This window comes from Ceratosolen solmsi, unplaced genomic scaffold, assembly GCF_000503995.2.
Source record: "Ceratosolen solmsi marchali unplaced genomic scaffold, CerSol_1.0 scaffold47, whole genome shotgun sequence".
NCBI lineage: Eukaryota > Metazoa > Arthropoda > Insecta > Hymenoptera > Agaonidae > Ceratosolen > Ceratosolen solmsi.
The window spans coordinates 9,572,069-9,639,104 of NW_011948419.1; the positions used below are offsets into that span (position 1 = coordinate 9,572,069).

At 21.6% G+C, this 67,036-nt stretch overlaps 3 protein-coding genes across 3 annotated transcripts; all 3 read left to right on the plus strand.

Annotated features, from left to right (window-relative positions):
* The first annotated feature begins 1,031 nt into the window (after window positions 1–1,031).
* Window positions 1,032–2,129, plus strand: LOC105360703 (NADH dehydrogenase [ubiquinone] 1 alpha subcomplex assembly factor 3). Its single transcript, XM_011497685.1, has 4 exons — window positions 1,032–1,058; window positions 1,409–1,480; window positions 1,560–1,671; window positions 1,740–2,129. Exons 2-4 carry the CDS (start codon window positions 1,425–1,427, stop codon window positions 2,103–2,105), a joined length of 534 nt encoding a protein of 177 aa, XP_011495987.1. The 5' UTR covers window positions 1,032–1,058; window positions 1,409–1,424; the 3' UTR covers window positions 2,106–2,129.
* Window positions 2,130–3,043: 914 nt separating this feature from the next.
* Window positions 3,044–8,304, plus strand: Rrp5 (Ribosomal RNA Processing 5). Its single transcript, XM_011497846.1, has 5 exons — window positions 3,044–3,103; window positions 3,177–4,410; window positions 4,483–7,020; window positions 7,095–7,260; window positions 8,109–8,304. Exons 1-5 carry the CDS (start codon window positions 3,044–3,046, stop codon window positions 8,281–8,283), a joined length of 4,173 nt encoding a protein of 1,390 aa, XP_011496148.1. The 3' UTR covers window positions 8,284–8,304.
* A 1,119-nt stretch (window positions 8,305–9,423) lies between these two features.
* On the plus strand, window positions 9,424–33,189 carry LOC105360847 (ubiquitin carboxyl-terminal hydrolase 2). The gene is made up of 7 exons (XM_011497847.1): window positions 9,424–9,769; window positions 20,593–20,887; window positions 23,803–24,304; window positions 26,541–26,639; window positions 27,958–28,310; window positions 30,612–30,937; window positions 32,740–33,189. Exons 2-7 carry the CDS (start codon window positions 20,658–20,660, stop codon window positions 33,054–33,056), a joined length of 1,827 nt encoding a protein of 608 aa, XP_011496149.1. The 5' UTR covers window positions 9,424–9,769; window positions 20,593–20,657; the 3' UTR covers window positions 33,057–33,189.
* The last annotated feature ends 33,847 nt before the right edge of the window (window positions 33,190–67,036 follow it).

Sequence of the window (67,036 nt, forward strand, 5' to 3'; positions counted from 1 at the left end):
TTAATAAATTAATAAATCCTCTATAATAATAGCATCACAAGATAAAAAATATATTCATAGTTTATGAACTTTTCCATGTTTCTGTTTGTTTATGATATTTCTGTTTTTAATATTTAGAATTTTACATATCTTATCTTCGTACCATTCATACCAGTTCTTATATTACAAATAAGTAATCCGATTTTGCAAAGAACTAGCAAATGTTTAAAGACTTCAGATGCATACTAAACTTACCAAAAATAATTAAACAGTATTTGCTTCTGAGATTATCATTATTAACAGTTATCTTTGTAATTTACCTGGTTTATGATATTTTAAAATGTATTGATGATTTTCAAAGATACAATTTTATTCTTTATACTTCATTGTTTTGTGTAAAATAATGTGGTAAATTACTTTTGTTGCAAAATAGTATAACACATAATAATTGTATGTAATATAAATAATTGCTATTTAATTTATTATCACGTGTAAAAAATTCTATTTTCTTATTGTTTCATTTTCATTGTTAAAAAATAGAATTAATTGATTTCACTTTTATTATACGATATTAAAGTTTTATATTATTTCCTTATTAAAAAAATGACAATATTTCAAATGAAAATAATTTTATTAAATAATTTTTATTGAATTATTTAAATTACATATCTTGAGTATTCGAAAATCCTTACACACAAAAATAATAAGAAAGTTTCCAGTGTAAATCTATTATTTGTCAAATTAAAAGTCTACCATTTGTCAAATTTTTTTAATTTAATGTAGTTAATTAATTAAAGTCTAAATTTTGAATTAAAAAATTATAAATCAAAGCCCACAGTTATAATGTCAATGTTAACCATGCATATCAAAGACTATTTGTCGAACGATGTAGTTCTCGTTGTTTCTAGAAAATGCAAAGTTTATGGTGATTCTACTCTGTGGTTTTTAATTTATACCCAAATAATACAAATATATCTAAATATATTCATTATATGATTCAAATTCTATTTATATCAATAAAATATATATGTTTAAAATAGTAATTTGCATATAAAATTTAAAATAATAAATAAGTTATTGTAATTAAGTTATTGTAGATAAATAAAAATTATTTTATAATTTTTTATACAAGTAATCTGCTATTATTAATACTTGTTTAAATATCCTAAAAACTCGATATTAAGCTACATAAATTCGAAAAAAACAATGTTTTGATTTCGTTTGCGCATGCATAAAAAAGCTGCGCGTGTACACCTTTTGATTTAATACCTAAAATTTGTTTGATAATTTATCTTAATCAAATATTTAAGAGTTATACTTAAAATAACTAAGAGTGTCTAAAATTAATTATATTAATTTTTCTTGTATATAAAATTGTATTTACAAATTTTATACATTTAAGATAAAAATTTAATTGTTATACTTCTAGATATTAAGTAAATATTATGGCAAATCTGTTTAAAACACTTTTAACTTCATCTTCATCTTATTTATTAAAAAGGTAGTTTAAACTTTATATCTATATATTTTTATTAAATTATGAAATTATAATTATACTTTATTTATTTTAATAAATGTAGAAGTTTATCAGTAACATCAACTAATTATTTATATAAAAGAGATGGTAATTCAACCTTAACACTTTTTGATAACAATATTGATAATGTATTGATGATTAAAGGAATTTATGTGGTATGATTTAATAGGATAAATATAAAACAAACATTTAAACAATTTTTAATCTTAAATTTCTTTTTTAGAATGGATTTCTATTAAATAATGGAGTTAAAGTAATAGGTCCTATGATAATGTTTCCAAAAACTATGTTATGCTGGAATATTGCTTCTTCTTTAGATATGAATGAAGAATCTTTTTCACTTTTGTTAAATCTTGAGCCAAAATTAGATATATTTATTATTGGATTAGATGATAAATATTCATATAATACTCCATTTTTGCATAATATTAAAGAACTTTTTAGAAAATATAAAATTTTAACAGAGATATTACCAGTTTATCATGCCTGTGCAACATTTAATTTTATCAATCATGAAAATAGATATGGAGCAGCCGCACTTATTCCTCCAAAAAAAAAAAATTGGTTATCAAAACGAATAATTGAATAGATGATAATAATGATTATATTATTAAACTATAATTTTGAGTCTTCTAAATAAAATGAAATCGGATAATTATGTTTAAAATAAACAAAACCTCTATAAACTGAAAAATATAATTATAAACTCTTAACCTTATATAATTTAGTTTTTTATTAAAAATAGTAATTGCTGATTAAACAATTTTAAAGCTACTCAAAATTCAGTTTTAACAAGTATGATAAAATAATAGAAATAAACAAAATAAGATTATAAAGAAATTATAATTTGATTATTTATATATGTAAGTAATTGAACTAATATAATTATTAATATACATTTAAAGTATATATTATCCAATATATTTTTTTAATTACAAATAAATTATTTCAAGATAAATATAAAATAAAATTATTATTTAAATTCAAAGAACTATTTATTTTTATAACAATTATAAAAAAATAGAAATTTACAAAATATCAAATACATGATTTTCAATTTACTTTATTTTTTTAGTGTAGTTGTATATTTAAAATATATTATTTAAAATACTTATTTGTTTAATACAATTTATAATTCTATGTATTAATAGATCTATTATTCAAAAAGCTATTTTTTGAATTACCTATAATTAATTTATTTTATGCTTTTTAAATTAATATCTTGAATGCCGCTTTTTTTTTTTTTTTTTAATGAAAATTAACCTATAAATTTTATTAACACATCACGTGAAAGTTCTGCAGACAAGGTATAAAGTTGAATAAATAACCCTTATATTATTTTACAAAAGATTCGATAAAGTAAGAATACAGTAATTAAATTATTTAAAATATTTCTTAAACTGTAGTTCTGAAATAATCTGATTATTCCATAATAAATTAATTAGTATTTTAGTTGTATTAAAAGTAAAGAAGTTTATCAAATATTTACTATAATATTTAATTATATTGCTATTTTCTTATTTTTAGATGGTATTAAAACATTTTCCTAGAGAAGGTAAATCACGTAATATTAAATCTTCACAAACGGTAAGAAAAAATATTTTTAAACAATAATATTTATAAATTACATAATGTTTAACTTTAATAACATTCTTTTCAGTCACTTTCTAAATTAACAAAATGTAAACTCAAAAAATATAAATATAAAGATAAAATTAAAGAAAAATTATCAATACAAGGTGAATCAATAACTTTGAATCTAGCTCAAAATTTAAAATATTCAACTTTAAATAAAGAAATGATTATTTTGGGTAGAATTTTCAAAGTTCTAGATATTTATATAATTGTGTCATTACCTGGACAAATAAAAGGGAAAATACAAGTAGTAGATATTAGTGAAAGTTATACTAATTTATTAAAAAATATAACAAATAATAAAAAAGTAATAAATGAATTAATACCATTAACAAATTTATATAAGAAAGGAGACTATGTGATTTGTTATGTAAAAGATATTGACTCTAAAAAAATATATTTATCTTTACAACCATATTTAATTAATCAGAATTTAAATCCAAAAATGTTAACAAAAGGTTCAAAAATTATTCTGAGTGTAAAAAGTATTGAAGACCATGGATATATTTTGGAAACTGGATTAAAAAATTTAAGAGCATTTTTATGTATAGAAGATGTAGAATGTAAAGTTAATTTTTATCCCGGTAAACAAATTGTATGTATTATAAAAGATGTTGAAGTGGAAGAGAATATTTTTACCATCAAAGTTTCAGTTAAATCAAAACATTTAGATAATGTAGAAACAAATGTTTCATGTTTAGATCATTTAATTCCTGGAACACAATATTCTCTTAAAATAAAAAAAATAACAAAAAATGGCTTACAAATATATTATAGTGGAAAATATATTGGTTACATTAATCAATTTTATTTACAACATTCTCTATTATCATTTAAAGAAGAGCAAGAGATAGTTGGTAGACTTCTTTACATTATACCATTAATAAAAATAGCTTATTTTAGTCTTTTATCTTTAGAACAAGAAACAAAGTTATTAAAAATTGGAGACATAATTAACAAGGCAAAAGTAGTATCTTATGACTCAAAAGGAATTTTTGTGAAAATTAAAGGTTTGCGAGGATATATCCCTTTACAACATAATAAACCATATTTTAAAAAAATTGAATCTATATTTAGTATAAATTCTGTTCATAAATGTAAAGTAATTACTTATGATTTAATTGCAAAATTATATATATGCACAATAGAAAAAAAATTAATCGAATATATCAATCATAGTGATTTAGAACTAGGCAATAGGACAGAAGTAATTATCACTTCTATTAATGAAAAGAAAAAATATATTAATGTTGTAACTGGTAATTTATTTCTTCTAAAAATTTATAATTAACTATTACTTATATTTTTATATTTCTATATATTCGTTTTAGGTAAAATTTTTGGAATTGTTCCCTTTGATCAAATTTCAGATTCAGGTTTAATAAATGAATTAAATGTTGGACAACGTTTTACTGCGAGAGTTTTAAAATTATCAAAAAATATTATTTTTACTTTAAAAAAATCGCTTGTAGAAAGCAAATTACCAATTTTATGTAAAATAGAAGATGCTAAAATTAATTCAGTTTATGATGGTTCCATTATTAAAATTATAAATGAAGGAATAATTGTTAGTTTTTTTGGTAATGTAAAAGGTTGGATACCAAAACATTTTCTTAATCATCAAACAACATTACAAAAACAATCACAAAATTGGAATTTTGTTATTGGGCAAACTATTAAAACAGTAGTTAAAAGTATAAATATTCATGAAAATAAAATAATATTAGCACTTTCAAATAGCAAAATTAAGAATTACAAATATAAAATTGGTGATACAATTGAAGGTATTGTGATAGATTCTTCAATTGCTGGAATACATGTTAGAATTATAAATAAAAATAGAGAAAGTATAATAGCATTTCTTCCTACGGGTCATATGTCACCTTGTTATGAAATTGGTAAAATGCTTGCAACAAAAATAGTAACTGGAGATATATTATCTGCTACTATATTTTCTACATACCCTAAATTAATTTTAAGTTCAACATTTGCTCCTGAAATAGCTTATAAAATGAGTACTTTAAATCCTGGGGATAGTATATTATGTTCTGTATCAAAGATATTTAAAGAATCGATAAAAGTTTTATTACCAATTGCAAAATTTTATAAATATGTTACAGTTCCTATAAACGAAGTAGGAAACTTTGAGTATTTATACGAAAACCAAATCGTATTTGGTAAAATTTTAAGACTTGACAAAGAAACACAAAGCATCAATTTAACTATTAAATTAAATAAAATATGGGAAAATGTAACAGAATGTGAAAATAAAATGACAGCTATCAATGTTTTAAGCTGTTATTTAAATAAAATATTGGAATTGTCAAAAAATATTTTTTACGCTAGTAAATCAATTTCAAAAATTTATATAGGTGAACGAGTTAATGGAACTGTAGAAAACATAATGGATTATGGACTTACACTTAAATTAAAAAAAAATATAAAAGGTATTGTTAGCACTGGTAATTTTTTTGGGAATTACAAGCAAGGAGATCAAATAGAAGGTTTAGTTTTATGGATCAATTATCCTCAAGAATATGTGGAAATAACAATGATTCATAATGATGTAAATAGCATACAGGTTAAACAAAATAATTTATCCAAGATACCAATAGGTACTGAATTAAGAGGAAAAATAGTGTTGGTTACAAATTGGTTTATATTAGCTATTCTCAAAGGTCAAGCAAAAGGAACTTTAGTTACTTTACCTGTTAGAAGACATTTAAATGACACTATTCCAGATATTAACCTTTATCAAATTGGAATTAAGATAAGATGTTTCACTATTTTAAATAAAAAAGAAGCTGATTTATTATTGCCTATATGTATGCTTAAGTCAGCATTTAAAACCCATAAAATTGAACAACAAAAACCATTTCATTCTTCACTTAAACTAAAACGTAAAATGGAAACTACAGATGAAAATAAAAATACAACTGTGGTAGAAAAATTATACAAAATGAATTATAATGATAATATTAAAAGAGAAATTAATCAAATGACAAATAAAGGAGTAATAAATAAAGATATTGAAATAATTAAATTAAAAAGTCAAAAAAGAAATGAAAATATACAAAACGATAGTGACAAAAATTCAAATAAACCAAAAAAAAAAGATAAACAATGTACCTACAATATTAATTGTATAACAAAGGAGACTCCAAAAGTTTTCACAAATTTTTCACTTAACTTAAATATTGCGAAGTGTAGATTTAAATGGAATAGCTTATTAAATGAACGAGTGGATATAGAAACTTCAAGTGATGATGAAGTTAATGATTCTACAAAGAAATTAAAAAAAAAAAAATTGTCAACATCAGAGAAAAATGCACTTGAACGACAAAAAGAAAAAGAAATTCGTGAACGTGAGGAAGTTTTGGCAAGTACTTTGTTACCTCAAACAGTAGATCAATTTGATAAATTAGTTTTATCTAATCCAAATAGTTCATTAATTTGGATACAGTATATAGCACATTATTTGCAAACAACTGAAATTGAGAAAGCAAGAGCTATAGCAAAACGTGCTTTAAAAGTTATAAATTTTCGGGAAGAAAATGAGAAATTGAACATTTGGCAAGCTTTATTGAATTTAGAATCAAGATTTGGATCTTCAGAATCACTAACTGAAGTTTTTCAAGAAGCTATAAAAGCAAATGATGTTAAAAAAATTTATGAACATATGCTTACTATTTATACAATTACTGGTAAACAATCTGAACTTGAAAATATTATTAAAACTATGATTAATAAATTCAAACAGCATCCAGAAACATGGATAAGCTGTGGAGCTATTTTCTTAAAAATAGGAATGAAGAATAAATCAAGAGATATTATGCAAAGAGCTTTGCAATCATTGCCAAAAAATAAGCGTAAGTAGTTTAGGATAGAAATATATGTTTATAAACTATCTTTATTTTGTATAGTATATTATTACTTTTTGTAGATGTAAATCTCATGATTCAGTTTGCCCAATTAGAGAATAAATTAGGTGACAAGGAACGAACTCAAACATTATTTGAACAAATTTTGTCATCTTATTCGAAAAGAACAAATGTTTGGCTTTCCTACGTAGACTCATTAGTTAAGTCAGGTGAAATAGAAATTGCAAGGTAAAAATTAATTTTTATTTGGTTTCTACACATTTATTTAAAATGAATTATTTATTAGTGAATTAATTAAAAATATCTTTAAATTAAAAATAAAAGTTATTTAGTTTTAAAATTTATGGTTTTATATATAATTATAATTAAATATAATTATATTATATACAATTTCCTAAATTTTAAAAAAATTAATGTTTTGTAATTTAAAATATTTTTTTAATAAAAATGTACTTTATATCTGTAATAATTTAATATATTATCACTGATTAGAAATGTAGTGTATTATGCATTAATTTAACATACACTTTTCATAAAAAATTAGCATATTAAAAGGCTAAATTTATAATCTAAGTATAATGATCAAAAAAGAAATAAACAAAAATCAGAAGTTTGTTGTTATAAACTATAAATTTTTATTTATTGCAATTAATTTAAATATATTTAGGTATATCAATTGTTTGAAATGTAAATTAAATTTTAAATAAAATGTCAAATAAAATGTACCTATTATTAATAAAATCAATAATAATAACTATTTAGATGTAAATAATATTATATTAAAATTATCGTTTCTGTTTATATAATTTATTATACTTTTACCTCTATAATAAAGTAATTTTCATTATTATTTATTTCTTATTGTGAATTAAAAAATTCTTACATAAAAGATAAAATTAGTTTGTGCTTAAAAATGTTTAATTTTTTATTGTTAATAACGATTGTGATCTTCTGTTTGAATTTTATTAAATATATTTGATACTTTAATAGGTTAATGCTGATTATTTGAATATTGTCAATAATGAATAGGATTGTATGATTAGTATATAGGGCTAAATTTTTAAAAATTTTTTCAGAAAAATATTAGATCGTGCAATTTCACAAGATCTTTCTACAAAAAAAATGAAAATTCTTTTCGAGAAATATATAAACTTTGAAGAAAAATATGGAACTAAAGAGAACATTCTTCGTATACAGGCACTTGCTGTAAAATATGTTGAAGAGCAGTGTAAAAAAGTTGATTATATTTAAATAATTAAATAAACTTTTTAAATAGAATATATGTTTACTTAATTAATAAACTTTACTTAAAAATAAAACTGTTTAATTTTAAATTCTGAAGTTATTATTTTCTTATTTAAATATAAATTTGTTTTAATAATTTTTTTTATTTTAAAAATGTTTATATTTTTATACTATTTTTATATAGTTATAAAAATATATGTATAACATATATATTTTATAAAAATTGGTACATTAATTGAATAAATTTAATTTCTAATAGATCTAATTTATATTATATTTATATTAATTTTATCATACTATTCCTATTTGAAGAAATAATATTTCTAAACTTGTATCCATAAAAATAGTAATTAGTACAAGTGAAGTATTTCAAAATATGCTACATTTTAAATATTTTCAATAGAAAAATTCTAATACAAATATTATTAGATTATTATTACAAATAAATTCGATATTGTTTAGTTAAAAACAAAATAGTTTTGTTAAATTTAATTAAATTCAAGCTATTATTAAAATAAGTAATTTAAAATCATAAAGTTATAAAGACTTATTTATGTACATTTTTATAATTTTGTATTTTAACAATTGCAACAATATATTTGTAATGTGCTATATAATAGAACTAAGTTTTATATTTTGAAATTTTAATTCATAGGCTAAATTGTCTTACAATAAAAAAGAGTGGTATTTACAAATATATATAAGAAAAATAAAAAATTTAATACAATTATTAGATTAAATGCATGTAAACACTCAGGAATACACACACATAAGGTGTAAACAAAATATTGATGCAGCTTACTTCGTTGTATCATACTATCAACAACTGTTTCTTTTTAGCGTAGGCTATGTACACAGGGTACTATGTTATATCCCCCCCCCCCAGTTCAACCGTCGAGTATACTCGATATGCGTTTCATTGTTACATCACTTTTTCTTTATCATATTTTTTATACTCGCATATATTTACTAAGAAAGGTAAAACAAATTTGAGTAAAGTGTAGTTTTTGCTTATTGTCTGAAATTGAAAAGATAGTATATGTGCCATGCACAATTTATAGTTTACGTTTATTGAGTGTATAAAAAAGAAGCTTCATCGATCTTGCCTCTCTCGCAGACTTATATCTACAAGTTGTCAGAAATATCTAACTATGACGTCAATCTGCTCAAATCAGTCAAGTCGACCAGCAACTTGGCAGTCAGTAGTGAGCAGTTAGCCAGTGGTAGTGTGGCAGGCAAGTTAAGCATAGTTCAGCTCGCGGCTGCGTAATCAGTACTCCTGAGATTATTAAGTTGGTATTCGCGCGTGACCGCTAAGCGTAACACGATGCGGCTCGTCATCAGGAGCCGCTGACAGATTATTTAGACAGGAATAAGTTCAACTCTTTTTCTTTCTCTATTTGATTTACATTTTACAATCTCGTAAATTTCGGATTGCTGGGCATTCGCGTATTTCTACACGAATACGAAAACGATATAAGACTCCACCAATGTGAGTATATGTACGAAATTATACACTAATATGTAATTAAAATGTGAAGGACATTGAAATCCACTTATTAAATATACCCGAAAATATTTTAAATAAAAAATTTTTTAATTCTTTTAAAATTTTGTTTGTAAATACTTCTAAAAGTGAATTAAATACTTTCTGATGGAGTGAAAAAAGAATGAATGCAAGATTGGAGAATTTTAGTGGGAATTTAGATTGGGATTTAAGTCGGTGATTTTCTCAAAACCTAAAAATCATATCTCATATTTTCTTCTTTTTTCTTTACCTATTTCCATCTTATATTCAGTGAAATAGCATGTTTGCATGTGTACACTTTTACATCATACATATGAGTCTATACATTGTCATGCGCTTGCACCACACATGTGCATCCATGATTGCGTGCGCTTTGCTCTTAATACTCGTCAAATTACGAAAAACAATAAATAAAAATATTTTTAAAAAAGTATATATTCATAAATATTCACCGAATAAAATGAATATTTTAATTATTTCTTGACTTTTCTGATGGTTTTTACTTTTTCACTTGAAGCTAAGATGCTACTTTTTTACACATCAAGACTCCTTGTTCGTGGGCATTATTCTAATCCAACTATTCCACCTCAATTAAACAAATTTTAAAAAATCAATAATAATAAAAAAAACAAGAGATCTGAAATGAATGATTTATAAAATTTGGTAAGCATTTTGTTATTCTCTTGATCTCAAAAAGTAACTATCGAAATTATCCTATTTTCGCGAATAATGAAAATTTGGGTTAGGATTAAATTCGCAAAAATTTTTTTTATAAATATGTGTAAAAAAATAAAGATTTAACTTTATTTTAATTTTGATATACTGAGCAAAATATAGATATCTGACCATCCAAGTTATTTAATTATATAATTTTTGAAATTATATAAATTTAGAAATTTATGATTGAGATTTTAAAATTCGAATATTTATAAATATTTATATTATTCATAAATATGTTAGTCAAATATTTATTATAATAATTGCTCTATCCTATAATTGATTAATTACATTTGAAAATATATTAAAGACTACATTTTATTTGTAGCGTCGCATTACTAAAAATTTCATAATTGAAAATTATTAACAAACAAAAACAACTTTCTCTAGAAAGAATAAAAGATATTTTTAATGTGTATCGAATATACAATTAGATAAGAAGGAAATGGTACTAGATAATGTATTGAGAACATAAAGCGCAGTAAAATTATTAGATTGACAATCAGAAATTTAAAGTTTAATCTATTCTCTATGTCCGAAATCCTTAATCGTTAAATTATAAAATAAATTTATTATACTATTTTATTTAATAAATCAATTGATTTAGTGATATAAGTAAGTATTTTATAAATACTTTATATTTTTTTATTGATTTAATCGACATTATCAATTTAATAAATTTCAAAATTCATTTAAATTCAAAATATACATATTCGATAATTTATATATTAAATAATTATTTATGAACATAATTTATCTTTACAACTTAAAACCTTTTTTAAAATGTTAACATTATTATAAAAAGTATAATTTATCTTTTTTTTATCATATATGTTCATTATATAGTTATTATACTATATATAGAATATATATATATATATATATATATAATATATAATAATATAGTTAAATACTAGTTAAATTATCTTATGGAAATAATTTTGTACTCACAATACTTGTAAAATATCGATTTCTTCATAAAAGAAACTGAAATTCAAATATAAACTGTTTTTTTTTTGTAAGCAAACTTATTGATATGTATCATATAAATTTCATTATATTGAGAATAGTAGATGAGTTTTTAATGAATTAATGATTATCATGTTTCAAAATTAATTAAATATTCTGTTTTTTTTATTTTCGATTTTTATTTCAATAAATTTATAATTTAAGAAATATTTTGATTTAAAATTATTTGTATAGTAATAATATCTTAATATTCAGAAAAAATACAATTATAAACTGATAATTATTTATTTTGTAACTAAATATATTTTTATCTTGTTTAACTATATATTTATACATATATTTTGTTAATATTGTATTAACTACAATGTATGAAAATAGATAAAATAATTTTTTTTATTTTATAATAATATTGATTAAAACAACTTATCTTAGTTACAAGTAGTTATTGTTCATTGTTTACTTATTATAGTCGTTTAATATTTGATACTTTCGTAAAATTTATAATGGTAGTAAAATTAAATGTGTTAATTTTACATTATATGATTATATGTAAATAGATAGTAGATCAATAGAGGTAGAAATTATAGATATTTGTTTAATTATAAAATATTTTTCTTTCGATCTAATATTGAATACTTGAAATATAAATTATTAAAAAATATTATATTTCATATAATTCTTAAAGTATAATAAAGTATATGCATAAGAATTATGCACATTAGTCAATAATTTTTGGAAACTACTTTTAGCATATTTATGTCTACGACCATTAGTTGTGATTTTTAACAAAAATAGTTGTATTATTTTATTTAAAAATTTCATTAAAAACTAAATACTATGTATGTTTATAAATGTGTACAATTTAAAATTTATTCTTATATAGTGTAGGATACTTGAAAATAAAATATGAAATACATTTTACCATAATTATTAGTTAACTTATTCTTTATGACATGAAAATTAATTATAAAAAATATTTTTTGCATATGCAATCATATCATATTTTATAAATTAAATTCATATTGTAATATAAGTATTATGTTGTAAAATATAGTATAAATTTCATTAACAATACCTAATTCATTTCGAAATTAGTAAAAACGTATATTAATTTGTATTCAATGTTATTATTGTTTCATTTTTTGAGAATTAAAGTAAAATATTATATAAAATATATTAATAAAAATTTATATTAATTACTTTTTAAACTTTCAATTTTTAACACAATTAGTTATTGCAGGAATTAATTTTTTTTATGAAATATGTGTCTCGCATCTTTAAACAAAAGTGGGTTAGTGATACAATCCGAGTACAATATATGGAGTGTATATCTGTGCGCATGACAGAGAGAGAGAGAGAGAGAGAGAGAGAGAGAGAGAGAGAGAGAAACTTCATAATTTATTCACGTATTACGATTCGAACTCGAATATACCTGTAAAATTACGAAAAACTAATGATGTATAATCATTACATCTCTTCTAAATACGTATATTTTACTGTTAACCAATGAATATAGAGCATCAATTTTTATTTGGTTTCTATTTACATATATAGTATTTTATACTTATTATCGGAAAGGGAAGCCCGTAAAAATATATATAAAGTATACCCTATAAAAATTAATAAAAAAAACTTCAGATCCATATCGAACAATTATAAGACAATTTATAAAAACTATAAATAAATTTTGTAAATGACAGGTCGACTATCCCGCCATGAAATATAGTACAATATAGTTGTTTTCAAATATTATTTTTGTGTTCTTTTCAAGATACTTTTATATACAAAAAATGGAACGTTGGAATAATTTGATACGATGAATTTTATCACTAGTATTTTAAATTTTAAGCTCAAACAGTATTTAAATCTTTAAAATTGGGTTTCGGTAAAAAAAATGTAAACCTCGAATTTTTGGATAATGTGTATTTTTAAATGATAAATGTCAAATTATTTCCAGTTTTTTCAAATGATATATAAACATGAAATTGTCATAAAAACTATTTTTCGATATTGTTCGCCTATTTGAAAATCACTTGGTAACGTATATTAACTACGTCAATACTTGCAAATCTTATTATTAGTATGAATAATATATTTTAATATTCTTTTGCAACTTATTTTTTTGAAGAAACTTATATATAGAAAATATATAGGATACGAAATATAGAAAAAGTGAAAAATGTATACATTTATTTATTTATTATAATTTATGTACATCATATTTAGTTAATAACAAATGAAATATTAAAATAAATAATAAAATATTAGATAATAGTTAAAATAATGAATACGTATTACAGCAATATGAAATATTTAAAAAATTTATTCAAACAATACAGCGTTTACCGATATCTTTAAATAAACTATAAAAAATAAATTGAATAAATACGCATTGTAACTTTGTCTTTATTTATAAATGCTTATTTATTTTTAACCTATAGTAATTTATCATTACTGTATAGTTATGTCAAAGCTTATATAAATATAAATTACATATATATCAAAGTTTCTTCAAAGCTTCAATTAGTCTTACACTTTTTAATAAGTCTAACAGGAGAATCAGTTTATAATTATATAGTAAGTAATAAATAAGAAGAATTATTTATTATCCCTTTTATATATGGTGATTTAAATTAAAAATTAACAATATTATTAAATATTGTTAAGTAATTTGTGGAAATCGACATCTTTTTACATTATTTCACACGAGTATTGACTTAAATATTGCGTTAATATTTTAAAATATATTATAAAATATCAATTGCTCCAGAATCTTTCAAAACAAACTAAGGTAATATAATAAAAGATTATGTAATTCATACCAAAAATTAAGAGCAATAATATTCTTAAAATTATAAAAAGTATTGTTTGAAAAAATAAAAATATCTCTTTAAGAAACTATAGCTTCTAATCAAGCCATGAGAAACCTACTAAAAACTTGAGAATTATTAGCAGTTGGAAAGTAATGAATAGCATTTACTGCTACAATAACAGAAACTTATAGATATGAATAACAAAGATTAGGGCAATGTCATACAATGATGTCCAAAAAAGGATTGATTTAGTCAATTATCAAACTTAGTGATATTTGTATAACATTTTTTTGTATTATATAACAACTAAATTTAAATTTAATTTTGGAATTTTTAAATTTTTGAATACCTAAACAAATTAAACATTTTTCCAATAACTTCTAAAAGTTAAGCAATTTCAATAAATCAAATTCAAAAAATATTTTGGAAAAATTCTAACTTTACAAACAATATTTGTGTTAAAAATTATTTATATAAATCTTAATTTTTTTATTAAGAAAATTGGAATTTATAATGTATAGAATATGATAGGTTTTAATAATGAAAAGAATTTATTGATTATGTTGATTTATCGTTTTACCTAAAAATGTCAAAACTTTTAAAAAAAAGCTGTATTAGTAAAATAACTTATTGAATTAAATTTATTGAATTAAATATTCTATATGATAATAAAAAAATATATAATAGATACATTTGAAAAATAGTTTTCAGATTAAAAAACATAATTTATATAATTTAAGTTTTGACGCTTAAATACTAAGTTTAGATGCTTTTTAATAAATACTTTTTGTATTTAATACACGTTTCTAAAAATATATTAATTTTTAATATTTAATTACTTTGTAAACAAAATTTCATGTCTATAGTTAATTATATAACTTATGGTGTTACCATCTCATATAAAAGATTCAGTTACATTTTTTTAGATAAGAGATTTTTTAAAATTTTATAAAAGGTTTATAAAAAAAATATTAAATTCATAAAAAATAGGCCGAATTATAAAATGATAAATGAAATATTTTTATTCTTTAAATGATTTATAATACTCTTACCACATTTGAAGATTATTTTATTATAAAATACTCTTTGCATGCCATATGTCTGTGTCATGTATAGCCGCGCCAAAACAATTTATTTTTAGCATATTTTTTCAACATTTCAAGGCGTTATGTCCATATTTTCCACAGAAAGTTGGCCATCAAACACATACTTGCACTTTCAAGTGTATTACTATCTTTGATTATATTCAGTACCATATTTTGAAAAGTGTTAACTTAAATTTGAAATAATATAAATATAGCACAGACAATAACTGTTTATGACTTTTATTTTATACTATATTTATGAAATTAGAAAAACACCTATTTTCAAGATCATATTAAGAGGTTATGAGAAGCTAATTGTCTTGTTATTTATATGTTATAATAGATTGTAGAGTATCTTTTTAAAAATATGGACTGTTAAATAGTTTATTTTTTTTTTATTTATAGTATTTATTCAGTAAATTAAGTAACTTTAAACATTAAGTTTATAATTTATATATATTTAATATAATCATTTAAACAAATTTTATATAAGCAAATATAATTTATTAAAAAAAATATTTAAATTTTAACGCCTCTTACTTGCAAAAACTAACTTTAAAGTAATCTAGAAATTTATAAAATTGAGGTACATTTTTTCGTCATTAAATTTGATTCTAGATTTGCATATTGCATATTGATTTTAATAGTCAATTATGTACATATAGCTAAATTAATATAAACATGAATTATTTGAGATATTAACAAAGACATAAATTTTTGAGATTAGATTTTGTAATATAATTTTTAACTATATGCATAAAAATTAAAATAATAAAATTGGCGCAGAACATATACTTTAACGTTTTTAAAGGATTTAGATATAATATGTACATGCATGTAATAGCTCGTATACACATAATTAATAATGAAAAAGGATTATTATTATTATAAATTAGTTTAACAAAAATCTTTTCATCGAATTTATAAGTACATAAAATTGTAGTAATAAAATTCAATAAGAGATTTTCTAAATGAGGTTGAGCACTTACATAATGATGTATGTATAAGTACAACGAAGGCACACTTTATATTGTATTATCCAACTTCACACAAAGTTTGTTTGTAGATTCAAGTTTATCATATAAAATAAACACAGAACATTTTATGTTTAACATCGGTTCAGAGCGCATATTTAATAGTTTTTGTTGCACTAGACGAAGTTTCAATTATTGAGTTGATATATTGTTTTATTATTAATAATAGTATGAGATCTATTATAAAAAATTCATAAAAGTATTTGAAAATCTATTGTACATGTTCCATAATATTATTTATTAAGGAGTATATTTATGGTTGAAATTAAAGTCACCATTAATGTTTTATAATTTTTTATTATAAAATAAATATTTTATTTTGTTTTGATAATGAATAATATGATAATAATGTTGCATGGTTGTTAAGAATGACTACATTATATTAATAAAATGTTTGAGAGCTTCGTCGAATTTGTTGAATGCTACCAACTCAGCAATATTATGAAATGTAAGTGTAGACGCGTAAGAAATTTCAATAATTAATGAAAATAAATACTCACAAAGTCTTTTTGTTATAATTATTTATATAATATTAATATAAGTCAACAGAAAATGTTGAATTTTTTAATTTAGTTTTATATGTAGATCAATATTCTTCATTTCATATCGTCCTTGTATATTAAATATTTTACATTTTTAAATATCTTGTAATATATCAGTAATAATACTAATAATAGACTTTAAATTTCATTCGTGTCAATAATAAAAAACTGATATTAATTAAATATTTATTATGACATCTAAGTTTGAATATATTTTATTTATATTCATATATAAATAAGAATATTAAAAATTAAACTTTCTACGTTTATTTAATAATAACAAATTGGAATCTGTATACATTTTATGCAATATATAATACTCCGGTTTTTATTATCTATAATTTATATATGTATCATTCCGTAAGCCCGCAAAATAATTGAAATCTGAAATATATAAACACTATAAATCAAATTTTATATGTATATTTTGCATCTTATGAAATTGTTGAATCTGTATAAACTTTTTGTAATAATAAAATTTAAATTCTTCAAGAATATACTAAAACTGTATTATTGAATCATTTTCGATTATTAATAGTTCATATACATATAGATTTTTTTATTAATAATTGCACGTTTAAAATGCTCAAGTTAACATTCCGATTTACAATTATTGAATCTGAAAGCTTAAATAAAAATTCAATAACTTTCTTTTTTAATTAAATTTATAACTGCTTTATAAATCAACTTATATCATTCAAATTTTATACAAATAAGACATAAAAATTTTGATTTACAATAGAAGATTCATTAATAATTCCTTAAATTAAATATTGTCACTAGACATAAAATTAGTATAAAAAAATATTTTAAAATATTTTAATGTCTAAAAATATTTATGTTTAAAATTATTCTTCTACCATATTACTGATAGAAAATAAAATATTTTTTTTAACTGGCTTGTTAAAAAATTATTAACATCTATACAATGAAGTTTATAAGAAAAGAATTATTTTAATTATAAATATATATGATCGCTATATAGCTATATTAAAATACGTGAATTCTTTACTGTTTTAAATGTTAATTGTTCTTATTATTATTATTATGGTTTCTATTCTTTATAATTAAAATTGTGGTTTCTCTATTAGAATGACAATGTTTCGTATATACACTGGTTTAAAAACTACGAACAAATCTATCATCTAATCGTTGTGCTAAATCTAACAACTTATGATTACCTACATAGTATCTTTAGCTAATTAAAAAACGAATCGTTTAAAAAGCATAAACAAATATTGGAATCATTATGTTATTACAAAAAGAAACCGTGTATGCACTGCTTACTGATAAAAAAGATAAACTAGAGTACTTTTTAAACTGCACGTTTGATGTATTTGGTCAATAAAAATTATCGATTGATAATAAAAAACATATGCACCGATTGCAATTATTAATTTACTAATTCTTAATTTATACGCCATAAATAACGGTATTGCAAAAATACACTTTTGAGATCTATGTGAAAAGAGACGCACGTTTCTTTTTCATAAACATTATAAGATAATAAATCTTAACTTATTGGCATAGTCCAACTTGTTTTATATTATCTTTATATCGATGACAATTTATGAACCACTAGCATTTGAAAGAATAGAAAATATGTGAGAATCAATTATAAAGAACTTTCGGTAGATTATTTGTATCCAAACATTATCAGAAATACATGTCTACATTATAATTTTTAATTGTGTTAAATATTTACTAAGACTATCGATATGCTTAGCATTTATTTCAATATATGTTACTTAGATGTTTCTCAATTTTTGCTTTAAGTTTTAATACTTTTATTCGTGAATACTATTCAAGATGCATCTTTATGAATTTAAGGTTTCTTTTATACAAAATCATGTTGGATTGTATTTTATAAATATAAAATTTTATAGTTACTTAATTTCTTAATATATATTTCAAATCATTGAACTGACATTTATTTGGCTATCTACTTAGAAAAGATGCATATAATCATATTATATTGTTTTAATTTATTCCAATACAACTGCAAAATATCTAGCTGATATTTATTTATATTTATAAGTAAAATAGATGTATTTATAGATTTAATTTATAAATAAACATAGCGTTTTTATCTTTGTTAAAGGTAAATAATATTCTGTATTATAATTATATAAGTAGTTCTATGAATGAAAATTTACTGTATGAATGTCTTACACTTTCAATTTATTACAACATCCATTTTATATTTTTATATTTCTATTTTATTAATTTTTATTATATATCTTACTATATTGAATCTTGAAATATTTATTATTAACATAAATTTTTTCCTTACTTTATTCTAACAGTTAAGTATATATATAAATATATATTTGAAAAGCCTTTAAAATTCATAGATCATTTATTTATCTTGAAAAAAAAATTTATTATAAGTAAACTTAACAGTTATAGTGTTTATATTTTATTAAAATCATTTATATCACTTCAAATTTTATTGAAGAATTAAAATAAAAATATGTTATTTTATTTGTAAAACAATCATTTAACCAAATAAATACCAATGGTAACATGATTGTTTTGCACAAATTTAAATATTGAATATCTAAACAAATATTTGAATTACGTATTTTTCATTAGTTATATTTACAAATGTCAACTAAAATTTATAAATTTTAATTACAAAAATTAACATAGTTCATTTTTATATGTAATCAATTACCTACATGTTTTTCATTTTAATAATAGAAGATTGGGAAATCATTTATTACAATAATTAAGTTATTTACTATTGTTTATTACATTCTAATAATTATTACATTTTAAGAATATATGATAAACCAAATTAATTTAAATGAATTAAAGAAATTTTTTATCTTAGATAAAGATATCTTAGATAGATAAAGAATTTGCATTTTTTGCGCTAAAAAATTCATAAATTTATATTTAATGTTTAATATACTAACTGTAATCACTTTTATCAAATTTCCTTTTATTTCTGTAGTCATTCTCAAGAACATTAAAAAAATCTTAATATGTAAAACTATAATTTTGATATGCTTGTATTTAATTTAAAAAAATAAAACTTTTTTATTTTATAATTCTGTATAATTTGACTTGAGTGTACAGAAATGCACATGCTCGTTCAAATATACTCAGGTATGATGCTTCTATTCATTATAATTTTTTTAGAAACAATATTTTACTTTATCTTATTTATAACTACTTAAAAATCGCATTTTATAGTATGCAAAATATTATAAAATTTATTTTGGATTATCATAAAATACCAGTCAATTTATTTAATATAAAAAGTGAAAGAAAATGTTTTACATAATACGAAATTTTAATTATTTTAATATATATTATTGTTAGAATATTTACAGGTGCGAAATTTGTATAACTTTATCATAATATCAATTTGTTATTATGCTTTAAAATATTTAAATTTACATTATAATTTTCAAAACTTGATGTGAATGCAATACAAAAAATGTTACAAATATATTGAATAATTATAAAAGTATCTTGACAGTTATGTATATCAAAGCAGCAACGAAGCAAACTTCGTTTTTATTAATAATTCTTGTTTAATTAAAAATACACAGTATAGGTGAATAGATTTATGTGAAATAATTATGTAAAATATAGTTGAAATTTTGTTTTATACAGAGAAATAACTGAGATAGGAAGCGTGAGAAGCAGTCAGTGAGTAGTTGCCGGCCACAGCGCCGGTGATGCCTTTTCATAACATCAGACACGTTGACACAGTCGCATTGAACTATAGCAGTAACGCAATGGCACCTCTTTCGCCAAATATATCACGGCACTACTTCAATGGTGCCTCAGACTCGGCGAATTCTAACTTAAGCAGCACTCCCAAATTTAGCTCATACAGATCCAGCACAAGTGCGACCTCTGTATCCTCCTTACATGAGCGTACTGGCTACGGCCACCGACTTACAAGGTAAATTCACTTAAATCAACAAGAGTTATTAATACAAATTTTCACTTGATTAATTTCTTAGTCTTATATATATATATATATATATATGTATATAAAAATAAATATAAATATACTGATTTAATAAACTATTTTACATGCTTTGTAGGAGTTGTAATTTTATTTGTTTATTACCTATATTTTTATTAAGGATTGACTCTCGATTAGTATATAATCTTTTATCACTTTATATTTTTTAAATACAATATTTTTACATAACAATTAAACAATTCCATTATTTAATTCATACCAGAAAATTGGAAGCATAAAAAATTAGATTAAAACTTACATTTATTTCAAATAATAAAAATTGATTATATTGATTTATTAAAATATTATTTAACCTTTTTCACTGCTAGTTTCATAAAAATTATTCTTTTAAACATTTATACAATCTTTTTATTTTAAGTTATCTTGCCCAAATCGACCCAATTGACTTTTCAAAATTCAACATCTATTTAGCGAATTATTCTTGGCTATTTTATTTAATGTCAATTCATATTTTATTCATATTTATAACTATTTCATTTTTTTTCTTACTTTTATATTAACTGGCTTTAATTTTTTTAAATATTTTTTTTTGTATCTAAAAATAATTTTGATTTATTTTATGCTAATAACATTTTGCTTGTTGTGTATAAGTTACACAGTAATACCACTTTATTAGCAAACATTTAACTACTGATTTATTACCGTATCTATGTATTTTTCAGATATTTTCATTTTCATTTTGTTGATTTAAGAAAAACTTTAGCGATAATTACTTTATATAATATGTTTCGCAAACAGTTTATTGCCAATTTTAACCAAATTATATCTTCTGTTATAATTTTATTCCTTCTTTTTTAATTATTATACACGTAGAGATTGTTTTTAGTAAACAATTGTAATATATTAATCTACATTTGATTTAGTCTTTATATTTTTAATCGTTAGTCCAGTAACAATAAAATTATTTATTTATGTAAATATCCATACTTTATAAAATGTATTAGACCAAAATAATTGAAAAACGCATATCTATGAATTAGTTATCAAATAAAAAAAAAATTTAAACACATTTTTATTGTTTTTTTCAAAATCTTTATATTTTAATTAAAAAAAAGATGCATACAACTTAGAAACAGAATATATTGTTCAAATGAGTCAGTACGATAAATTATAAAATTAAAATATATATATTCGTCATGGCAATATAGCTAAAAAATAATATTTTAAAATATTAACCTTCCTTTATTTTGTAATATTCTATTAAATTAAATTAAATATAAATGACTTTGAAACTTTTAATTTCTAGTGAGGCTAATTCGACCAACTTCTATATCATATCCTTTTTTCTTTTATGATTTATTTATTAATTTTGAACAATATTAATTATTTCTAAATTTATTGTATAAATAATCTAAAAATAATTCATTTTAGGCAAGACTTATGATAAGATTGACTTATCGTTTTGTTTATGCATGCATTATAATTCATGAGATTTGAAATTGATTATTTTATCTACAGCATAGTGAATACAATCCATGTAATCTGATTTCATATATTTAGATATTACAAGAGAAATAAATATTCAGAGGACTTATAAATAAACAGTACACTATTATAGTAATAATATTAATACCATTCCAGTGTACGTGCATGAATGGTTGAATATATTGCAGATTTCCACTAAGGATAAGATAACGTAAACATTATTATTTTAAATTTATTATTTTCTTCATTGAGTACATGTTTTTTATTTTAATTTATGGTTGGTCTATAAATATTTTCTGCTAATATTTTGAATGTAAATTCTAACCAATTTCATTACTTTGTAATATTTCTATTATATTTCTTTCGTATGTAATTTTTTATTAAATTTTCATCTTTATATATTAAAAACAAGATAATTTACAATTTTAATGCAACTTTAATATGATTTGTATTTACTTTTATTTATGTTATTTAGCATAGAATATTATGTTTTGTTTAAGAAAATGTGAAATAATTATTAAATTTAAGAGTGAAAGTAATATATTATTAATCTTGTAATTGATCAATACTTTGTTTAGAGAATATTTAAAAATGTAAAGCGTTTATTTTTTTAAATATAATAATATTAGTAAATATATCTAATTCTTAAAAAATGGATTCAATAGATTTTTTACATACTAATCAAATGAATAAATATATCCAGAATTATATTTTAATATTATATATTGCAGTTATATAAATTGCAGTTAATTAATATTAAATTATTTTAATATTGCACATTTAAGTTTATATTAACAAAATAAGCATTAAAATTTTTCAATGAAAAAATAATAGTATTCTTTACCGTTAATAATTCATTTAAGTTAAGTTCATTTCAATAAGGAATCATATTCTACGAAATATAATTAGTAGAAATTTAATTAACTTTTTAATTTAAATGATTATTTTCTATTAATAAGTCAATTTTACGATTAAGAAAATATTTTCCAACAATTGTTAACAATTTCTTTAAGTATGAAACATTTATTTAAATAAAAATACATTTGTAACAACTGGTCAAAATTTAAATATATCTAATTAAATACACTAAGAAAAGCCTATATATACCTTAATATAAAATTATTATTATAACTTCAAAAGATGACTTGAAGAAGTCGTTATATCAGAAGTCTGCGAATTAAAGGTGCAAATGCTTGGACGGTTTTTTCATTTTCATTTTTCATTTAGCATCCAAAAATAGAAGGGACTCCCAAGATCAGACCAGAGCTATACCGATCGTTTCAATCAGAGCTTAATGATGATCATTTACAATAAATTATTCATCGCATTATTTAATTGATTCATAAAACCTAAATAATAATTCAATAGCGTTAAATTAATTTTCTTGTTTTTTTTTTATCCAGGTTAGCTACCAGCTCTTTGCCAAATTCGCAGCAGCGTTATATGCTAAGTTCATCGACGAATCTTGATTTCAACAAGTGCTCGCCCAATATCTATATGCACAAAATCCAACGTACTGCCAGCCAATCTGATACGTCAAATCTGATTAACAAGAATGAAATTGGTACAGACTTTCTTCCAGTGCAACACCGTTTGCGTATCAATAACGAAGTAACAAGCAACGGGCACAACAACAATTCACGAACGCTTGGAATCGCATGCCTAATTGACAATAACAATGATGACGATGATGTTAACGGTCGTAGCGCTAACCCGACAGATGCAGATGACGTAACTGACAACAAGAACAAGGTCGAACCTTCTTCTTATGCTAACCCTTCGTTTAACTGCATGGAACCACTCGATACTAAGAGCGCAAATAAGTTCGTAGCACAGGTGCCAACTACAACACAGCTGGCAACATCAGTGAGTGCAACACTAGAGACGGCTTCAGCATCTACGAGCGTAAGTATCTTCAGAACGAATTCATATTACAGTTCAATTACATTAGCTGTTTTTTTTTAATATCTAATTTATTTAAGCTTCATATAATTTGTTCTTTGTGTCTTTCGGATACTATAATCCCACTAATTACTCCAAGTCACGAATGTAGATCATCAGTATTATTATTATAATACAATAAATTTTCGTACAACTATGATAATTTCAAATATTTTAGTCATTTTTATGGTTATTATTGTACAGCTTATCAATACCCTTTCTATAAATTATTCTTTTATTGTTTTTTTTTCAAGAAATTATATAAGGTGAATGATGATCGAAAGTTTTCTTTGACACAAAACAGTTCTAGTTAAATACAAACTGTATTGTAACTGTAGATGAGTAAAGTATTTTCTATTAAATTCAAACAGTTCTTAAATGACTTCTTTATATTTGTATACTATACAAAGATACTTAGATATAAATTCTTTTTATATAAAAATACGACTTTTTAATATATCTATTGATCATTAGATAAGATCAGAGAAAAAATAAAACATGCAATCGTATCAATATCGAAAACCATGTCATAAACTTGAAAATTGTTCAAATGAAATATATTATGAATACTAAAAATGTAATCGGTTAATTTGTAATTATTTACTTAATAATTTGTATATTACTCTAATTTATCAAAGTTTTTAAAATTATTTTAACGTTAGAAATAATGTTAATATTTATAATTATGTTAATTTGTCAAACCTTGTATAAAATATGCTATTTATTTTCAATAATAATAAATAGAATATTCAATACTATTTAATGTGTCAGCAAGCAAATAAATGTGTACGTGCACAATCATGTACGTGGATCGATACATAAAATTTATAATGAAAGTAACTAGAATGTTATTAAAGTAAGTAATTTTTTTTCATGTTTGAGGATATAATTTTTACAGTATGAAATGCGTGTAAAGAATTAAATATCTAAAAGCCTATAAATAAATATAAGTGAAAAATGCACAGCAGATTTACTAATAAATCCTAGAACCTCAATTTAATTGCATTTGATTCAACAGAAAACACGGTTTTTACCAATTTACTCACTTTTTAACTAATTGATTGATTATGCGTATAGAAAACTGAAAGTATAAATTTATTTTAATAATTATAAAAGAAAAAAATAATGGATTCCATATGAAAATTTATTATCACTTAACTTTATTACCATTAAAAATTTATATTATTTAATGAATAAATTACATTTTTTTAGTTTCAAGGATTTTTGCCCTTTATTTATAAATTAAATAAAATTCTGTACTACAATTTTAATATTAATGCAATTTATAGTTTAATTTGATATGGCATAAAATATATAAGTATTAAATGTTTTAACAAAACAAATAGTTTCTTTTGTATAATTAAAGTAATAGCTTAAAAAATTCAAATTTAAATATTCATTTCTAATAACGTACCATAATAAACGTTAATACATAAAAATATTAAATTACTAATAGTTAATATTTTATTTTAGTACAATCTTTAGTTTCTAGATTCTTAAATTTTTATAAAAATTTTTAAAGGATGCTATAAGATTGCACCTGATTTTAACTTACTTTTATTTTTATTTGATGTTTAATTTTGTGATATAACGATTTATTTAATAAGAAAAATGGTTTAAATATTACATTTTGTATTTTGTTTTAATATATAAATTACATGTTTATTTATCATTCATCTTCTTCCTTTTACCACGGTTTATCTTAATTGAATTATTTTCAATTAAACTTGCAACCTAATTTATATTTATTAATTATTATAATGCTATAAATTTATACATCAATCTTAATAATCTTAACTTTTATTCAACATATATTTATTACAATTTTGTATATTTTATTAAATACATATTTCTTAGTCAAATATTGACCAACGCATTAGGTATATGTTAAATAAAATGTTCAAATAAATATACTATGTTATGAATTGGCTAACAGAAAAAAATTACTTACTTTTCTTTTATAGAGAGTGAATATATATATTTTTTTATTATATATATAATATATATAAGGTAAGTTATTATTTACCTAAGTTTAACTAAGTGCAATTTGAGTAATAAATTATATACTTTATTCACGTAAAAAAATATTAAAATTAATGTATCAATCAATCAGTATGAATATATTTTATACCAACGAGAAAATGAATAAAAATTATAATAAATAAAAATCAGTTCACAATGATTTCTAACTTCTTTGTAGGAATATGGATCCACTGGGAAATCTAATGTCAAAAATCGCTTAAAGAATACAGGAGATAATCGGTGCGGTCTTAATGGCTTACGAAATATCGGCAATACAGTAAGTATTATATATTAATATACTTTGTTTTTATTTTTATTTAACTCGTTAAAAGTAAATGTCTATTGTTGATCATGAATTTTGTATGAGACAATTTCTAAAATATGTATGATTATTGCGAATTTTTTTTTTTTTTTTAATAAACCTAATTTTGTTGTCAACAAGATTCGATAGATTTAATAAACAAGAAATTTATTATTTTTTTATTGTATATGTATTTAATGTAAGTAAATGGAAGCTTTTATTTACATTTAAAATATTGTGTATCTGAAATCAACTTAAGTCGAATATCAATAATTTAAATAATAAATTCTGTTTTGAAGTCATACATATATGCTAATTTAACGTAATACTAAATTAAATACGTCATTAATTCGTACATAGTATTGCGTAAAATTACCATTATTTAAAAAGGCCTGATATGTGTGAATAAATTAGAATACTATATATAAAGCTTATGAATTTTGTATCACTATTTTGCGAATACCTTTTTATATATTATAAAATAAGCTCGATATAATATCATTGGAATCTTATTATTTATAATACTCTTTAAATTTAATAAAATTTATTATAATCACTTGTTTTGAAAAAAGGAGAGAATATAAGGCATAATTAATTATAAACTAGCACCCTATAAGTCAGTTTGCCTGTTTTTTTGAAGACTAAGTATATAATCAATATTAAACTGTGTTATAGTAGATATTTGAAAACAATTTGAAATATCGATTAATTTCATAGCATTGGCTAATTAAAATTAATTACCAAATTAAATACGTAAAAAGAAAAAAAACTCGCAAGTGATAGTTTACTCATTTCAGTTTCTACTAATTATTAGAATGAAAGTAACAAAGTTGTGACAAAGTAGTAATAAATTTATTGAAGAAAGAACAAACGCATAAATGCTTCAGCGTTGTGTAGAATAAAAGAATGTGTTATTTTTGTTTCTATCTGTATACTAGAAATTGAGTAAAAATATTTAAGGAATACTAAAACACATTATAAGTGGAATTAGATAATGTTTAACTGCAAATTATTCTAAAAAATTACAAAGTTCAATTTATTGTTATATATTCATACAGTTTATTTTAATAATTAATATTTTCAATATTTGAAAATTTTAAAATAAAACATTATAATCAATAATTACTTTTGATTAATACTTTCTGAATTACAGTTTCAGTTTTGAAACAGTCTATTAAAGTTATTTAATTTATTGAATAGTATTAATCAAATATTGGAATGTTAGAATTTTGAAATTTTAAATTAATAATTGCTAACTTAAGTTGTTATCGGTGATAATTTGTTATTTGTAAAGTGTTTTATGAACAGCGTAATACAATGTCTGAGCAATACAAGACCTCTGTTGGAATACTTGCTAAATGAACAGTACATGGCTGACATAAATACAACGACATCAAGTATGAAAGGTGCACTCATGAAGGCCTTCAGTCAAGTGGTACAGGAACTCTGGGAAAGTGACGGTGATCGTGTTGTTGACACATTGTCTCTCAAGTCCCAAATTCAGAGATTTGCTCCACGTTTCATGGGTTATAGCCAACAAGATGCCCAGGAATTCCTTCGATATCTACTTGAAGGATTGCATGAAGATGTTAATCGAGTTACCATTAAGCCACAGTCAATTCACACAGATATACCCGATACTTACTCGTAAGTTTTGTATGACTTTTATGTTGTATTAATACAATTATATTATAAGCCAATCAATAATATATTTCAGCTTTTAAAGTAAAATAAACTATTGTGATCAGTCTATCGATTTAAATTTTATGAAAACATTAATAAATGTTAAATTACCATTTATAATAATTTTCTAACACTACATGTATAGTGTATAAGTAATATATAAATATAAATATATAAATAATATACATAATATAATATATTCTGATTGTGTAATTAAGAATGCATTAATAAGATATGCAGAAATTTTCTTTTATCTATGCATAAGAAGCTGTTTTGTTATTAGTTAAATATAATAATAGAGTTCCTAACGTTATTTTCGTAATTTATTAATTCAATATTTTACTTTATTTACTTTGAAATTTTTATAAAATAATATCAAAACGTTTATCTGAAGAAATATTGATTAAAGTATATTTTAAAGAAGTTAAATAAGACAGTGTGATATTGTTTAAAATGTTTAAATTTTATAAACGTACTTTATCATTACAATATAAATTATTAATATTGTTAATATTTTAATAAACGTATAAATCCAATCACAAAATTGAATTCAATCCCGTCTAAAAGAATAAATAACACGTAATAGTGCATAAGCATAAACAATTTTTATATATTTTGAGTAGTCATCACTGATATACAGCCAGAATTTAAACGCAATTTACAATATTATTTTTCTTAATCTTATATTTTCTTCTTTGTCAATGGATATTGTTACCTCGTTTATTATTTACCAAATAGTTTAATTCCAATTTATTTTTTTTACAATTAAAAATTCCTATACAATATATAATGTTTATAATATAAATTTTGACGGCAAGGTCGTGTTTATGTACACTGTTTAAGTTTTGTAATAATATTGTTTCATACTCCAAATTGTCTCTTTTATAGGTGATACAACAGGTACATAAATAGTAAAATATATATACACATACTACTATATACATTGATATAAAAGTATTTGAATAAGGTTCGCATAAGGAGATATTTCTTTAAAAAATTCGTTTTAAGTATAATAATGTATTATAATTTATAGGACTCTGTGACGCTTAAATTATGTAAAAATAAAAAGAATATTAATATTTTAATTATAAAATTAAATATAAAAATTTAATGGACAATTATTAATCAAATATTTTTAATTAAATACAAATTCAGAAATTTGAAATATTTCTTTAAGTATAAATTGGAACATAAAATTTAAAATAATAATTATAAATATTAACTCTTTTTTTCTAAAGTAATATAATTATCTATAATCCATATTTCGAGTATTATCTTAATATATTTTCTTTTTTAACGTAGAATATTATTACGACTCTATATAACACCTTTAACACACAATATATATATATATATATATATTGTCTGCATTTTTATTGTTAAATTCATAAATCTAAACGTTTAGCCTGTATGGAATATAATTTTTGAATAGTCACAATGTTATTGAAATGAAAGTAAATATAAGAAAGTAAATAATTTAAATATATATTGAAAATTATAAATTTGTATAAGAATTATATATTTCAGCTTATATATTATATATTCAACATAAAAAGCTTTCGTAATATAAAAACAAAAAATTGATTATTTAAGGAATATAATTTTAATAATCATTTATTCGTTATAGAAAATCAATATAGACATATAATGAAAGTAAAGATTTACTTGTTTAATCTATTGAACGTTGTTATTAAATACTAATAATATTTATCTAATAGTTAATTATAATATCAGTAATATACACATTTTAGATTCCTATAAAAATTTTTTTATTTGATTATTAGAAAAATTGGAGTCTCCAATTATTTTTATATTTTATATAAAACACAACAATAATTCTTATAACTTTGTAACACAAGCCAAAAATTAAATAAAACTATTATTATTACATATTAAATTCATAATTTTATCATTTGTTACTTTTCTTTAATTTTTTTATTTTGTTTAAAACTATATTTTAGTAACATACCATCATATTTAACACTTTAAATAATATGTTATTAATATTATTTATTGTTCAATTAAAATATTAAAATAATAATAATCAAGTTATATCATACATGAATAAAATTATTATTTAGAAGATCGTAATAAATTCAGCAAAAGCAAATAATAGAATTTGTAATATTTTATGACTTTTCAAAAATAATCTATAATTATGATTTACGTTAAGTATACCTTTAAATTAAACATATAATTAAGATATAACAACATATTTATTCCAATATATAATAAAAGTTGCAATAAAAATAATACATATTTCAGAGATAGTATGAAGGCAACAGAAAGTTGGAAACGCTATCTACGTAATGAGGATAGCATAATCGTAGATGTCTTTGTTGGTCAATTGAGATCGTCGTTGCGTTGTACCATCTGTGATCATGTCTCTGTCACTTTAGATCCCTTTTGGGACTTAAGTTTACCAATACCTTCAAGAAGTGGGACTGTTAAGCTGAATCTTTGTTTAGAACATTTTACTAGAGAGGAGGTGCTAGATGGTGATGAAAAACCCACTTGTTTTAAATGTCAGACGAGAAGAAAGTGTACCAAAAGCTTTAGTATACAAAAATTTCCAAAAATCTTAGTTATTCGTATCCTTTTCTTACATAAAAATTATTATATATTATTACAATATTGAAGTAGTTAGATTTATTATACTCATTTAATATATAATGGCATTAAACACATCAAAAATTCATAACAAAGTAAAATTAAATTACCAAAAAATTGTATATATATAATTTTAAATTTGTAAGGAGGGAGTTTTTTTTAAATAATTAAACTAATATTCATTAAAAAATAAAATCAAATAAATTAGACAATTTGGTGAATAAAAATAACACTCTTTTTAGAGATATTTTTGGATAAAAATTTTGAATAGTGTAATTCTTCTTTCTTAAAACTTATATTAACTTATTTCAGGTATTAATTTCCATAATTTAAAAAGTAATTTTACTTATATCATATTCAGTCTGATAAAATAAATCAACAAATTAATTGAATAATTTCAAATGAGAACTATAAACATACATTTGAAATAAAGTTGTATCATGATTTCAATATTATAATTAGAATATCTATTTTATAATTTTTATATTTATTTGAAGAAATGATTTTTCTTTATATTATGGATTTATGAAATTATCTTTTTAATCATAACAGAACAATAAAAAATGTTTTTGAATTATATTCATTATCTATTTCATTATAATTAATATAAAATAAAATTAATTCAATTCTTATTAAGATCCTGAAATTATACCTACTATATATTATTTCATTTAAAAATAATTATAAATTTTATTTATTAAGCAAAAATTAATCTTTAAAACTATTTTACTCACATAGATTTTTGTTTCAAGTTGTAAAAATATTTTAGATTTCAAGAAATTACTTTTTTTATGTATTATATTTAAAATGATTTAAAATAATTGGTAACATTATTGAAAATATAGATATAAAATTAATAATACAAAGAAAATATTCATAGAAAAGAATCTAACTATTATAAAACAAAATGTGAATTTGAACAATAAACTTAAAAAACAATTTTTTATAATAGAAATTATAAATCTTATTATATAACAACTATAATATCAAATTTTTGTGAAAACCATTGACTTCAAGTTATAAATCTTCAAAATTAAATATAAACAATAAAAAATATTTATTATTTATAAATATGAAATTAATATTATTTGATAATTAAATACTATAAAATATTATATAAATATAAATTCATAATATCTAGCTCATAATACAAAATCTTTATTCAATAAAAATTTTTAAAGTAAAATAAATAATAAAACTTCAATATTTACGCATTAATATTAACAATAACTATTCAATATTATATTTATTTATTTGGAAAAATAGTCTATGATTCTAATTTTCAATTTAGTAAAATAAAAAGCTCATTAATATTAATCCAAATAAAATTATATTTGTGTACTAAAATTTAGTATATGTGTAAAATATTATTTACAATACTATTGTTGTATGTAAATGTTCTAACTATAATATAGTTAAAAATAAATATTTTAAATGATTTGATATAAATACAATAAACAATGAGTACTATTTTATTTTTTGTATATTTTCATTTGTATTGAGGGGTACTAGAATGATTCATTTAAATAATTATTATGTTTGGTGTACTATTGATTGCATAATTAATATTGACATATCCAGTTTAAATAATACAATCATGGATTTCAAGGCTATAATCTTTTTTCTTTTAATTGTTTTCAATTTTTATATTGAAATGTAATTATACAAAAATTAAATTAAACAAAGCAAATAAGTATTAAAGGGATCTGAAATATATGAGAAATTAAGAGAACATAGGCGTAAATTTCCTTAACTTGAAATATAAACAATATACAACGTACAGACTTGAAACGATTTTCACCAATGGAAAGATTTCGTGGCAAGTTGAATGTTCTAGTGGATTTTCCATTAACAACTCTAGACCTTAGTGCCTTCGCAGCGCCTCGTGTTCAAGGCTGCACATACAATCTGTATGGAATTGCGAATCACTCAGGCACTACACACTCGGGCCATTACACAAGTTACTGCAAGCATCCTTATTCTGGAGAATGGCACGAATACAACGATAGTAGAGTTACACCCGTTTCGGCGCGTTCAGTCGTCTCGAATGAGGGTTATGTCCTCTTTTACGAACAACAACCTCATAACTCACACTTGTAATTTTCAAGGAAAAGAAAGTTCCTGCCATTACTACTACACATAGGATTTAAGAAACCATCTTGTCTTCCTGTCCTTCGTCTCTTTTTTTCTTTGTTGCCACACTCACATATTTTTTTTCTTAACATCCTTGTTTAAATAGTAAACTTAAAATCTTTCTTTTCAAAATTTAATCCTTGTACATTCATTGAAAAAAGTATTAAATTACATAATCCAAATATATATATATATATCATGAAGAGAATTAAAAGTTTGCAATGGGCTCAGATGAAAGTATTTTCCTGAAATTATAAGCTTTGAATTTCTAATTTGAGTGGCTATGTGAACATAATTTATTTTTAATTTACTGTGAATCAAGAATCATCTGTATATATTTGCAGATACATATATAAATATGTACAATCTGAAATATGCACGTGGCAATTTAATAGTCTGTACATATAAAAAATCTTTAACAAATAATAATGCTGTGGCTAACGTTATATACCAAAGAATACAACTAACATTAGAAATCATTTCCATCATTATTTAATTTCAACATTTTACAAAGCACTATTTTATAAATAACAAGGTAAATATATTAATAACATTTTTATATTACCACTATTCTATTTAATTTTATATTATTAAATAACTATATATTCAAGTTTTCTAAATTAAAAATAAAAAATATAATGTTTTTACACATCACCCAAAACATATCATATATCTATGATTTAGAAAGCCAATTTCTATATAAATTCACACAATATGTTAATTAAATTAAAAATATTCCTTTAAATAAAAATTTAATTAAATTTTGATAAAATTCTGATCATTTTGTTGAACGTATATCGATATTCAAAATATATCATTTTTTTCAGTAAATAACATTCAATAGATGAATTTTATTTATCAAATATTTTTATAAAAGTAATAAAATAAAGAAAAACAAATTAATAAAAATACTTTACATTCTTAACCAATATAAAAAATAAATATTGAGAATATATTAAGCTTTTTCCACTTTTCTTAGACATTATATTTTTGTATTTTCACTTACTATATTTTATATTTATTGATAAACAGTAATTAATTAGCAAGTAATGTATTTCAATACGAAGACTAAAATATTATGATCATCTTAAATATACAAAGGATGTTCTGTAAATCAAAGTGAGTCTTGTACTACATTTTTTTAAACATTTTTAAAATATTTACCCATTCAAACTTACATTAATAAAATAGACTTAGATAGATTATAAAAGTTAAATATGATTTTAGTAGCTTAACAATGATGCTTTAGTAATAAAAATTAGAAATCATAATATTTAATTAACAAAGACAACATTAACATACAAATTACGAGTAAATATATTTACATTATTAAATGATTTAAAAAAAAATCAATGATTTATGCATAAACTATATTAATAAATATGTATATAATAAAAATAAAAATAATAGAAAATTGTGGTAAATAATCCATAATTAATGCACATAATTATATTGGTGATATGATACTTGTTTCACTTATTACTAATTATCTAGAAGTTTACTATTTATTTTTATTAAATATTTTAACAATTTATAATTAAGAATTATTTATTTAATTTAAGAAGGCAAAATAGTGAATATAAATATATTTAATACAAATATAAGTATAGGTGCAGTCATGTATGAATGCATATATTATACGTATTACTAATAAAAAATAATAATGAGAGTAGTTAAAGATATCAATAGGTACTTATATTATATTTAAAAATATAATCCAAATATTTGTATTTCCTTTGTAGAAAAGTTAAGTTTATTATAAAGTATCTATTATTTATCAATCATGTTGATAAAATATTATTAATCTTACCTTTTTGCTTTCATACATTAATTTTAACTGTTTCTATTTTTTTGAGATTTCGGCATACTGAAAATATATTTCACTTTTATACATAAAAAGGTTTCATACTATACATATGATTTATTTAAATTATTATATTATAAAATTACTGAATTTTGTTTTAAAATAATTAAACATTCTTCTAAATTTATATGTAAATAAAATTAACAAATTTTAATAAAAATAATCTTATGAAAACTTAGAATCGTTTTTTTATTAAAAAAATATTCGTATAAAAAGTAAGTATAATAAAACGATATAAAATTAAATTTGATAATTATAATCAATTATAAGTTAATTGTTATTCTTATACAATAAACAAATAAGAAAATTGAATCATTTATAATATTTCTTGTGATGTTATTAGAGAATACATGCATATGTATCATTTATACGTATTACTTATTAAGAAATACTAATATATAGTATTTGGAATAAATCAAATTTTGTAATAGAATTAGGATTTTCGATAGAAATTGAAAAAAGAATAAAAATGCATAAATTAATATTTATATATTTTTTTCAGTATACAAAAATGTTTGTAACAATTATTACCGATAATAGACACTACTTTTAATTAATATGATTTAAAACCATTATGTAATAATAATCAGAAAGATGTTAAAATAATTAATGATAAAAAAAGAGTAAATTTTTGTAATTGTAACATTATTATTTATAACTTAATTTATGAGTGTAAGAAACCAGTGAAAATGACAGATATTAAGACGAGTTCAATAAGCTTTCTGTGGCTCGGGATTCAAGATAAATAACAACAAATAGTAGACTATATTATTTAGTAAACGCCCAATGAAAAACAAAAGGAAAAAATTCGATCTACCATCAGTGCAATTCCAAAGTAGAATGAAAATAAAGAAACAATCAGAAAAATTAAATAACATTAAATTAAACAAAACTAAATTCACGCATATTTTTTATATTATATGTAAGGATTTGTACAATTTGCGATACATTTTTGTTAATGATAATTGTCATTTTAATTTTTTATAATAATCTTCAATAAATAAGCTAAGTATTTAAGTATTTTAAATAAATAACACGGAATTTCATATTTTAATTACAAAAAAAAAAACTTGTAAATGATTTTGAAATAATTTTTGTAAATACATTTTGTTTTTATCAATAAACGTTTAAAGTTAATAATTATTTATGTTTTTATATATGTCAATTGTAAATTAAAGTATGGAAATTTAATTTAAATTTCAATCTCGTGAATATTAAAAATTACAAGTTATGTTATTTTTTTATCGAACATAAATTTTTAATAAAATTAAAAAAAAAAATTTATTTTTTTCAGCGCCTTAATAAATTCAGTTTTTAGTAATGGATTCTTTTATTTATTTTATGAATATTTATTTAAATTTAAAAAAAAATCTATGTATTTCATAGTTGGCTTATCAAATTTTATAATTTCATATATTATATTAATTCAACATACCTTGTTCAAAAAGTTCAATAAAAAGAAAAATATATAACTACATTAAAATTTATTAAATAAATATATGTAATTTTATAAGTGTAATTCAGAAAAAATAAAGTTACGTTTTTAAACTTGAAACATTTTGAAATAATTAATTACAATAGAATATAATTAAAATAGAATTGCAGATTTTATTAGAAGCTCTTGTCATTTATATAATTAATTTAATTAAGTATGCTCGTAATTAAATATTTTAAAATATTAATAATAATTTAAAATATTCTTAAATTATTATTTATATTATTGTTTATTATTTTAATAAAATAAAAGTGGCGTAGAAAATATAGAAGCATTAGATACTTAACAACCGCAGATTTAATATATTTTTATATGTGTATCTAAATTTAAAATTAATATTTAATTTCACATTTATTAAAAAAAAACTTACATTTCAAAAAACTCATATTTTATTATGCGAAACAAAATTATCCTTCTATTTTCATTTATTTAAACCAAATTTACAAATTTGCTATTCGATGTAAACCAGCTAATTTATGACTAAAATAATGATGGTTAGTTAAAATATTATAAAAAATACTTTTCAAACATATACCAATATTAATATAGTTCTTGTTCTCAGTTGGAATTTTGAATGTTGGGATAGTTGTTTGCTTAAAAATGGACTGATCTTAGTGTAAATACCTACTGTTAAATCAATTTGCATTTTACTATAGTTTTAACTATCCCTCAATTTTATAGTATACAAATAAAAAAAAGTAGTTATATTTCTATATAATTACGTTTTTAAAGCAGGCAAACTCACACAATGTTGTCAACCAGCAATTTAAAACAATTATATTTATATATAAAATAACAAAGGCAAATTAAACATAACAATTTTTTTGTTTAAACTTTTATTAATTTCATTTTTAACAGTTATTATTAAGTTTTTTTGGAAGAAATAAAATAAATGTTATAATAATTATAATAAAAATATTTTAGATAATTTTATAATAAATACAAAATAATTAATAATAATTAAGTGTAATAAATTGTATTCTATAAATAATAATTCTATAAATTGTACATACGTGTAATCACCAGACCGTGTAAATATGTTCATGTAAAAAGTGCTGACTCAATACAGTACAGTTGCAACAACGGTAGAATGTTGTTCAACAATGAGCATACGATGTGTAATAAACAAACCATATCATGACAGCTTCTCGCAAGATCTAAGCAAGGATTTAAAGAAAAAGCGAAAATGATGTAATAATACATTAAAAATTCATACTTGAATTAATCAACATACAATAATTATTAAATTAACTTGACCTTTTAGCATAAAATACATTATTCACTATAAATAACGATTATCACTAATCGGTCTTCCAAAAAAATCTTTTACTCATCAAAACAAATTTTACTGTATTACATTTCCTAAAAAGAGATTTTATCGTTTACCTTGAATATTTTATGAGATACCTGTTGCGTCCTAAGATTTATGTTATCATTGCTTTGTATTTCTTAATTTCATATTTTTAAAATACGTTCTTTATTTGTAAGAATATATTTTTATTTATCTTTCCAAATCTTATAAGCAGGTTAATTATAATCAGATGATATTATTAAACCTAATATTTATAAATGGATTGGGATAATGAAGGCCCTAGCTAAAAATTGTACGTTTTTAACGCATCCTTCATAAATGGGTTGTAATGCAATGAATTGCATGTTGGATAATTAGAAAAATACCTAACTTGAAAATAAATTACTAAATTTTTTGTGATTAATATTTTTATATAATTGAAATTGACTCTCTGTTAACAAAATAATTCCCGATTTTCATTAAATTTATAAAATAAACAAGATATTTTTAATATATTGTTATATCAATTTTTTTTTTATTTTTGGTTAAATTAATTTTATATTGTTATTATTAATTCTTTTTTTTAATGTTTTATTATCTAAACTGAAATGGTAAAAAACCTTTACATTATATATTTATGAAGATAACATTTTTAAAAGATATTAGGGTAATAAAGATTTTAAGATAAAATATTATTTACTAATTTAATTAAATTATTCTCCAAATAAAATGAAGTTAATTTATCCAAATAAAAGTTGATTTTATATAAATAATTATATTAATTAATTTTATTATTGATAATAATGTGTCCAAAAATAATAATTGCAAATAAATAAATTTCATAATATATATAATATATATAACTAAATATCGTGAATTTAAAATTTAAAATATACGTCTGGACTTCTATTGTATTTTTATTGTATTATACCTTCTATTGTAAACCTTCAATTTTGTTTTATAATGAAGGAAAAAAAATTCCTGCGTCATAACACTGTATTAACAGATAAAGTATTTTAAAAAGCCTTGGGCATAATGAAATTCCTGTTCTATATAAAATATAATTTTTCTATTACAATATGTGAAATAACATTGAAATAAAATTATTAAAAAAAAATTTAATGTCATGTCAAATATTGCATCAAAATATTTTTTTTTTATAAGAAGTAGTAGATATAAAAGTTTATATTAGGATCAAGTAAATCCATTATTAATTGCTTTGTTTTTATAAATATTGTGAAGAAAAACATAAATACACTTAATAAATCATTACATTAAATATTATTATTTGGAATTAGGTTTTATTATATTATTAATAATTTTTTTATCTCTAAAGATGTTATCCTTCTATGTTATCCTTCTATGTATAAATATTATTTCATTAATATAAAAAAGGTAATAACTAGAGGAAATTTATTTGATAATAATCACTAAAATATTTAATAATTCAAAGTAATTTTATGTATAACTTTATAATTTTTGAAAATGATGAAGTATATTTTATTACATCTGTTATGCAGTCATACAGCTGTTTCATTACTCAATTTGTTATTTTACAACATTCAAGTTTATATTATAATTCATCAAATTGATTGAATTTGTACTTTGATATAATGCTCATTTAATATTTATTTTGTATTATTAATAAAAAAATATTTTAAAAATAAATATAAAAAGTTTTGAATTGTATATTTTTATGAATAAAACAAACAATTACAGTAGCTAATTACAGTAACAGAAATAATTACAATTGTTTTTAATTTCATAGTTTTACAAAGTATAAGTTACTTTTGAATGTATTAAAAAGAAAAAGTAAAAATTAAATAAGTATAAATTTATTTAGTCTTTCTATATTGAACCGATAAAGTTTTTGATATAGTAGTACTAATAACTTTAATTTTCCTGCAGATTTTTATCACAATTTAAAATAAAAAATTTGTATGATTTTTTTTATTGAATATCTTATAATTCTCGAGTAAAATTGCTATATTTTTATGTAATGCTATATTCTTTATTATAAATAATTGATAGTTATTAATACATATCATCAATTAATAATGTAATATAATACAATATAATGTCACTATTAATAACACATAACGAAAACTCTTATTACTGACAAATAAATATTGAAACTAATAAGTTCAAATTTTAAATATAAACACATATTTTCTATTTTCTTTAAAAAATATGTAAGTATAATGATATGGCAACGTTGTATCTAGAGCAACTGAATACGTGTTAATAAATTGTCGATTAATATATATTTATATAAGTTAAAAAAAAATTTTTTTTACGGAAAGATATCGAAGTGAAAAACGGCTGCGAAAATGCAAAGGTATATTAATGTATACAATAAGATAGTTGTTTTGTAACGAAAAAATAATGTTCGCAACTTTTCTTTCTAATATTTTCCAATAGATGTCGGCACACGCTATCCAAATCAAAAATCAAACGAGGACAACAAATAAACGAAAAAGAAATATTACGAGTCATCATTATTACTATCTACTGTTTTTCTATATGTAGTTATTAATAACTGTACTATTGATGAGTCATGTATTAATTTGAGTTAGTTAAATAATCATTACCTTAATATTGGCATGTATCTGTATTTGTATTATCTTTCTTTTATTTCATTGTTATTCTTGCGTTTCCTTTTCACGTTCAGAAAATTGTAGATAATTACCATGCACTGGCTGAATGGTATATCCGACTATTTCCTTTCTGACATTACCCTTTATTTCATGCGAATCACATACATTTACGAGTATAATTTAGCTAATCTGATATAAAAGTACTATAGTTACTGTTTGAAACAAGGATAGTCAATACAAACTTTTCTTAGTTCTGCGTTTGTCCTTATGCAGCCATTATATTTTATCTTCACAAAAATTTTGCGATTGTTGCGCAGTCTCTCTCTCTCAATTTCTTCGTGCGTCAATGTTGCGATTGGTCGAGTGTATACGCCTGCTTGATACGCTTACTATGCGTATTGTATGCTGACATTGTGCAGAAAAGTTCAGTTTCGTTTAGAGATCCTCCGGATTACAATAATTTCAGCCATACGTGTAGCTATTAAGTAGATGGCATAAACAGTCGCCATTTTAAAAAAAATAGCAATGAATATAAAAGTAACCTATAAAAGTGAGGGGTGGAACAGTTATTGTCAATTACAAGCATCACGTTAATGAATGATTTTGCAAGTGTGCGTGAGTGTATTATCCTGACTAAATGTTTGATTACGTACGCGTCAAAGTATACTTACATGTGTACCATACGGAGCAAACACTTTTGTTTTCTGCTCTTTGATTTACGCGGGAGTGAATTCAAAAGTATTTTTCATATTTGTTTCTTTGTTTTGTTGTTTTTTTTTTCTATTACATTTACATAGCAACCATAAATTTGTGGATTATTTATTTATTATCTGTTTTTTCTTCATGCATGCATACAGTAAGTGAATATTATCTACTATTGTCAATTATCCAAAAATCAATTTTTTATCTTTCTTACTTGCTGATTTTAATTAACAAGGATTATCTTTTATTTATTAAATTTTATCTTCATGAAATTTATGAATATATTTAATTATATTTTTTATCATTTTTTCTCAAAATTGTTTCTTACTAATTAATCTTGTGAATATGCTTCAATTTCAATATTGATTGTCTTTATCTTTATCTAAAGCTATGCATATAGCAATTTGGAATAGTAGTACGCGAAGGCATAGAAATATCCGAAGAACCGTGAACTTGAGCGAGGGAGAAAGAGAGCATGAGTAAAGTGACGTACAACAGAAGTTTCTTGCTACCAAGTACAGCCAACTGGAAACATGCCCCCCCCCCCCTCTTCTCTTTCATTTTTCTTCTATCTATTGTTTATTTTTGTTGAATTTAGAATAATTTTTTGCTTACTTATTATGCTTTATTTCATCATAACAATTCTGTGGATGTTTACATCAGTTAACGATAAAATTTATGACAAGGAAGGATAAAATAAAAAATAATTGTTGATTGTCACACGTTTGAAAAGTTTACTTAAATGGTGCAAAAGCAATAAAGGGAAGGGATACGACCTTTGTGAGGGACAGCGAGGGTCGGTAGTTGTTGAATAGAAAGAGGCAGGAGAAGACAAAGATAACTGTGACTTCGGTTGAATGTGGAAAAGAGAGAAAGTTAGTGAGTGAATCGTCGGAAGGAGGGTGGGCAGAAAGAAGGGAGGAAAAGAGATAGGGAAAAGGAATCGAGCGTGTGTGAGGGCAGTGATCTCTCAGGGAGCGGCGACCTGACACGAACACGACTGATAGCTATAGGACACATGCTTCTCTCGTTTTCGTGCAGCAGGCGGCATCAAAAGCTTAAGCAGCCGTTTTGATCTTGTTCCTTTCCGTCATCAAATGTTCATATGCACGCACACATGCATCAGGAACTACTCTTTCTCTGCATTTGGATGGTTTGATAAACTACAAACTTGGATCCTCCAAAACCGATTTTACCAAGATGCAAAGTTACTATCCTATCGACTATTTCCAGGTGAGCCTCGATGTTTTTTCTGGTACTATGGTTTCATTTACATATAAATACTATTTTTATATATTTGATTATTTATAAGAATGAAAGACATGATGAAGAGTGAAAGAAAAATATCGTTTTCGCTTATCTTTTATACTAGTAGTGTGCACGTGAAGGTGCCCGTTAACATTTAAGTGAATTGCACCGATAGTGGCCTTACATTAGTAGCTTGTATTTGTGCTTTATAAATATCAGCAAGCTTTCAATTTTTTATGCTGTATTGATGATTCAGAATTTGAAATATGAATATTTAGATATTAAGAACTAATTAATTTGTTTATATATATAGAATTTAGAAGTTGGGATAAAACTCAATCTAGAATCACCAAATATTATAATAATCATATTAATTTTAACTTTCCATTTTTTATGAAATTGGTATGTCTTTTACTTGTATATAATCAATGATAAGCCGATATTGATTGTCTTATTAAAATGTTTTAGATTGATTATTTTTATTGACTGAATTATTTAATTTTATTTTCAAATTAGAATTAAATGAAAATTTACTGTAAACATAATATTTAGTTTTACAAAAAATTTGTGAGAGAATATGTATATATATATATACTAACAGTACATCGCATATATATGTATGAATTGCAGTCAAGATGTATTAGATATTCAGTTCAAGCAGAGATACTTATTAGTCATTTAATATTGCAATGTACTTTATTTTGACTACATCGTAAGCAACATAATTTAAAAATTTTAAAACTATAAAAAATTATAGATTTAAATATAAAATTATTTCTTAAATGGTAGTAACTATTTAAAAGAATTGCGGTTTTTTATATGAACGAAACACTATCCAATAAAGTTATTATGCTTAATATAATTTTTTATATAAATACAATTTAATTTGAATCATTGAATAATAGAATTATCATTTTAACTCCGATAAAATAAAAGTCGAAATAAAATTATAATTAGTATTTTCTTTTTAGTAAACTTTTCCTAAATAATTGAATGAATACAATAATGTGTATCAATTAAATAAAAATTTACACCTTGTGCATATTTTTTTTAAGAACCATACTCGGTTTAATGAAAGTAATTTCAGAAATTTCATATATTTCAGATCTATAAATAGATATTTTAGATTTTATTAAATTTATCAACCATTAAAATAGTTGACTTATATTTCATATTTTTGTTAAATGTTAATTATTATCAAGATGAACAAAGAGGACAATGATGTTCATATCCCAAACTTGTGTATACTAATTTTTTTTTCGATATCAGATTGTAAAACAATGATAATGGATATTATGTGTATTTTGGAAACTACTAATATTAAATTAAATTGGTAATTTTTATAATTTAATAATTTTTTATAATATAGAATAAATTTTATTTTATTCAATTTTATAAATAATAGTTTTTAATATAAAATAGAATTTATTTTATAGTCGCATGAGATCATTTATTAAAATAGCTTCATTTTTAAATATAATACTACAGGTTATTACGCATTTTCTAAAAATTTCTATTAATATTTAAAATATAAATTCAAAATTAGCTTTCAATATAAAATATAAATTTAAATGTTAAATCTTTAATTGTTTTATAAAATTAATTAAAGGTTTTTTGGGTTTAAAAGGAATTACCAATATCCCAATGAATGACAAATATCGCAGTTAACAAGGTAAGAAAATACACACATGCAACTGCTAACATATATACACATACGTGCAAAGAGATTTTTAGGTAGAAAGAGATTTTTGTTTCTAATTTTCCTCAAATGATTGGCTTTATTGTGTTATTTCCAATTATCTCAAAGATAAGATTATTGAAAGTCTACACAGTGAAGTTTTATGATGATTAGATATCGTAGTTCTTTTGTTTCGAAACTAATATGAGAAACTGAATACAATGGATAGGAACAAATAGACGACAAATAGTTGAACCCCATTTATTTTTGTTAGTTTAAAAAGGGGTCAATTTTATACATAGTATGTGATACTTTATAAAACTTGGTTATCATGTATGACATCGCTTCAAATTTTCGATAAAAAATCAATAGAAATATGATATTGTGGTAGAAATTAAGTGTAAGTGTCCGATTGGTTGTGATTTTAACTTTCAAAAGAGTAGAAGAGAGATAGTTGAGTAAAGAAAGAAAGAAACCATCACTTTTATTTAATACTTTTGCTAGCTTGAAGTGAAGTAGTGTACTGTAACTATTCATACAAATATCTGGAAACAAGTATAGTATCGTCACTTTTTAGTTTGTAAAATATTTTATATTTTAGAATCCAAGTTATGTACAAGTTAATTAAAGTATATTATATATTATAAATTTAAATATAAACGTATGCGTGTGTGTACGTATGCATTAACATCAATACTTTATTTAAATTTAATTATACTTTTTGAATTATGGAAGTTAGAAATGTAAAACTACCGTATTTAGTTGTTGTATTTAGATTTGGCAAATATACATTTGTATTAATGAATAATAATAGGTATGGTTAACGTTAACGAGGTTATAAGTCTAATTTAGAATCGTTTCTTCATAGCTGAATGTAAAAAAGGAATGCAATTTCACGGTAGCCAAACCACATTTTGTCCAAATTTATAAAATGAAACAAATATACTAGAACACATAATATACATTTCATTCAAATTGGCATTATAGATCAAGCATGTTTATAAGCGCAATAATATATAAAAATAAATTTGCTCTGTGAGCTTACATTTGTTTTAATCGTTTATCTTTAATTTATGGTGACGATCGTGGATGTGCTTGAATTTTTCAGGTTTGTAATGTTCTTTGACACGTTATTCTGATTCATATTTCAAGTAACACACTTTAATACACTAATTGTACCCCCAGCAATATAATTGTATATAAACAGTATAAAACTGTGAATGTCGGAATCACATCAATTATAAAACCAATTTTCTAATTTTCGATTTCATTTCCAATTAAAATTGTTTATTTAGTTTTATTATTTAAGAAGATAGTGTAGTTTATTTTAATCTTTAAAATAATTTTCATTCATGTGAATTTACTTTAACTATACTTTTTCCCGTGAAAAACTCGAATATTATTTTATCTTCAATTTTTTACTTGTGATAAAAAGTGTTGAATAATATATGTTAAAAATATATTTTTTAACTAAATGATAATATAATTTCTACCCATATATAATAATAGTTTTTTTTTAAATAAATTTTCGTTACAATGTTGAATATCGCGATCTAATATTGTATTATGATAAGAAAAAAGGGATGGAGAGAGAGAGAGAGAGAGAGAGAGAGAGAGAGAGAGAGAGAAAAGGAACAGACTAAGCTATTGGTGATTACGAATGTCACAAGTACAATGCAGTAAATTTTGACACGAGACAAATATTATTGAAACCAAATAAAAATACTAAATAAATATTACATACAGTTATAAATACAGTGATTTATTCAATATATTATTCCTAATCTATTACAATCAAAATTATTGAATAATTTATAAATTTAAAGTGATTAGAATTAATTTTTAAAAATAGCTTTAACAATCAGTAAATATAGATTGAAACTGAAAATTTTTTTTTTTATAATATATTAAATAATTATTATATAAATACAGTATATTAATAAATTATTATATAAATACAATACATTAATAAATCATTATATAAATACATATAAATACAATTCTAAAAACGCGACAAAAAAAGTTTCACAATAAAAATTGGTATAAATTATTAATCTAATAATTTAAATAAAAAAAATATTTAAAATAGTTAATACTTATTAAATAAAAATAGTTTAAAAAATGGATTAAAATATGAAAGTTAATATAAAATTAAATTTAGTTCAAAATTATACATGTACATGTGATATTTCTCTTAACAAAAAAATTTAATATTACCTTTAAAAATAGATGAATGTATATTAATAACTTTTTAATTTATATTTTAAATGAAAAGATTTATGGATGTTTAATTTATTTTGATTTCTAAAATGACTATTTTCATTTGATGTTAATAATAAAATAACAAATTAAAATTTTTTTTTTGAATGCTTAATACGTTTTTATGTTTATTTTAAAATATTTTCAAATTTACGGAACCCAGATTAATAATTACTGATATTAAGAATTACAATGTTTACATTATTATATTTTCCAACTTTATATATCTGTAAATAAGTAAAAATGATAAAAAAATAGATTTAAATATACTATTAAAAATATTTAGTTTCGTGTTTATTTTCCTTTTGTCTTGTGCGTACGCGTTCTCCAATGTAATGCATTGCCAAAATATGAAGGAGAATTTTACTGATGAGAGGTGGCGAAAGTAACTCAGTATTTAAAATCAGCGACAGATAAAAACATTTGTTCAATATTAGCTAAATTACAGTATATTAGATAATTTTATTGATTTAATTTTTTTCCATTTGTCTATTATTATAATATATAATTAGTTACAAGTGACTACTTTAATTGGAAATATATACATACATATATAATGTATATATAAATATATGTTGTAGTTTTTACGTATTCGACAAACTAGCAAACTTGTAATAATAATTCGAATATTAACTCCTTCTGTATCAAAATATTATTGAAACCAATGTTTCAAAAAGTAGTTATGAATCCTTAATTAAAATGTTAACACGTGGTCAGCTAAACATATTATATATTATATTTAAAATTTGAAATTAATTAATAAAAAATCATGTGAAATTATTGACTTATAAATATAAATATTTTAATTTTTAAGAACAATTTACTATAATATCCAGAAATAATATTTATGGGAGTTATTATTAAATTTCAATGAATAATTTTGATTATTTTTGTTTTAAATCTCATTTTAACCAAACCCAATTTATATAAATATATGGCGATAATTTACGCGTTTAACTCGTTAACGTTCATTTGACTTTTATGATAATATAGATATTTAAATACAAACTTATTCTACCTAGAATATAAATATTAAAAGCATATTTAATATTTTGTTATCGTATTTAATAAATTTAAAACTTATATTGATATATTTATTCAAATTGATATATTATAAATATAATTATTTATTAATTAATTTAAAAATTTCTTTATATTAAAAAATTTGTTCTTACAATAGAAAAATAAAATAGACATTTCGTGTATAAGAATATGTAATTATATAATCATTTATCTAATGTTTTTAGCAATTTAAAAGCTAAATAGTATAATATATAATTACAATGCAAAAGTCATAATATTATACATCATTTATATCTGAAGAGTATATGATTTCGAAAAATAAGTGTAATGAGCCTTGCAGGAAAACAAGGCCTGTAAAAGAGATCGAAAAAAGAAAAAGGAAAATACGTTATGGGTAAATAAACAAAGCAAAATGGAAGTGAAGTCAGTTATATATGAAATTATGAAAAGGAGTGTATTCAAGTTGAAGGTTAGTAATAAAAAACGACAGGATGATTTTCGAATAAGTGTTACACCATCTTTATCAAGATATCCACTATCGCTTTTATTTATACTGTTCCCATTCTCTCCATTATCTGTCTTCTTGTTTTCCTCCGCTCTCACCCTTATCATAAACTGATACGATTTTATGTAATTATAACTTTTTCAACCCTAACCTCCTGATATACTTCTCCAGATTAAACAGTTTAATAAGAACAATGCTATGACCAAGGTGACGAACAAATACAAATATATTTTAATTAATTATTCCATTGATGCATCTTTATATAGTCTTTACAGCATTATAAATGAAAAGTTGTAGAGTTATTAATTCGTGTACAAATCATTGGCTTATCTGTTTTTCTTACTTTTTATTGACTTATAATTCTGTTGGATAAACTTTTGTATTTTGTCAGTTTTGTATATACCAGACTAATAGAGAGTACATATTGTTCGCCTGGAAGTAAAGTTGCAAGTGAATTATGTATATGTATGATTTTTGATAGCTAAGTAGAATTCATAGCATTGAGGATCTTTAATGTTATATATCTTTACAAGTTTGCTGTACAATAGAGCGAACAAACAATTTAATGCTACCATTCTGATTCACTATATTTAATTTACAATATATCCCAGACATCAGAGATTATTCAATTAAGTAGACTTATTCAACTATGTTCATAAATTCATAAATTAGTTAGGTCGCAAATTATCTAAAGAAATTTTTATTGCATGTAGATTCTTTGGAGTTTTATTATATTTTTTATATTAATAACTATTTTATTAAATAAATATTACAATTGTATATTTGTAATAAATTTACGCATTTCTGTCCTTAATGCTAATACGTAATTTTAGTTAACATCAAAATAGAACTGTCAAGCGATTGAATATTATTATTGGTTGAAAAATAAAATTAAAAATTTTTTTAGATATAATAATGTTCGCTTAAATTATATTGGTTTCATTTATTTTTTACATATTTCACTATTTAACTATTTTATAATCCATTCTTGAAGAATTATAACATTGTATAACAATTATATTTGCATAATTATTTTGATGGTTTATAATTCAGAAAACGGTTATTATTCTTATTTTAGTTTCAGATAATTTCATACGTTAAATAATAATTTTTAATTTGTTATTGTACTGCTGTGAATTACTATAATTGAAATAATATTTTTTTTAATCAATAATAATTAGGTAATATAAATACATATGCTAATTTTAAAATAAAACAATGTAAATGGGTACAAGATAATTATTAAAGCCAACATTACTTTCTTAGAAAATAAATTTTATGTTCTTCTAGGCACATTATTTAATCACTATTTAAAAATATTTTGAAATGCTAGAATAGAAATATTATTTATAAATCTACCGTTTAATAGCAAATTCATTAATAACAGTGTGTAAACATAAGTTTTATTATTCACATAGTGTAAATTTCATATTCATATAAAAAATCTATTAAAAGTATATCATATCATTGTAAATTAATAAAAAGATTCTAATTTCAAGTTTTTGTGAAGGCATAGTATGTAAGCAATATTGGTTGTACATTTTTTACACAATATATGAGAAATTGTATTTTTTATACATATAAATTTTTCAATTAATAATTTACTTTATTTTTATGTTGTATACATTAATGTATTCTTTTAATTTGTTTTTATGGTTAGATTTAAATTCAATGAACACTGTCCAATACAATAGAAAAATATTTGGAAAGTTTGTTACTTCTTATCTATAGAAATTAATATGATAGAGCCTAGTGAAGTGTTAGACTCGCAATATTGTGTGTGTGTGTGTGGACCACGAATTTTATTTGAAATTGCCTAAACATTTTATGGAACTAATTAATAAAATATTAATATATATTTTAAAGAAATAAATTTTCATAGTATAATTTTAGTTGTAGTATGTAATGATTTATAATATTTATAAAAAGGTAGTTTAATAAATAATTTTTAGATTAAATAAAATTGAATTTAAAGAAAGTATATTTATATTTATATATTTATTAAAATTCGCTTTTTATATTTAATTAAAAGTTTCATGCTATATATTTATAACAAATATAACAGTAATATCTATTTTGATATCTTTTCTCAGAGATAAAATTTGATATATTTACTCGTAAGATTCTTTAAAAGTTTTTTTATACAAAAAGAAATGAATAATTATATTGCTAGAATAGCATAATGTAACTATATTAAGTTGATATACACGCTCAAATAATTGTAAAAGACTGTGGTACATACATTGGTTTTTAAAAATACATTAATATATATTAATACATAAATACTATTACTATTAATACATAAAACTATTATTCAATAATAAAGTTATATCATTTAAAAATCTAATAATATTGAAAATTATTTATATTCATATAAAGAAAATTTCTTTTCAAATTTCATATAATCTCAAATGGTAGATATTATTGATAGATAAAATTATTGATATTAAATATTATGTTAAAGATATATTGATTTTTATTAATCGACGATCTATTGGAGACGATCAGTTATTAAGTAGGTCAGACTAGAAATACATTAGCCACTGCATGTAAAAAATTGAATAACTCATTGATATATAAACCCGAATTATTTAAATAATATGTAATATGAAATTTAAGATAAAAAGAGTGCAATTTTTGTGAAAACAGTAAGAGTAGAATTCTTATTACTAGTAGACTAGTTTCGCACATAAAAAATTGAAACTAGAACCACCTAAAATTTATACATAAGAGCACTGAATGATAACGTAGCAGAGAAATCTATAGAGAGAAAATATATAATTACTAAAAAAAATTTATTAAAAATAGTTTAAAATATATAAACTTATATTTTAAATAATTTAACTCTTTTGAAGTACGAACCTCTTGTTAAAATAGTCCACAATATCATATAAAAAAATAAATAAATAGTAGAACAGAGATTACATCTCAACTTATTTTAATATTTTTATAAAAGTTATACTTTATGGTAAAATATAATATTTAATATACATTTTTTATTTTGTATAGCTTTGGAAATATTAATGACCATAAAAGTGTTTAATTACAGTATTAGTAAATAAAGGAGACATTATCCTACACATATCATTATCCTTTATTTTCATAGATTTTGAGCAATTGAATTGAAAATAGATATTAACTTTTAGTATATTTATAATCTCATGCATTTCTAGATATAATATTAATTAATAATGTGTTGGCAGTCTATAGTGATTTAGAAAATATAACAGAATTATTAAAAATATTATAATTTATATAGGATAAATTATTAAAATAATAATTTTCTTGTATTAAATTAATAAATTTAAATAAAAAATGATTTTGTCTTATTTACCTAGTGGGCAAAATGAACCAAATACAATTCGTTGTTAACAATGAAATTTTATTGATAAAAGATACAATTTTACCATTATTTACAAATGATTTTTATTTAAAAATTCATTTTCACAAATAGACAAATTTTGTACTAAAAATATGTTTTTTTAAACAATTTTTAAAAATAATTATTCATCTAACAAAAATTTTCATAACACGCATAACGGTTAATTATTTAAATGTTTTAATTTTATTTAAAAATCTAATAAGAAATATTTAATTTATTTAAAAAAAATTTATTTTATCATATTCAAAATTATAATTAAATTATTATTTAAAAAAATATTTTTCAATGTAAATAATAAAACTTGAATAATTTGATTAGGTATAATCAACTAGTCTTATAAGCAGGAACTTAGAATCAAATAAAAATAAAATATAAATTAATTCATTATAATAACTTTAATATATATTTTTTTATATAATAGATGTTATATTTATTAATATAGTAATTTTTTAATACACCTAATTCTTGACGAAAAATAAGAGATTTATGAAAAATAGCTAAATTATTTAGTATATTTTATATATTTTAAGTACCAATAAAAAAATCTTCCTTAACATTAATGCATAATTTGCTTTTATATAGAACTATTTTTAGAAAGGAGAGGGATATCGATATATAATTATTCAAAGAGAAAAATTGTATATTTTGTTGGTAAAGAAATTAAATGTACATAATTAATTACAGTTACAGAAAATTCCAAATTTTAAAAATTCAAAAAATATAATAACATTTTGCCTCATACTAATATTTAATAATTGTAAACAATTTAATCATTAATATATGTTTTTACATACTAAGAATATAGAATAGTAAATATTAATTAATTTAAAAGATTAGAAATTTGAACTGCTGCATTATTAGTGCATTTCCTTTTACTTCTAAAAGTACAATGATGTGAACATTAAAGAATATATATTTTTACAATAAAAGATCTTTGAACAAAAATTGAATATTATAATTTTTAGAATCTTATTCATAATTATTTATATACTTAAATGACTTAGAAAATAGTTTTTACACATTCAGTTAATTACAGGTAATAAAACTTTGATTTTTTAATTATACTGTTTTTTATACTGAAAATAAATAAAACACTAATTATATTTAATATATAGTAAATTTGTCTTCATATTAAGTAATAATAAAATAAAATAATGTAAGCAATGTAAGAATTTTTAAAAATTGCAGACTTAATAGTGCAAATACAAGTATAAATATTATTTTCATATATATACAAAATGTCAAGTTTTATTACGTATTAATAACTTTATTTATCGATTAAGAATCTGCAATTGTTTTAGTAAATGTTTAGCAAAATCGGTATAATATATATTGCAATGAATACTAATGTTAATTTCTTTAATTATATGAAATTAAAAAATTTATTTTTAGTTTTTTAATTAAATATGTTTATAACAATTATAATACTAATGAGAATTATATTATAAAAAACTAAATTATATAATAAAGTAGTTAAATTAATCTTAGAAAATATTTTATGACGAATATTGTACACAGATAATATTATATACATGATTTAGTGATAATCTAAATAAAATCCGTAATATGAGTTTCCTAATGGAATAATTGTTTAAGATAAATATATAAGTATCGATTTTTTATTTATCTTATATTTATTTTATCTTTTATGCTTATAAGAAATGTAATTGTAGATTTGTATCACTATTTGTATATTGCTTTGGAAAATCACATTATAAAGTATATTTTAATACATATTTGCAGGTTCATTTCTTTTAATATAATTCATTATCAAACTTCTTATATTTTTGTTAATAAATAATAGTCATTAGATGCCCTAGCAATTTTTAAAAATAAATATGTTTCTTCTACTTACAAACGATTTTCATGTAATAATAAATAATATTGAGCAATCTATAATTAAATAAAATTGTTATTTAATAAGTTTAACTATATATATATATATATATATTTATGTATGAATATAAATTTTATATCAATGATTTTTTAATATTGTTCATTTAATATTTATATTTTTGAAATATATTTCTGTTTAATACCCAAAATATTTACTTCTTTTCTTTGGAAACGCTATACTTCTATCTTTCCTAGAAATAAATATAAAATATGAATGCTTATAGTGAAACATAATGAATTTGAAATGGTATCATTGTTTTAAAGTAAATTGTTTCTCAATTATTCATATAATGTATATCATATTATTTGTAATTATTGATCAACTAATTAATTCAACGAGTGTAATAGTTGGTTGAAATGTATGATGTAGATTCATTCTTTTATGTTCAATTTTTCTTTATATTATGTAACGTATCTAACTGCTACTCGAGGCTGTGATGTATATTATAATTTAATGATTAAAATTAACAGAATAATATTTACAAACAATACTATCAAGTATCAAATTAAGCTTCATTAGAATAATGTTATCGATTTGTTATAATTTCCAAACTTCGTATATTAAATATTATTTTGTATTATATCGTAATTACATCAAATTAAAGTTTATGGACTGATTTGAATGAAAAGCTAATTTAATATAATAGTAACTAATATCAAGAGTATTATATCAAATTTTATATACTAAATGTTAAGAAAAAAAATTAAAAGTAATTTAATATTTGCTTTGCTGTAGGATAGAGTCAAATTATTTTATTTTTTACAATTTGAGCAATATTTCATTTATCTTGTATTATCTTACAATTTGCAAGATTGACACATTATATTAATCTCGCTGTAGTTTAAATCAAATAAGTCTAGCTATATAGCAAACAGACACAATGATATGATTAAAATTTATATACAGTCACTAATTAACATTTTAGGTTTACTTTTCTGACTTTATTATTATAATTGTATCTTTGTATAAATAATTTCTCTCTCACTCTCTCAAGAAAGAAAGAAAGAAAGAAAGATGATATTTTAATTGTGGACAAGTTGCACAAAACACTTGAAAATATTTAGATTTATATCTTCAAAATTATATCAAAGCTTACAATTTATCTGAATAAGATTGTTTATTTTGTATTGATTTAAAAACTATAAATAATATTTTTTACATTTTTCATTCAAGTTATTGAACAAACTAAAAAATTTTAATTTTAAAACCAGATATTGATCTTTTAAGTATCAAAATTAATTTTGTTACAAAAAAAACGTTGGATCTTTTCTTTAATATAATCAAAAAATTGTAACATTTTTTCTCTTTGTTAATAGATAATTATAATACAGTAATTACTGTAAATAATTAAACGGTATATTCTATATGCTTATAACATGAATAAATTTAAACAAGACATAGAACCAAGATATGTATGAATACCTTCGAGTACATATACATCTTGAGATGTTAATATACACTAAAATGTTAATTCAAAATCATAAAATAATTATTATAATAAATTTATGAATTTAAAGTACACAATAAATTATATTAAAAATGTATAATATTATTTTTAAATTTTCATGATTATATTATGAATTCAGAATTGTACCTAAAATTATTTTATATGAAAGTTTGTATAATATTAAAAATGTAAGATATATAAATAAAATTAAAATAAAATTAATAATAAACTAAATATATTTTCTAGATTATAAAGTTTCATATAAAACCATTTTTATTTTAAAAATGTATTTATTTATAATATTGAATACAAACAAGGAATGTGAATTTTCTGATAACAATATAAAAAATAATTTCATTGAAATTTAAATGCTTATATTAAATTTTTTGTTTTTTATATTAAAATAATTTAAAAGTAAATGAAAGCATATTTTTATATCAAATGAAATACATTTTGCATTGATATAAATATTCTACAAAAATATTATACTAATAAAATATATGGAAATTAATAATACGCAATAAATATTATGTTTTGATCTTAAAAATTTCTCATCAAAATGTAATGTCTTATAAATAATTTAATTTAGTGCAAAACTAAGTTTTATTACTTTCATTACAAATAAACTAATTATAATAATGTGAATTTGAATTAAAATAGAACTAAATTTTATATTCTGAATTATTGGAAGCATACTTATTTACCAAATAAGTCTACAGCAATAGTTTAATGAAAATGATAGGAATAATAAAATCTAAGGAGCAGAAATACTGTGACTTCGGCAATGCAATCATTAGCATTATAAGTATATTATTCATATTTTTTCTCAAATCCTTTATAGTATGTTTTACTGCGCTATATTTGCGAAGTTTAATTAATAAAATTAAATATAAAATAGATAAGTTACTACTCACTTCTTCAGGGGGACTTATTTAGAACGTAAAAGTTTACAATAGATCAAAATCTTAATTAAATATATAATCTTTTCATTAACTTACTAGATTTTTTCAAAATTTCGTTAATAAATTAAATTTTTAAATTCTCTGGTATTTATGATTCACTTATATAATCGGGTTTCTAAACGATAATTTACATTAGTAATAAACTATATTAATTGTTTTATCTTAAATTATTTATTTTGTAGTAAAATAAAATAATTTTATAATATTGCTTTTAAAACGACTATAAATTTATATTGATAATACAAATAATAAAATTAATTTTAATATAATTTTAATAAAAGAATTTTGGTAATAACTAACGATCGTATGAACAAATTAAACAAATCTCTATTTAATTACACTATATTAATATTTTTTTCACTTAAATCTTATAATAAAATTTTGTATAAATTTGTATATTTTATTTTGATGTTATAGATTAACGAAAATGAGGTGATATTTTCCATAAGTATACTGGCTGAAAAGAAGATTTAACTGGCACATAATCTTTGACCACAGAACTACTCCTTCAAGTAATGAAATTACTACAGTCAGCTACTTGATGACACTAACCCGTAGATCCGAACTTGTGGGCTTTTTTATATGCATACCGCAAGCTCCTATCTACTGGTACATGTAATCAGGCCAACGTAAAATTAATAAGGAGGCTGTATTTTTAAGAATGTTTGATTCATACTATTAATGTATGGTATTTTTATTCAATTTATTTAGATAAAATTTGATTGATATATAAAAATAATTTTTCTCACGTTCTCTCTCTCACATTCACTCACTCATTCTCCACACTAATTTAAATGCTTAATAAGGTACACAATTTTTTATTGAAATAAATGAATAAATAGATAAGTATAATATACATGTAATAATCTATATATTTTTTTTGTATTATAATATGAAAAATTGTGATTGATTTTTATGATATTGAAATTTTAAAAGTAATTTCTCTTTAGTTAAATATTAAAAAATAAATTAATAATATTATAATACTCTATTCTTAATGTAACGAAAATTCTCAGTTCTTTTTTACTGTTGAAGCTAGAAAACTCGAGGTCAAATCTAAATTCATTTTCAGTAAAATCGTCAAAAAAAGCATTTACAAAAGCAAATGGAATTGTATTCTTTTAAATAATTACATAACAATGCAACGTGAACATTACAAATGAATACCAGTGATTGAACACCGAATCGTGGTACAGTTTGTATACAGTTGCAATAATAGCGCTCGCTTACGATTGATAAAAACAATTAACAAGTTCGATAATATATCTTACTATTGGTATATTATTTATTCTTATCCACATGTTATTCGTTAACATTAATAAGATGTTAATGTGATTACATGAACTAGAAAGTATATGCAAAATAATTTCTGCCTTTAAGATTAGATGAAAAAATATTTAAACTATTATTCTTTAGACAGTAAATTAGGTTCAAGCAAAATTGGACAAGTATGCAATCCACATATGCACTTGAAGATGTAGTTAAGACGGCGTAGTTTCCTTATGAACTGCCTTTCCGGAGGGTGATTGAAATAGATCAGGTTTGAATCTTTCTGTATAATATAATAAATTTTTTTAATGATTTAGGCTTCACTGATGTTTATTGCGTAAATGAGTGCAGTATTCAATTAGCTGATGGTTTATGAGATTTGTGTTGCATAAATAACTTTCACCATATGCTGACAGGCTATTGTATGTGTAGATGAAAAGATGAAAGCGTACTCTAATGCATACCTCTGCTTTACGAGTTTATGGGATAAATTCAACTACACTCGATAGTATTGAGGTGCCTCGATACTATAATCGAATATTAAACTATTACACGATAATTTAAATAAATATTGAAAAATTAAATAAAGGTTATATTTAATTATAAAAAATAAAATTTACTTTTGGTATCTTCTACAAAAATGTACTATCTTTTAACTAGAAAAATTGCATTAAAAAATTATATTTTCGGTATTATTAGTTTAAATTTCTTCAAAGCCAATATATAATAAATTAAAAAATATTTTAAAACATGTATAAATTAATTAATCAAAACATAAAGGGACCAATTCTTTATAAATGTTGGTGGAGTCAGTATGATGAATACATATTGCACAAGAATTACTTTAATTTAATGTTTATTTACTATTGAATACAAAATCTTATTGTAAACATATTTATAGATAAATGTAGATTAGCGAAATTATTAATTTTCTATTAAATAAATCTTTTTTATACATTTTTGTATACAATTGTATACATTTTAATTATAAATTTGTATCATTAATGAAAATAAAAAATTAATATCTTATATAATTTATAAATCTAATTATGACTATTATAATATTAATATTTAATTATTCCATAATTAAAACATACATAATATATATTAATAGAGTAAATTAAAAAGTTTAAATTCTTATACATATATGAGAACTTAATTTTTTTAATAATTTATATGTATAAAGTAAAAATTATTTTTAGTATCTTGTAATATTTAAAATTTATTAAAAAAAGATGCAATTATATATACGTGTGTGTGATGCAGGGGGGGGGGGGGGGTATGGGAATAGAAAGGTTAGACCACTAGAAGATACTAAGCAAAACAAATTATTCGCGACACAAAATTGCGGCGACGCCTGGGTGAGGTAGTAGGTTGTATTGTAGGGAATAAAAATTCATAATTGTGGAATCCACTGTACAACTTGCTAACTTTCCCGGTTGTCGGCGCCTCGGCGTTGGAAATCAACATTAAAAATAGAGCTACAGAGAGAGAGTTACGGAGAGAGGTTGTGAGATCGAGACATTAAAAAATAGACAACGATCAAACTATGAGGGCAATGTACGTCATATAATTATAGGTTATACATTTTATATTGTCTGAATAGTTCGCAATTTTTCTTATATTTATCAATTATATTACTTTTTCTTTTGTGTTTCAATATTCATATAAATATTGTTTTTCCCTTCTGGTTATTTACTTACTATGTTTTACTTTTGTAATATGAAGCAATATAATATATATTTTCATAATCCGTACATTTTTACTTAAATCTTTTAATATATAGAAAATTATAAAATACTTGTTAATTTTGTATACAAAATGTATATACTAAACTTAATGCTATATATATATATACCACTTAATTTTATGAATAAAAATTTTGTTGCTTTTAATAAATCAACCTTTTTTAATTAACTGTTGTATTTCTAAAAAATCTAAAGTTTCCTATAAAAATATCGTCATGCTTTTAAATATTACAATTGTTGAGTATTTATAAATTTATAAAATATCGTATTACATTTTTTTGCAATTTTACAGACTTATTTGTGTATTTGGTTATATTTAAACAAAAATGTTGTTTTATATTAACTATTATTTATTATTTTATATTTTTATATATATATTTTAATATATACATATAATATATAAAATAAATATATATTTTATATATAAATAATAGTAATTTTAGTATTTAATAATATACTAATGAGATTTATTCTTATATATCTATTCTAAAATTAAAAAAATATATTGTTTTTAATGTAATTTATTAAATCATACTTTTATTTTAACATTGAACATCATTGTTTTAAAGTTCAAATAGTATTTTAATAAAATAATCAAATTATTATGTTAGGAGAAAATATAATTTATTTCTTTTTAAAACATTAATAATATATAAAAATTACATCATATATATAAATCAAATTTAAATATAATAAGATGAAATTATAATTTTCAGAATAAAAATATTCTTATAATAAATAATTAGATTATTTTAATCCACAGTTCTATTAAAATATGAATGAAAGAATATTCAAATATTCCTATAATTATTGATAAAAAGTTAAAATATTTTATTATACATTATATAATTGATTATATGATATTACATGATCACTTGCATTTTAATAATTTACTGATAATGAAGAAAAAAATGAATTATACATAATAATATTTTTACATCCATTTCATAATGGTGGTATAATAGTAATATAATGACTAAAAGATAGAAAAATAATTTCATTCAGCATTTTTACAAACAATTAATTAGAATAATAAAGAAAATTCTCATTCTGTTTTATTTAAATGTGTGTCAAATAATTTATATTTTTTTATATATAAAACATTTTTAATTTATATTGTATAGAAGGTGCCAAGAATATATTAAATATGATTAAAAAAAAATTATAGTACAAATACCGAAGTTTATGTGAATTATTTAATAAACTTTTTATGATTGATAAAATTTGATAAATTTAAAACAAAATTGAAAAAAGTTCTATTAAAAATTCATGTATACTTATATTTATATTTTTTTGTATATTTGAAATATAATAGTTATATGAACATATAAATGTATATATTGTTAAGTCTTATTATTTTCAAACAATTGCAACACATGTAATAGATAAGTTATAGATTATGTTAACTTATCGATAATGGTTTTTTCAAAGTAAATGTGTATACAAATTAAAATTATCATATATTGTTATTATATAAAACTGAAAATAAAGATAAGATTTCTATTATATATATTTCTCAACAAAATTATATTTTATTTTACTTACAATGATCAAAATTTTATATATAAACAAATTGTATCAAGATTCAAATATCAATTTGAAGATAAAGTATTATAAAATTCTTAATATTGCAAATAATAATTTGGATTGAATATTTTTTAAAGAATTTTTAAAATAATACGTTCACAGCATAAAAAATGATATTAATACCATTCTAATTGTAAATCACAGTTTAGCTTCAGTTTTTACTGTAATAGTTATATTTTATACATTAAAGAATAATTTTTATAATATTCAAAGTCTGCTAATTACTACTTTCAAAAAATATTAAATTGAAAAATTAAAATTATTGTATTACTTGAATAATTAATGTATTGAATATATATAAGAATCCATCCACAACATTGATATGTGAAATTTTTAAATATTTAAATTTTCATTATGATAAAATAGTTAATTTATATTTAATATTTATCGTTAATGAATTAGTACAAAATATAAAATTGTTTAATTATAAAGCAAAATAAAATATATGTAAGCAGTATGAAAATAAAACAAGTATATATTAAATGATATGTTAATAATTTTTATTAAATATAAAAATATTGCTAATTATTTGATTATTTATAAACTTATTTATAATTAATAAAGATTCTGGCAGAAATTTATATGGATTCGCATATATATGCATACATAAATATCTCCAAGCTACAATGTTTCTATAGATACTAAATATATAATTATTAAGTATCAATTATATCAAGTATCAATTATGTTTAAATATATTGAACTTACGTATAGTAACAATTTTAATTATCATATATTCAAATTTATTATAAATGAAATAATAATAAAGGAGATGTAACGTACATAAGTGCTTTTTAGTGTTTCATTATCAATATTTATTTCATAACCTAAATACTTAATCAATATATTATAATTGATAACTTTTATTATATAGTAAAAAATTTTAAATATTTCTTTGTTTTCGACATGTAAAAGTATGAAATATTTTTTCTTTATTTTAAACTGCTTAATAATAATAATTTATTATTACCAAAATATAAAAAAATTAAAAATAAAATATGCTTCATAAGAAATTAACTTTGACATTAAAAATATTTAAGTTTCAACATTACTTTTAACTATTACAGTTTTCATCAATATTAACATTTTTTAAAGTATAATTTAGTAATATATACATTATTTGTATCATTAATTACTTCATAATTATTGTAAAAAGGAATAAGGTTACATTGTAAAAAATAAAAAGAATTGAAATTATTTTAGGTATAATTGTGGTAAATATTTCAGATGAATATAATATATTTATACGAATAAACATTGATTAAATGCATATATATTGAATATTTGCTATTCTTATTTAATTCTGATTGTACATAAATAATAAGAGGACAGAGACAGATAAATAGATAGATAGAAGGACAGATAGACTGCGTATAGATACGCGGGTGTGTGTGAGAGAGAGAGAGCAGGAACAGCTGAAAAGTTAAAAAGTAATATTTTTTTTTTATAGGTTCGGCGAGCGGGCAAATTTAAAGCCTGCCGCGTTGCCGATTCCCTGAGACCCTAACTTGTGACGTCGTGTAAGATATCTCACAGGCTAGATTCTCTGGTATTGGCGATGAAAACTAACTTTTGCTAAATCAAAAGTCAGTTATTACATCAAGTATACATAAATACATAAATTATTTATATAATTTTAAAAACTAAAATTTAATTGCTTTAGAATGTTCGTTTTTCACTGACTATTAAGACAAAAGTATTATTTTTTTAATATTTCAAATATAATTATTTTCTCAGTTTCATAATAGTAATATGAACGTAGTAATATAATTATGGAATATTTTTATACGTCTAGAATAGAGATTATATTTTATTTTAGATAAATATATTTGCTTCAAAGGTACTTAAATTTAATGGATAAAAATCTATTAGAATATAGCCTGTCATAAATAATGCTGAGAAAATGTTAAAATATGAAATACAATGAATTCATTTAAAGAATTTTTGTTTTTTTTTAACATAGGTTAAAAAGGCTTCCGCGTTTATTTATTAGAACAGCTAAAATTACTAAGCAGAATTTCTTGTATTGATCATTTTCATCGCGATAAGTAGGATAAATATACTTTTTATAAATTTACTTTTTTTCTAGTGTAATTCCATAGATAACGCATGCCTTTAATAGAATAATGGTCCTCTTTAGCCCTCTAATTGTATTATGCGATTATTTTATTATGAGGTGAGTAATCATTTTTATGAAATGTTAATTCACGTTGCACTATATTTTGGTTTTTTATACTTTGTGACATAGTATTAATTAATACATGCACACGATATAGGGAATATAATTTGTATCTTTGAGACATGCGCACTGAAAATCTAAGCTCATTGGATTTGGTAAACACGCGAAATTTTAATATTAATTCAAACAAAAACTAATTTTGGAATGGAAAAAAAATTATTTAATTTATCAATAAAAACAGACCTATAAAAATTTACTTATTGCTTGATATATATGTAAATTAATATTTTTTAAAATGTATTTCGATATATTTACTAGTTTAATAGTACATTATAAGTTAAAAAAAAAGAAAATAATTTTTTTTGAAGAAGTAATGAAGTTATTACAGATATCTTCGATATTATATTAAGTATATTATTAAATATCAATTAGTTTCAATATGAACTAGAGTACTTATATATATAAGATATATTCAACAATTGTTTTATTTGTCTGATGCCCATCAAACAAAAGTTTTTACATGTAATATTCTTTCGGATTGAAAATATACTTTCAGTTTATAAAATTAATCAGACAAATATAATATATGAACATTGAAATTGATTTTATTTCGTTTATTTAGAATTTTTTTCAATTTTCTGGTAGGACCTGATTTATGTTTGCATATCAACTTTTCAGATTTCTATCGTTAAAAATTACTATTTTTATTTATGAATTTAAACAAATGTTGTTAAAAAATATTTATATACTGTATTTAAATATAGTATAATACAGTTATATTAATTTTAAGTTAAATGTGATATAGTAGATAGAACAGCATGCATGTTTTTTAAGACACACTGCTTTTATACTAGTAAATCGATAGTTTGTGTTCATACCGATTTTTTTGGAAGATTTAAAAAAATATAATTATAAAAATATAATATTAAAATAAATGGAAATAAATAAATTTTTTATTTTAATATAATTAAGTCTAAAAACGTATAGATAGTTAATTGATAGTGAGGATAAAATTGTAATTGAAGCATTTTGTAATGTGATCATTACAATGTATATATATGAAATAATTGTAGAAAAACACATATATTTTGTATGTTTTTTAAATACGATAAATTATATAATACTAGAATAATAAATGATTAATAATAAGCACTCGATTTTTAGCTTAATAATAATATCTATTTAATGATAACATTTAACAATAATGATTATTTATTATCATCAATTATGTTCAACTTGAATTTTATTATTTTAATTTTTATATAAAGAGTAAATAAAATTGAATAGTTAAATATATAAAGAATTATATATTATTACATAATATATTTAAAGACTCGATTTAGAAATACTTAATTTATTAGTAAAGAAAGCATATATGTACGTAAATACAATTAAATATAAATTCAATTTCAGATTATTGAAAAAAACAATCTGAAAATAAATGTAACTTTTTTTCGTACAGATTTTTGTAAAAATTAGATGTTTCTAGAGCGTTTAAAAATGAAGGACCTACGTTAGTATTAAGAGTACACAAAACAAATTATACCATTTGTCTTATTTAAGAAAATATCAATGTGATAATTATTATTAATTTAATTGTATGATAGAGTAATCAATATAATTACTTTATATTTTTTATAATTATTTAAAGTTAAATAATCCAATAAACATCTTTAAATATTGCATTAGATAAATATTATACTAATATATTTTAAAGTTAGTTTAATTATCTTAAATCTACTATTTTATATACAGCGATACGATTACATCTGCAGCTAGGAATGGCAGTTTGAAGATGTTTATAATTCTATAAAGCACTGTGTTTATATATGGTATATAATTCTCACTTCTCTGTATCTTTTTTTTACTGTCTGGCGTATTCTTTGCTTGTAATAAATTCAATATATATCCCTACATATATTTAATTTATATCTTGATAAAAAAAATTATAATATATTTCTACATTGATCTAGATATAAAACAAGAAGAATGAGAAAAAAGATAAAGAACAAGAATTAATGAAAAATTTCTTATATTGATAGGCGTCCTTCGATAATCTAGGGTCAAGATTAGTTGATGCTGAGACATTACTTTATTTTAGTGATTTTAATATTTAAAAAAGGAAATGTTATTTTCATTTTTGCTATTGTTGAGAATACGGTTCGAAGAAAATTTTATAAGCGAGGCAAATATTTATATGCTTAAACTATCTACGTCTCATAACAATATCGTTTACTAATATGTTGGGTTGCTATTGAAGGAAATTCCTTCTTGATATATTCTGCAAGTTATCTATAACTATAAATTATGAAAGTTATTATAAACGAATGTCAAATACTATGTTATTATAATTATTTCATTAACTTCACTATTTTATAAATATCTATATATAATCTAGTTGAATCTATAGTTATAAGTACATTAATATGTACTTAGTATTGAATAGCTATTATTTTTATTCCTCGATGGTTTCACATTTTTTTCAATGACAATAATGCTTTCTATTCTTTATAATACCGTTTATTTATTTTTCTGAAACTGTTTCAACTGTAAATCTAACACAATTTTGAGAATTTTCTAAAATTTATTTAGCGTAGTTTAAATATAATTGAACAAACTGTAGTTGAATTATCAATCAACATATTTAGATACTTTTCCAAGGCGTTCAGATAATTATTCTTAAGTTCTTTCTGTTATCTATGAGATTTGATATGATTTATTTGATAAAGCCGAATCGATGAATAATGTACTTTTGTAATTTATTTACGACTGTTTTGGTAGTTTCTTTCATTATACCAATGCATTGATTTAACCTATGAACTAGCCTGGGAATATTTGAATCCGCTGATAGTTTTTTCTGTTAATTGAGGTCTATGTATTTTCAAAATCTGATGACGTATTTATGTATTGTCGATATATGATGTTGGCATGAACTGTTTTTCTTACTTCATGCAGTTACTATACCAAACGACCATACTGATCTTCCCGACAGGAAACTAGCCTTCCAAACATCTTTACATGTACTTAGATGTCTCATTGTAAGAGGTAATACGCTTTCCTCACTCTTATACACATTTTGTCTAATATTTTCAATTATAAAATCCTTAATCGCTAAGTCTGAAAGAATTTCTTAGAAATAATGACTAAAAAATCCGTTCTGTCAATTTGAGTGTTAATTTTTCAAATGCTTAAATTTTCGTTAAAATGATAGTGCTCAGTATTAAGTTTTTGTAACCCGAATTATCTTTTAAATCAAAATATGTTAAAGGTTTGAAATAGAATTTTATTGCATAAATAAACACAACATTTTATTGGAAAGAAATATTAATTTCAAATAATTAAAAAAATTTAGTTTAAAATAAATTTCTTTAACGAGAAATTATAATAAATAAATAAAATTTGTACTTGTTAATAAAAATGAGTTTTGATTGTATGAAACATAAATTAAAAAAAAAATGCACTAAATTTACATAAAAGTAAAACATAATATTAATAACATAAATTAAAAATAAATCAATATAAAATACTAAATAAAAACAAGAAAAAAAAAAAAATAAAAATAAAAATGGGAAAAGTACAAGCCTTCTGATGTCTTACGTTTGTAAACATTGTTTCTACGAATTCTCGAATATACTACGTGTTACGGATTGCAGCAATTTTACTCGGTAAACAAAGTGGGAGAGGTAAAGACACCTGCTTAGGTCAAAACATTGCGCGCCGAGTCATAAACACGATTCTACGAAATCGGGAAACTTCACTACTCAAATAGTCGAAATTACATTACAATTCCGACTAACAAGGGCCGACGAACTGTCCAAGGCTAGCTTCTAGTGACGTCACTCTAACAAGAAATTTCACTGTTACGGATTGCAGCAATTTTACACGGTAAACAAAGTGGAAGAGGTAAAGACACCTGTGGTTATGTCGAAACATTGCGCGCCGAGTCATAAACACGATTCTACGAAATCGGGAAACTTCACTACTCAAATAGTCGAAATTACATTACAATTCCGACTAACAAGGGCCGACGAACTGTCCAAGGCTAGCTTCTAGTGACGTCACTCTAACAATCAGCATGACAAGAGTGATCCAGAATTCTCCGGAATCGCAAGCCTGTACTAGGATATTTAAGGAGACGCGCTTGACGCTCTCTCTCTTACTAGTTCAACAAAGCACTCATCAAGATCAGATCGACTCCAGCTCAACGAAAGCCAAGCTCATTCGGCTATCCAACTCTGCACAAATCCACTCCAGCTCAACGGAAGCCAAGATCACGGCCTACCAACGCTACTACATGGATCGACCTCAACACACGTAAGCCACGCTATTACACACGTTCTTACGGATCACTAATACACGGTTTCCGCCAACTAAGTAAGCAGCAATACTAATAAGTGGTACACGGTACGAGGAATACTCCCACACGTCAAGCAGAACGTGACACGGATGTCATCTCTCCACTAGACCGCTACAGCTTGCATCTCGGCAGCGGCAACGGCATCATCACTGCCCCGCATCAGTGACGTTACACAGGAGCCCCCCACTCAAGCCGATATAGCTCTCATCGGCTGCGGCAAAGGCGGCACCATCACTGCCCCTTATCAGCTCGAATCTCCCACTACCACTGCGAGTTCATAACTACGAGTAGGAGAATCAAGCACCAAGCCATCAAGAATACACTTACAGAATTCTTGTCGCTCATATTAATTGAAGAAACTATCCTTTATTCATTGTATAATACATTCAAGTCTACATCAATAGACCATTGACGATTTATTATATATTATATTCAATAAAGGGAAAACACTACGTTC

Bases quoted from the DNA above. Each gene is read 5' to 3' on its own strand.
- LOC105360703 (XM_011497685.1), top strand. From the start codon at position 1,425: ATGGCAAATCTGTTTAAAACACTTTTAACTTCATCTTCATCTTATTTA. The intron at 1,481-1,559 runs GTAGTTTAAACT...TAATAAATGTAG, and splicing joins TCATCTTATTTATTAAAAAG to AAGTTTATCAGTAACATCAA. The intron at 1,672-1,739 runs GTATGATTTAAT...TTTCTTTTTTAG, and splicing joins TGATTAAAGGAATTTATGTG to AATGGATTTCTATTAAATAA.
- Rrp5 (XM_011497846.1), top strand. From the start codon at position 3,044: ATGGTATTAAAACATTTTCCTAGAGAAGGTAAATCACGTAATATTAAA. The intron at 4,411-4,482 runs GTAATTTATTTC...TATTCGTTTTAG, and splicing joins ATATATTAATGTTGTAACTG to GTAAAATTTTTGGAATTGTT. The intron at 7,021-7,094 runs GTAAGTAGTTTA...TACTTTTTGTAG, and splicing joins ATCATTGCCAAAAAATAAGC to ATGTAAATCTCATGATTCAG.
- LOC105360847 (XM_011497847.1), top strand. From the start codon at position 20,658: ATGCCTTTTCATAACATCAGACACGTTGACACAGTCGCATTGAACTAT. The intron at 20,888-23,802 runs GTAAATTCACTT...TTTTTTATCCAG, and splicing joins TACGGCCACCGACTTACAAG to GTTAGCTACCAGCTCTTTGC. The intron at 26,640-27,957 runs GTAAGTATTATA...TTATTTGTAAAG, and splicing joins TACGAAATATCGGCAATACA to TGTTTTATGAACAGCGTAAT.